The sequence below is a fragment of the Ochotona princeps genome, chromosome 4, assembly GCF_030435755.1.
Source record: "Ochotona princeps isolate mOchPri1 chromosome 4, mOchPri1.hap1, whole genome shotgun sequence".
Classification (NCBI taxonomy): domain Eukaryota; kingdom Metazoa; phylum Chordata; class Mammalia; order Lagomorpha; family Ochotonidae; genus Ochotona; species Ochotona princeps.
Window position 1 is genome coordinate 50,802,405 of NC_080835.1, and position 72,089 is coordinate 50,874,493.

Consider the following 72,089-nt stretch of genomic DNA (forward strand, 5'->3'; position numbering starts at 1 on the left):
AAATTAGATTTCAAAATCAGGTTTTTTTTTCCTTTTCTGTTTTTGCTTTTAATTAGGTATTGATGTCTACTTCCCCACCTATTTTTCTTCCCTCAGGTTTGTGTCTGAATCACTCCCTATTACTTGGTTTGACAAGACCATGATGATCTCAAAAGGATATAGTCAGACTGCTGATCCTACTTCCTTGCCTATTCTGAGCCTTTCGTCTTGATTGCAAATACAGGCATGTCTATACTTAACATCTCTGAGATTGAAATCTCTACTTTCTATTTAGTTGGGATCCCAGGGCTAGAAACTGCCAATATCTGGATTTCTATCCCCATTTGTTTTGTGTACATTGTTGCTATCCTGGGGAACTCTACCATCCTATTTTTCATAAAAACAGAGCCTTCTTTGCATGAGCCCATGTACTGTTTCCTCTCCATGCTGGCTCTCTCTGACCTAGGACTATCCCTTTCCTCTCTCCCCACCATGCTGAGAATTTTCTTATTCAATGCTCCAGGAATTTCCCCTGATGCCTGTTTTGCCCAAGAGTTTTTCATTCATGGGTTCTCAGCTATGGAGTCGTCTGTGCTGCTCATCATGTCTTTTGATCGCTTTGTTGCCATCTGTAACCCTCTGAGATACACTACCATTCTTACCAGTGCTAGAGTCACTCAAATTGGACTTGCTTTTTCTCTCAAAAATGTTTTGCTAGTTCTCCCTTTTCCAATCACTTTAAAGCATTTAAGATACTGTAAGAAGAACCTGCTGTCTCATTCTTACTGTCTTCATCAGGACGTCATGAAGCTGGCCTGCTCTGACAACAGGGTCAATGTCATCTATGGCTTATTTGTGGCTCTCTCAGGTATCCTAGACATCACATTCATTTTCATGTCCTACGTGATGATACTGAAAGCAGTGTTGAACATAGCATCTCAAAGGGAAAGATTCAAGGTCCTCAATACTTGTGTCTCCCACATCTGTGCTGTGCTTATCTTCTATGTGCCTATTATTTCTCTATCTGTCATCTACCGGTTTTCAAAACAGAGTTCTCCAATCGCTAGAATCCTTATGGCTGATATTTTCCTATTGGTGCCTCCACTAATGAACCCCATTGTATACTGTATAAAGAGTCAGCAGATGAGAAAACTGATTGTAGGGAAACTGTGCCAGAAGCAAAGCTGACAGGGTACTTAACCTCACGGAAACCCAAGAAGTAACTAACAACAGAACATGCAGAATGATTCAACCAGGAACCACACTATTCACTAACTACTGCATAACATCCCTCAATGTTTACTACAGTTGAGAAACCAGTCTTGTGGGGATTGCATTGTGATATGGGTGCAGGTTCCTGCTGTAGCTGCTCCACTTCTGATCCATTTCAATGCTTGTAGGACTGGGAAATCAATGATAGATGGAACAAGTAATTGGATTCTTACACGCACACAGGATACAAGAACAGTTCCAGTCTGGGTTTGGACTGGCCCAGATCTGATCATTGCAGCCATTATTTGGGAAATGAACCAACAGATACAAGCTTTCCATCTCTCTCTCTCTCTCTCTCTCTCTCTCTCTCTCTCTCTCTCTCTCTCTCCTCCTCCTCCCCCTCCTCCTCCTCCTCTTCCTCTCTCCCTCTCTCACTCTAATTCTACCTTTCAAAAAAAAAAAAAAGAAATCTCTCAGAAGTTTAAAAGATAACAGGTTTCTCTTAACACATCATTTTGAATTCTACTAAATATGTCCCTGCATTCAGATAATGAAATTTAATTGACAATGGCACTTTTGCAAGTAAAACCAGACAATAAGTGTACACATGTGAAAATCTTACAAAAGAAAAAAGGCACGTCTTTTCTTCACCCGTTTGGATGTAGACTGCTCCTTGCCTCTTAGGTTTCTGTGGGAGATTCAGAAAAAAAAACATTCTACTCAGGCTTCTTTGACTACTTCCTCAATTTTTACATCTCCATTCTTATCTGAGGATTGTCCAGTTTTGTAAAATGATTTATTTATTCATTTATTTGGAGCGAGAGATATCTTCCATTTACTGGCTTATTCCCCAGATAATCACTGGCAGGGCTGAGCGAAGCCAAAGCCAGAAGTCGGGAGATTCATCTGATGTAACACATGTGTAGCAGGGGCTCAAACACTAGCGCCTCATCTGCTGCTTTTTGCAACCAATAAGAGGACAGGATCAGAAGTGGAGCAATGAGGACGCAAACTGGTGGCCATATGGGACACCAGTGCTGTGTGCAGCAGCTTCACATGTGGCATCGGAGCACTGGCCCCCTGAATCTTTCCCAGTTTTAAAAGAATCCTAATAACTCTGTTTATCCAAGAAAAACCTAGTCAAAAACTCCTAAAATCCTGTTACCCTGGATCTGCACAAAAGATGTTTTCATGAAAAAACGATGGCATTCTGTAAGAGGTTTTGAAGGCTGGAGATTCATTGAGAATCACTATTTGTCAAAATCGTGTCACCTTAATGTCAAAATGCCTTATTTCATATTCAGAGAGAGTTGAGTCTGCAGACTGTTATGAATGGTAGACAACTTAAAACAAAGAGAAGGATACTTAGCATTTAAGAAGACCGAACACAGGATGTAATGAACAATATTCCAAAAAGAAACAACAAAATATTCCTCAATAGTCGATTTGATCCTGTGTCATGAATTCTTGCTCTAATACATCTTCTGTTACCTGTTAGCTGGAGTTTCTACATTTTAATTAATAAAAGGGTCCTGGAAACCTTGCATGGCTCCCTGGAGTGATCTAAGTTACTCAAGAACCTACTTTTGAATTGGGAATTCCCTATAAGCACTGACAGGATCCCTCATTGAATGAGGCATGAAATTCTATCCTATTGCTGGTTACAAAACATTCAGGAGTGTATCAGAGTCAGCCAAAAACTACTCAGACATTTAGGATAATTAAACATACTCAGGGAAATTGCATCTAGACTGACGTGTTACTGAAAAATTAAAAATGTGAAACTTTCATTAATATTGATAACATGAATGATGAATGATGTGCTGAACAAGAAAACTTAGTTGCTTCTGTGACATGCAAAAGTAAGACAATAAAATCATTTCCACAAAAAGAAGTCTTAACCAAAATGCCACTAAGGTTATTGTGAGGCCTATGCTCTAGGAGGGAAAATATTATTTATGATGCTTAGAAATGAATAAGAACAATTATTAGTATAAACAAATTGAGAACAAAATATATCTTATGTAAGAAAATAACTACAGTATTCAAGAAATAGCAAGCATTCAGGGAATCAGGAAGAAGTCTCAGACAAACACACATACACTTCACACATCTAATCTGCCAATGGAAGCCACTGATCCTGAGTTTACTCAATCCAAATTAAACTCTAAACATCTTCTTTATTTGAGGAAGGAAATGCCTGCAGTTATGAGGTTAACTGTAACAGGAGACTCAAGCATGCAAAGGTAACTTTGCTGAACTGTTACATTGCTCCAAAGTTATTCCTATGGTGTTCTTGGATCACAGAAGAGACACGAGTAATTCTGTCCTGGAGAACAGAGGAGACAAGGTGTGTTATCCAGCAGTTGTGAAGTCCTACTTACAGAGAGTTGCGGTTGATTGGTTCCCTTTGTTTCTAGTGAAGATCGTATGTTCAGACGGGGAATATTATTTCCCTGTGAGTGCATCTTACAGAACTGGAGCCCACAGAGGCTTCTGACATTAAACCAGAAGAAAGACAACAAAGCCTGGGCTTTGTGAATGAAGATGAATTACACTTACTCAGCAGCGATGCTCTGGTGAGTGTGTGTCCCCTCTGCTTCCACTTTATCATGTGGGGCTACCACTACAAATATGCTGCGAAGTTCGCTGATGTTCACAGTTGCCACTTTGCACCACCTAAAGCAAGAAATTCACATACTCTATCTCTATTCTATCTACTCTATCAGTACCAGCATCTAATTTTTGAAAACTCGGCGTCTCTGTAAATGGAGAATAGAAGTCCAGAGTTCTGAGGATGGTGTTTTGGGCAGGAGCTAAAATGCTGCCTAGTACTCTTAAATCCCATATCACAGTGCTTGGATTCCAATCCCAGCTCTGCCTCTCATTGTGGTTTCTCACCATTCTGCGCTCTGGCTGTTGTGAGTCACAGAATCCCTGGATAGGCTTATTTCAGGTCTTTGTCTCCATGTATGGAAAAGTTCAAAATGGAAGCACAGAGGTTAGAAAACAAAGGCAGGATTTATTTAGAGGAATCAAAAGTACACACTCAAGAAATTGTCAGGCCAGAGAGGGAGAAACAGCCAAAACACACAAAAATCCCAACAACAACAAATATGCTTACAAGGAAAAAAAATCTGCACAAAATAAAAAGAAAGAAAAGCTTCTCTAACAAGGTTAGGCCTTCCCTTTATTCCACCTGGAGGCACAGAGACATAGCTTAATTGACCCTTCCAAAGGGAGTGGAGTTGGGAACTGATTTTGAATGCCATCCATTTTCTTGTCACTTCTCCTTTTTGTTGTTGTTCTTGAAATATCAGAAGTATCAGGGTTTCAGGTGTGTGATGTGAGTAGGAGAGCCTCCTATGAAGAATTTCTAAGGGATTAAGGTACACCTGTTATGTGGGCACCCCGTATGATCACCAGTTTGAGTACAGTTTGTTTCACTTTTGACCCAAATCCCTGCTAATGTGCTGGAGAAATAGCAGAGGATGACCCAGGTACTGGGGTACCTGCCACCCACACAAGAAACTTGGATGAAACTCAATGCTTCTGGTTACAGCCTGTTCTGACCCTGATCCTTGTGGTCATTTGAAAAGTGAACCAATAGATGGAAGAAGTGTGTGTGTGTGTGTGTGTGTGTGTGTGTGTGTTTCTCTTTTTCTATAACTCTGACTTTCAAATAAATAAATAAATAAATAAATAGACCTTTATAAAAATAGTATAATTGCATAAAGGTGACCTTCTCAATACATCCTGCAACCATATTTGATATTTCTGGTGAACACTGCTTCTATGCTTATGGCACTGCAGAACTACATTGAAAGGGGCAGGGCCTGTGATTCCAGGGAAGGCTGACCTGAGTGGTACATAGAGAGGGAAGCTTGGTTGGTGTACAGAGCAAGTAGAAAGATTGGATGATGCACAGAATGATGTTCTCAGAGCAGCCAGGCAGGTCTGTCACATGGGCCAGTTGCAGCTGTCAACATGGTCATCACTGAATTGTCAGCTACCCACACTGCTGCATGGCTTTTGGAGCTATCTAATGGAGGTCCAGCCAGAGCTCTCAGACTTCAGCTCCTCTTCTTAGCTACCTACCTCCCCACAACACTGAGAGGGAGGTATTGATTCAAATATCTGAGTCCTTGCCATCCATCTGGTGAACCTGGAATAAGATCTATGTTTCTGGCTTCATCCTGGAAAAGCACGGACAGCTACAGGCATTTGGGAAGTGAACAAAGACATGAACAATTTCTGTCTCACTCTCCTTCAATCAATTAAAAATTTATGTATTTTTTTAAAAATTTGTTTATTTTTTATGGGAAGGGCATTTTTATAGATAGAAAGAGATAGAAAGAAAATCTTCCATATGCTGGTTCACTCCCCCAAATGACCACAATGGCCAGAACTGAGCCAATCTGAAGCCAAGAGCTTCTTCTGGTTCTCCTACATGGGAGCATGGGTCCCTGGTTTTGGGCCGTCCTCTACTGCTTTCCCAGTCCACAAGCAGGAGACGGATGGGAAGTGGAGAATCTGGGACATGAACTGGCGCCCATATGATATCCTGGCACCTGCAAGAAGAGGGTTAGCCAATTGAGCCTTCATTCTGGGCCAATTAATGGAAAATTTAAATAGGTATAAATGTTGTATTGAACCTCTAAATAATGAAGGTAATATTCCAGATGTTTTGGGCATTTTTATTTGATTTTTCACAATGATTCAACTTTTAATAAAAGTTTTCTCCATATTTGTTCTAAGTGAAGAGACTGGGAGTCATGAATATCACATAGAGCAGAAAACAAAAGTTGGGTTTTAGTTTATTACTCACACTGCAGAATAACTCTGCCTTGGAACATTTTAGCTTTTGAGTTGGGATTGCATTTATTTCCACAAAGATATTGTGGTTCATACAATCCAATTAGGTCTGGGCAAGAAATGCTATTATGTTTGAAGTATGTAACTGTGTCCACTAGGTTTTCCATAGCCTCACATGAACAGGCCTGATGATAGAGGTTGGAACACAACAAAGCATTAGCTGGTACACTTGCTAATGAAAACAAGCAAGAACTCAAATTTTCCATTGTGAAGACAGGCTGCACCAAGTGAAGCTTTCTAGTTGCTACTAACAAGATGAGCAACAGGTAAGTGGTTTCGAAAAGCAGCCAGTTCTTGCAAAATATGGTAAAAAAGAAAATAACAAATACACTGTGATCTGGATTTTAATCATGTATTTTATTTTTAATGTTAGAAGGTTTTTTCATTGATACAGATTTTTTTTTATTATTTAACTTCATTAATTACATTGTATTATGTGACACAGTTACATAGATACTTGGGTTCTCCCACCCCTCCCCAAACCCTCCCACCATGGTGGATTCCTCCACCTTGTTGCATAACCACAGCTCAAGTTCAGTTGAGATTCCCCCATTGCAAGCATATACCAAACATATAGTCCAGCATCTTATTGTCCAGTCAAGTTCAACGGCTTCTTAGGTATACCCTCTCTGGTCTGAAGACAGAGCTAGCAGAGTATTATCCCAGTCAATTGAAAGCTCCAACATACCATCAGCAAAAATTTACATCATTATGGAATTAATTGACATAGTAATGAGTAACCAATATGTTAAAAGTAAATGCGAGTTCCCAGCCACCTTCTGTGACCACCTCACCTATACTTCAATTTAGTTTATACACAACATATAACATTCAAAACATAACATGTTATACATAACATCATATCATCTTAAATTAAGGCAAACATGTGGTATTTAACCTTTTGTGATTGGCTCATTTCCCTTAGCATTAGGGGGTCATCCCTCTCCCTTCCTCTTACTCCTCCCCTCTGCTTTCCTTCCCCTCCCCATATCTTCCTTTTATTATGTGTCCCTAAATTATTATAGTGGCATAGTCATTCAGTTTACCATTACAAGCTTCTAAATATACGAATGTATCATGACAAGACTAACATAGGAAAAGGAAAAAAAAGTAACTTAAAAATATAACTAAAAATAACAGTGAAATTCCTACTATTACTCATGAATAAGCACAGATGCTAAATATAATGATGTATTTTTAAGATTTACTTATCATATTTGAAAGTCAGAGTTATAAAAAGGGGCAGAGAGAGACATTCCAACTGTTGTTTCACTCCTCAAATGGCCACTACAGCCAGAGTTGGGCTGCTCCAAAGCTGGGAGTCAGGGACTTTTTCCAGGTCTGCCAAGTGGGGACATGAGTCTAAGGACTTGAGCCATCTTCTCCTGCCTTCCCAGGCCCATTGGCAGGGAGATGGATTTAATGGAGTATCCAGGACATTAACTGGTGCCCAAACGGGATGCTGGTGCCAGAAGCAGATTAACCTGATACACCACTGTGCCAGCCACCTAACAAAAATGCCAACTAGGAAGGGGCATGGCTTCCTAGCAGTCATAATTTCTACAAGCTCCTGAAAGGCAGAGCCTATTTCCTGGAGTAAAGCCCAATTCTGAGACTCCTTTAACAGTGATTCACTTCACCAAGCAAGGGTGATATAGCTCTTAAGAGACATTTGGCCATAATGGAAGCACCCTGGATTATTATAACCTGGCCATATGTGAGTATGCTATTGATATCTGTTGGTTAGTACAGACATTCTGTTAACCATATCACAATGGGCAGGATATCCTTTTCCAAAAAATAAAATAAAATAAAATAAAATAAGTCAAAGAATTAATTTAAAATATACAGAAAATTATGTGGCTGAATATAAATCTTATCAGAAGAATTTTTCAGATTATTTTTGCATGAAGGGGATTCAGAGATGGGAGAAGGGAAATCCCAGAGCTTATGGACCTGTATAATAAAAATTAATAATAATAAATTTTTTCAAAAGAAAAAAGACTGGGCAATTGGCTTATTGGTTAAGATACCAGTTGTGAATTCACGCCTCACATTCCTCCCTTTTGTTACATATACAGGAAGAGGGGCATTGTTTTCCTCTATGGCTTTTTCAAAATGTGAGGAGTGAATTCAAGCATCCCAGCTTGGACCCTTCGCCATTTCCTGCTTCCCTTCCCCACGGCCTGTGAAATCCACGCCTTTCCAGTTACTCACCAATGAAATGTAATCTCATCTCTTATTTGAGAATCCCACACCCCAATCTCTGGCCCCTCCCCCTAGTCTCCACCCACCAACCTGTGGCTCAGCTAATCTCCATCTCCCTCTTCCCTTCCCCTGCCCTGGTAGCTCCATCCTGCCACCATGGCAGGAGATGTGTCCCTTCCAGTTTTCTCCCCCTCACCCCTGTTCCTGTTCCTACTGTACTGAAATAAAGGACTTATTAAGCAATTTGCTGTGTCTGGGATTTTGGCTTGCAATAAACATTATGAACAGAAGACTTGGCTGTGGGAATTAGCTGCACATCACAACATAAGATCTTTAGGAGCTTTTTAAGTGAGCTTAAATCCTAACAGTTGGAAAACTAAGACAATAAACATGTATCAAGTTTGGAAAGTTAGGTTCTTGAACTTATGTACTCTAATAATTGCTTTGATAATTTTACTGAGACCATTTAAGTATCAGCTGTTCCTTTCAAGTAGTTGTTTTCAACTTTTAAATGCACCTTGAGAGAATTCTTGGTATAGATACTGGTAGTTACAATGGGATAGTGAAATATTTGAAGGCTTATAATTGGCATATGGAATACACATTTCTGAATTGTGATCCAAACCATGTGTATACATTTAATGGCCTATAGTAATGAAGAGAGCTATAGTTCAACACAGTTGGTGGAAGAGTTCCCTTCTTCTCCCAAATCACAAACCAAACCACACTGGTATTCACCACTTTTCAAAACAGAAACTGTTAAAAGAAAAAGTGTGTGTGTGTAGGAGGGGGACTTTTGGGAGGGAGAGGAAGAAGAGAAAGATGTTTCCTTTGTAAGTAATAAGGAAAAATGGCAGAGATTAAGTTTCCCTAGGTCACATCATCAGAAAGTATCATAGATAAGGTTACAATCAGCTTTATCCTTTGTCTAAATGTCACAATTCTTTCCTTTCAGTTCACCACTTGAAGTACATAAGGAACAGCCTTACTTCTCAAAGATACCTCTTGCCCACAGAGGGTACTCAGCACTTGTTCTTTCTCTGATTCTCAGATACTGATGTTGCTCAGCCTCTCTGAGCTGCCTATTATCAGGGAAGTGCTATGGAAAGTCTTTAGGGAATTCTCAGTCTTGGCAAGAGCCCCAAAGAATTCCCAGGTATTTTAAAAAGGCGTTGTGTTTTGAACAGAGGTTTTTCTTATAGCTGTCTGCCTTCTGGCCCCAAATTTTGGATGAAAGTACTTCACTCAAGTCCTTTTCCATCAGGCTGGCCAGGTATGTACTAGCAGCCAGATCACAAAGAGAACAGTCAGCAACTCCACGATGACTGTGCCTATGGAACAGAGCTGTACGCTGAGGGCTAAACCATTTGCTAAATTCCTGAATCACGTTAGTTTCAAGAGCCAGATCAAGCTGCACATCACATTTCCCATTTCAGTCCTAGTTTTGTGATCTTGTGCTAATCAGGTTCACCATTGTTTTTTTTTTATTCTTATTTTCCATTTTACAACGTTGTAGATATAGGGCCTACCCCATTTCCCTCCCTTTTCTCCCTTCTCTATCTCTCCTCCCCACTGTCCCATGTTGTACAATAATACAATCATTCAGCTGCCGTCTCAGCTCTAGCATTCTGCTGCTCTTTACAAATGCTATGACATTGTAGGTGTAAGCAACACCATTGCATTTAATTACCTCTGCCTCTCATCTCTTTCTTAGCATTTGGGGCACAGTTCCTTGTGTCTAAAATGTTGGAATTTTAATTACATTTTGGCCTCATATTGCATTATGATAACTGAATATTAAAGTGGATTTGGCAGCTTTTTGTGACCATCTATACAATGTTGAAAGCTGCTAGTAGCAGTCAATCTTCGTGTGACATTGCAATAGGAACAGAAGTCAGAGAGGGAGAAACAGTGGGTCATCAAGATCAGTACTCAGCTTTCTCTCCTCCTCTCCACTCCTCCTCCCCGCTACTTCGTCTTCCTTCCTCCTCCGTCTTCTCCTCTCCCTCCACCTCCTTCCTCCTTCTTCCTCCTTCTTCCTCTTCTTCTTCATCTCTTGCTTCTTCTTTCTCTCTCTCTTTCTTCTCCCTCTCCCTCTCTCTTTATGTCTCAGCTCCTTCTCCCTTCCCTCACTCTCTCACACCTTCAGATGGCATCCCTTTATTCCAGTACTAGAGTTGAATAAATAATTTGGGCTATACCATGTAGCCTAGTGAAAGAATTTTTGACATTTCTCTAATTTGTTGGTGTACAGGTGAGAACCATTAAAAGAACATGCAAAGTTGCTGCACTAAAAATCATTCCATTCAATTTCTCTTACACCTCCTCTGTCTCTCAGTAGATTATGAAGCTCCACATCTGTGTCAGGGTTACAAGTTCTTCTGTTTCTTTGGTAACAATGGAAGTTTGCCTCTTGATGCCTTGTGTATTTCCTCCATACAATCCCAAATGTAAAGCACAAGAAATATATTAAGGAGAACAAATAGTAGTTGAGCTAGGACACTGTGGATGCAATTTCTCACCTGGCATGCAGATTCAACTTCCCTTTTGGCTTTCAAAGAGTTTGTGGGAAAGGTGTATTATGAATAAAGTCCATAGACCTCAAACAAGTTTCACCAAACTAGGCATGTTTTAATCCCATTTACCCCATGAACGTTTTGAAATATAGATGCTCTCCTTTTCTCACACTCTTCCAATTGACTCAGTGTAAGATGGAGGAAAGCAGTATTTCCAGTGAGTCAGTTGCCGCAAGACCACATGAAACTTAGACTTTTGTTTGTTACCTCATGGGAAGTCTCCCACCATTTGTGCTAAAATTTCCCTATGATTATTCTCTTAATCACCACTCTCAACCACAGAAGGAGCTTGTATAAGCTCAGGCTAAGATTGGGCTATTCCGCTCCTATCCCCTTTAGTTCTTCCTCCTTCCTCACTGGCCCTCTTCACGTCCTTTCTTGTTTCTCCTTTGGATTCATAAAACACAAGTGGTTTTATTACTTCGTTATTTTACTAGTGTGTCATCATACCCTCTTTAGTTTGAAGCATGAAAAGCACAAACTGGGTAAGGACTTTGTTGTTTCTTTGACTCCTTTGTTTTCATTCCTCCTTTGCCTTACTAAGAAGAGGACAGCTTTTTGAAAGGATATCCTCAACTTCACATCTCTCTGCTTTAAAAAAGAAAATCTGGCTCATTTCACTCATTGGTGGATTTTTCTCTTAGAGGGGAATTTTATAGGATCTAAACTTTGTACTTATCCTGTCCTAAGTCACTGACAAATTCTTACAAACCTTCTCCAGGCTGTTCAAATATTCTCTCAAAGAGTCATGATGATTCACCATCATAAGCATGGTTTATCTTTAAAAACCCTTATTCTACTTCATCCATTTTTTCAGGGTTAACAGTAGTATCTTTTACCTATTGGCTTCCCATTCTATTTTCTGCTATTTTTCTCCTGATAGCTGGCTCTTGCGTAACTCTAACATTAAACCCCTACTCAGCACACTTTAATCAGGAATTACTTTTTACACTTGTCTACACTGTGTCTCAAACTAAACTCAATTACCCCAAAAAGTTCCTGTCAGTTACTGTCCATTTCAGCTAATCCAATGCTGTTGATGTGGAAATGAATATCATGGACTTGGCCAAGGTAGGCTTTTATTTATTTGTTTGTTTGTTTGTTTTAATTTTTACTTTTGAATTCTCCGACTATTTTGCCTGCTATCTTTTCATGCAATAACCATAGAAAATATGATATAAAGAGCAATAGCAGAGATTTTGGCAAATGAATCTCATCATGACTGGCTCCATATACTTAGCCAGGTCACTTTACCTCTATAAGCCACAATTTTCTCATTTACATTGTTCCTGAAGGCAGAACCTGATAAAATAAAATTGGTGTCAAAGACAAATGACGTAACAAACATTCAGCACTAAAAAGGTAACATGTACATGCAATATTTTTAAAGTCTTATATGCATTTGATTAATACACCTGTATATATAGAATGTGTATATTGATAGAGCATTTGTTAACATAATTGAATAAAAATTCTGAAAGCAGAGGAAAGAAAAACCCTGTTTAAATATTATAGGATCAAGAGGCTGGCATTGCTGCATAGTAGGTAAACCCACTGGCTGAAAACCCAACATTCAATACAGGTAAATGTTTATGTCTCAGCTGCTCAATATCCAATCCAGCCGGGTGCAAAGGTTTGACCACTGCTATCCATTCTCTCTCTCTCTCTCTCTCTCTCTCTCTCTCTCTCTCTCTCTCTCTCTCTTTCTCTCTCCTTCCTCCCTCTCTCCCCCCACTCTGCAATTCTCTTAAATGAATAAACATTAAAATAAATGAATATTATAGGATCAGAACTATATTTAGACGTCATATATCTCCAAGCCCCAGGGAAAGCTAACTTCATATTTAGTTTTGCACTCTAAGCTGAAGGTCAGAGGCATTTCCTGGCTATTTAGGAGTTCTTTATAATGCTTCTAGTGCTTTTTATGTAACACATACCCCTTCTCCATCGCCAAGCACACATTAAGATGTGGCTTAACCACCCTGTTAGTTGCACGTATCCCTGCTGGTGGCCCTCAGAACCTCAACCTGCCCCACACAAGTGTAGTCTTCTGATGATTGTTCATAGGTTATTCTAAGGAGGGTTCTTCAGTTCCAGGTCTTCACCATCACCATCCACTCTGCAGATCTGGAGAGAGATCACTGTGGTCACGAATTCCAAGTCCAAGGAGTTCAACATGCATTTACTAAGTAGTTCCCTACTCTCCCCTGAAGGTGAGACACCACGGCATGAAACAAAGCCTACAGGCACATTACAAACACATTTCAAGGTTTCTAATACATACTTTATCCTAGCAGACAATTATAAAAAAATTATGTGTGTTACCAGTTCCCCACATGTATAATAAAGACTCTAAATGCATTAGTAATTAAGTTGAAGAATTTTTCAGGGAAGCACACAAGAAAAAGAGTGCCATCTGAGAGGATGTCATTGACCTCAGAGAGGCCAACACTGGTATACATCCTTCCGTGAGACTACATTATGTGATTTATGTAGGCTGTATGATTTCACCTCAGAAGCCTCTTCCCAAGCCCTCTAGAAAGGCTAATAGGTCAGGTCCCTAACTCTTTCTCATACTGTCAACATACTCCTTCTAGTTCACTGATACTGGTATTTTGGGAATCCCATTCTATCTTGCAGGTTGTTGAAACCAAGACTATAAAGCCATGAGCATCCCTCACAATGGCAGCCTCCAGAAAGACACCTTCTTCCTGACAGGCTTCCAAGGTCTGGAGAATCTTCATGGCTGGATCTCTATACCCTTCTGCTCCATCTACTTGACAGTTATTTTGGGAAACCTTACCATCCTTCATGTCATCCGTACAGATGCCAGCCTTCACGAACCCATGTACTATTTCTTGGGCATGCTGGCCATCACAGACTTGGGCCTTTGCCTTTCTACACTGCCCACTGTGCTGGGCATCTTCTGGTTTGATGCCAGAGAGATTGGCATCCCTGCCTGCTTTACTCAGCTCTTCTTTATCCACACATTGTCTCTAGTAGAATCATCAGTTCTACTGTCCATGTCCATTGACCGTTATGTGGCCATTTGTAACCCACTGCGCTACTCCACCATCCTGACACCTGCTCGGATTGTCAAGATGGGGCTGAGCTCCTTGCTCAGAAGTGCCCTCCTCATCCTCCCCTTACCTTTCCTCCTTAAACGTTTCCAGTACTGCCGCTCCCATGTGCTAGCTCACGCCTATTGTTTACACTTGGAGATTATGAAGCTGGCCTGCTCCAGCATCATTGTGAATCACATCTATGGGCTCTTTGTTGTGGCTTGCACTGTGGGTGTGGACTCCCTCCTCATCTTCCTGTCCTATGCTCTCATCCTGCGCACCGTGCTGAGCATCGCCTCCCGCCAGGAGAGACTCCGGGCCCTCAACACCTGCGTCTCTCATATCTGTGCTGTGCTACTCTTCTACATCCCCATGATCGGCTTGTCACTTGTACACCGCTTTGGTGAACATCTGCCCCGCATTGTACACCTCCTGATGTCTTACGTATATCTGCTGGTACCACCCCTCATGAACCCCATTGTCTATAGTATCAAGACCAAGCAAATCCGTCTCCGCATTGTAAAGAAGTTTGAGTTTCTAAAATCATTTAGGTGACTTCCTCAGGATTATGTTAATCTGAAAGGAGGAAAGTTTGGACATAAAACTTACAGATCCTCACTCATTTTTTCTTTTTATTACTCTCAGCTTATGAAAAAAAAGAAAAGAAACAGAAAGAAAAAGAGAGAGAAGGAGGGAGGGAGGAAAAAAGGAAGGAAGGAAGAGAGGGAGAGAAAAAAAGCAGGGGGCTGGATTTGAAAAGCAGGACTCAAACTGGAAATCACATGGGAAGCCAGCAATGTAAGCATCTGTTGAACCCATTGAGCTACAATGTTGCCCCTCACAATTGTCTTTGTAATACTAAATGTTGACTTGCTTGAAATGACTCCAATGTTTTCAATTTTTTAGTGTCCATTTCTACCTGAAAGTAAGTTGAAGTTTATATTGATAACACAATGTTATCAGAAATGGTCATATTTGTCTAGTGTCGAATATCAATCACTATGATAGAACATCAGTTTTCTCAAACAGTTCTATTCAGTGCCATCTAACCATTATGAAAGGACTCATTTCCTTTTTAGTTCCTAGGTAAGTGTTTCACACAGTACTCTCAATGTGACAAATTACCCTAGCCAATATCACATATCTGACCACTGGATCTCAGAATCGCATGACTGTCTCATCTCATTACCTGAACTTTCTGTTTAGACTTTCTAAGTTCTAGCTCCCAGAAGATTCACATAGAAGAATTGAAGTAGACAGGGGTAAGCTCTTTGTATTGTGATCAATCCCTACATTCTTTCTTTGAAGCTGTCAAAAGAATAATCAACAATCAAGCAAAATTCTCTCTTCTCTTCCACTTTCTTTCTCTGTCTCTCAGTATATCTAGTGACATTCAACCTACCTTCTGTTGAAATATATATTATAGCAAATAATAGTAGTTCTCTCCTCGCAGAGCTTAACTTCAGAGCCTATAAGTACTTATTACTTGAACTGGGAGTAGGGAGGAGGTGAAGAACAAAATGCATCACTTTGTTATGTGCAATGTATTATATAACTTATGTAATGTTTGCTAAATGTATAAACAAATGACAGAATGTATGGGTAAATATGTGTTATGTGACAAATTCTTGCCCCAAATTCCTATGTTGATGTGTCAATTCCCAGTACTTCAGGATGTAAATACATTAAGGGACAAAGTTGTTAAAGAAGCTACCGAGTTAAAATGAGATCAAAAGAATGGGCCTGTATTTGATAAAATCAAAGTCCCTATCAAAATTGCAAATTTGTAGTTAAAGATAAGCTGGCAGTTTGTGCTGCAGAGGAAAGGCCTTGGGAAGACATACCAAGAAAGTGGTTATCTGTGGACCAAGAAGAGAGGCCTCGGAGGAACTAAACTTGTCAACATTTGAATCACAGATATGCTGAGCCCCAAAACTGTGAAATAATAAATTTCCATTGTTACGCTATCCAGTCTCTCATTTTATTTGATAGAACTAGAAAACTGATACGACAGATAATTGTGTTTTGGATCATTTCCAAGCTAAAAATGAAAATGTCCACTTAACTATGGAGGCAGTGAAATATTGTGGAATCTAGATTGAAAACAAACCTTGGGGACTGACACGGTGGTGTAGTAGGGTAAGTCTCTTTGATGCCAACATCCCATCTGAATGATGATTCCTGGCTGCTCCACTTCCAATCCAGCTCTCTGCTAAGGCCTGGGAAAGCGGAAGAGGATGGCCAAAGTCCTTGGACCCCAGCACCCAAGTGGGAGACCTGGAGGAAGCTCCTGGCTCATAGCTTCTGATCAGCCAAGCTCCCTGTTCTTGCAGGCATTTGGGGAGTGAACCAGAGATGGTACATTCCTTAGCATTTACACCTTACACTGCCTAGACAGATCTGCTAGGCTGGATACTATTTATGTGGATAATAAAAGCATGTAAAGGGCCTTCTACCATGACCTGTGTAGCATGAACCAGGGTAAAGAGGGACATGTTGTACAACTTGATGTAAGAAAGATGCAGACAAGATAAAATTGTAAAGCAAAGGGCCAGAGATTTCCTCTCCACGGAAACAATAAACCTGCTGAGCTCTTTCCGGCAGTTTTTATTTTCTTAGGGCATCAAATTTCTCTCCCCGTGTGGCAGTAGTTTAAGGCCACATTCTCATTGCCACTGCTGACTAGCCCCTAGACAGCCAGGAGATCATTGTGTGCCAGAGGGAGGAGGAGAACAGGAGTGCCCACTGAGCACACAGGCTTTGTGAGCCCCTTATCCTAGTAAGGCCCCTGCCTCTGAGGGTTTAGGCCTTTGGCCAACTGCTGTTTTGCATATAGAACACCCAAGTGGAGTTTGTTCCTAGATCTTTCAGTTCAGAACCACCTCACTCCTTCTTAAATTGTTGATGTCTCTACCCATGAATGGTCTTGGGCAGCCTTCTACTCCTTTAAATGTCTTCTCAGTTAGTTTTCACAGAGTCGAAAAGTGAATGACTAAGCCTTTAAATCCTGTGTCAACATATAAAACCCATTCTCAGTTTTAACTGTTCTTTCCAGAGTTTCACCTCACCCCCACAGGTCTAAATAGAATAGTTTCTCCTATTAGTTATTTGATGCCTCAAAATGGAGGGCTGAGTTCTGAGGATCAGCGACAGAAAGAGAGATGGACTGCCTTTGCATAGGTAGGGATCAGGTGTACCAGGCGTATGCGGGTCACCGGAAGCGCTAAGAACAAGCATACACACCACAACAGCATTTCCAAAGCCTGGCCTGACTGCCTTCTTTGCTTTGATGATGATTAGAACATTCTTTTTTAGTACCAAATATGAAAGTACTTCAAAAATTCAATGCATATGTATGCTATACAAAAAATGACAGATTTCAAATTTTTATTGCATCAAAATAAATGTAACAATTCCATTTTCCATGTCCTTCTGAGGTATCCTTGTACAGTTAGACACAGATAGCATGCAGACTCTTGCATTACATGCGCACATATAATTGCACTGTATCACACACAAAGCATTGTCAATAGCACCTACTTTGCTGTCTGGAGGCTAAGGCTTCTGTTCAGAATTTTTACTGTATCCTTCAGCAGTGATTACCAGGGCTTATTACCCATAGGGTTTCCTATCTAGATGTCTCCCAAGACCACATTCCAGTCCCCTTTTTTTCTTATCCCAAGGGTCTGAAATAATAATATCGAGGGATCTAGTCCTGGTACGAATTAAAGACACTTAAATGTATCTCCAAGGGTGGAGTCCTCAGGCAGTTGTATAAAAATCTGGGATTTAAATATCTGGTTTCCAATCTCTCCATATCTGCCATGATGACAAGGTTCAGCCTTTCCTCTTTTTGTTGTGAGGTCTGTAGCCTCTGGACCTCATCTCATACCTAATGAATCAATGGAGTAGGCAGATACTTAGTGCTGCGTTGTGGAGCTGATGAGAAAGCCCAGAAGATCAACCTCGGCTGTGGTGCAGGAGAGAAAGAACTTTGAGGACAGAATGGCCGCAGTGGGTGCCTACCAGAGACGGTAACTGCTTTACTTAATGTCAGAATATGGTGAAGATGCTGCCACCCAATAGCCCGAAGCAGCAGAAAGAGTAGTTGCTAGAACCCAGAGAAGGAAGTTGCTGCTGCAGAACACAGATGGCCAATGGGAGCAGTAACAATCAATGGCGGACATGGTTGCTGCTGACCCTCAGTGCCACAATGAGGAAGCCCACATTGTCCTTCCTCTCATGCTCTTCTCTCCTAACTGCATCATGGTACTGTCCACACCTAATAAAACTTCCAGAGTTTAAAGGGCCTTGGTGGGGCAGAGGTCACAGCAGAGTGGAATCAGTGGAGAGGTTGCTGTTAGAAGCATTTCCCTCAAAGAGATGTTGAGAAGAAGCTGAGGGCCAGAGTAAAACAACATAAAGAAGAAGCTATAAAGTTCCAAGGCTGTTTGATTCTAATATTGTCTTTTATCTTGTTGCTTGTTTGTTTGTTTGTTGTTTTTAAAAATGTCTGCCAGGTACAATCATTAGTGCTTCATTCCAGGATTTTGAAGGGAATCCAGCTCTCCCCTTCTCTGCACATGCAATGACCCTGGAATTTTTGGAAAACAGCAGCAGCCTCTCCTCTACCTTCCTGCTGACTGGCATTCCTGGCCTGGAGCACCTGCATATCTGGATCTCCATCCCTCTTTGCCTCCTGTACCTGGTCTCTATTCTGGGGAATTGTACCATTCTCTTTATCATCAAAACAGAGCCCTCACTCCACGAACCTATGTATCTCTTCCTGTCCATGCTGGCTTTCACAGATCTGGGTCTGTCCCTCTGCACCCTTCCTACGGTGCTGGGCATCTTTTGGGTAGAGGCACGAGATATTAGTCATGAAGCCTGTTTTGCCCAGCTCTTCTTCATTCACTGCTTGTCCTTCTTGGAGTCGTCTGTGCTACTGTCCATGGCCTTTGACCGTTTTGTGGCCATTTGCCGTCCATTGCACTATGCTTCCATTCTCACCAACACAGTTATTGGCAGGATTGGCCTGGCTTCCCTATGCCGTAGTGTGGCACTCATTTTCCCTTTGCCTTTTATGCTCAAAAGATTTCCCTATTGTGGCTCCCCAGTCCTTTCACACTCTTATTGTCTCCACCAAGAAGTGATGAAATTGGCCTGTGCAGACATCAAGGCAAATAGCATCTATGGCATGTTTGTCATTGTCTCCACGGTGGGTGTGGACTCACTGCTCATCCTCTGTTCTTATGCCATGATCCTGCGCACTGTGCTTTCCATCGCCTCCAGGGCTGAGAGAGTCAAAGCTCTTAACACCTGTGTTTCCCACATCTGTGCTGTGCTCCTCTTCTATATTCCCATGATTGGATTGTCTGTCATTCACCGTTTTGGGAAGCAGGCACCTCATCTGGTCCAGGTGATCATGGGCTTTGTGTATCTGCTTTTCCCTCCAGTGATGAACCCCATTGTCTACAGTGTGAAGACCAAACAAATACGAGATCGAGTGGCCCATGCCTTTGTTGCTAACCACATCTTGATTTCAGGCATTATCACCTTAAGCATGTCCTTACTCCTGTGTCTTAATAGTATGTAATATGCACACAGTAAGGCAAACACAATTTACTCAGTAAATACATATAGGGCTGAACAACAAGTCTCAGCTCTCACGGAGCTTTGACAGTGAAGGCAGAGGAGTGTCAGTGAGGATGGGGACAGCACTATGTAGTATCATATAATGGTAAAATGTAACTCCCAAAATTGGCCATGAAACTGCTAACCCTGTATTCTCTTCTAAAAAAACTTACCCTCTTTATCAAGATATAGAGTTCTATTTCTTCTTTCCTTGCTGGTAACTAGACAGGATTTTGTAACTGCTTCATGAATTGAATGTTGTGAAATAGTCCTGTGAGATTTTCAACACTCATTGTAAAAGGTGATTCTCTCTCCCTCTCTTTATCTCTCTCTCCCTTTCTCATTTATTTCTACCTTTATATATAGCCCAGTTACCCAATCACTATTCTGAGAGGAAGCACAGAACTACATACAAAAGTATCCTTCAAATGTTGCATCTAATAGGTTCAGCCAAGGTGTCAGCCTGATCTAAGTCAGTCCCACTACCCACCAGTGAGTGAACAAACTTCCAGATTATTCCAGTTTCCAACTTTCCAGCTTCTCCCACCATCAGTCAGGGAAGCATTCAGTCCTATTCAGAATAGCCTTAATGTAGATTTTATAACTCACTAGATAACCTACGTTAACTGTGCTTCTTAAAGTGAACAGTTTACTTAGAATAATGAAAGAGGGCAAATTCCTCTAGCTGGAAGAAAAAAATGTCAGAAAGGCTTTCCCTAAATTGAAACACTAGAACCAACTTCAAGGGACCCTCAGGAGTGAAGCAGTCAAAAACTGTAGGAGGAAGCAGTGCTATGTTCCAGTCTCATGGTGGACTTTGGGCCCAGCAGTTAAGCTTGTGTCAGAACATGAGCATCCTACATTGAAGTACTTGGGTTTGGGTTTGAGTCCCAATTCCACTTATGATTCCAGCTTCTTGTTAATGTAAACTGTGGGAGAGAGTGGCACCATCTCAGGTACCTTGTGTCTTGGTTGTTAGCTGTGGCCCACCTCAGATCTTGCTAGTGCAGGTGTTGGGGATGGGTAGGAGTTCCCTCTGTCTAGTTCTCCTTCTCTGCCTCTCAATAACATATCCATATATGTGTTGTGTTCATATACATGTATATATATATATATATATATATATATATATATATATGTGAATGTGTTCAAGCCTGAAGGAACAGTGCTTACGTAGTTGAGGTAGAGGAGGGAGTAGTGTATTCAGAGAAATATATAAAGTGTGGGGGTTGTTAATGCTCTTCCCTCATGTGCCATTGGATAGTTAAAAAGAGTGGAAAGAAGGAAGAGATCAAATCAAAAATGGCCTTGTCAGAAAGGTCATAAGCCAGTGAAATAAGATGAAACACTTTGTTGTGTCTGCCTGTATGTGCATTAGAGATGTGGAAGTACCTCCATATCACTTCAAATGGAAAGGGTTTTTTTTTTTTTTTTGAGTAATACATGTCAATATAATGTTTGTAATCTTTACTTGGAGCCATCTGTGGAGAAAGCAGCCCTGAGGAAGATGCTATCAAGAAGAGTTTCAGACACCTGGAGTAAAGACTGAGGTCCGCTTCTGAACAGCTGTACTGTAGCAATATGGAAGACAGAAGCTAAAAACCAAATCTGTTAATGCAAACTTCACTTGGGGCTCATCCTCACTCAAGGTTGTATTTTTTCCAAGACTATATAGTGCACCTGTCAGTTAGCTCTTATCCCTAACCCCACTCACTGTATTTCTGCGTTGTAAGAAAATGGTTTCTATACTGATGTGTATTTGTGAATGTTCATGGCTTTATATGAAGGGCTGAAATGAGCTATGCATTCAAACGGAGTGAAGAGCAACATGCACATGAGGGTCCTGAATGCTGTATGTCTTGTGCATCTGCCTTTGTGCATACAGAACTTCAGGAAACCATGAAACCACTGAGAACTCTGAAGCACAGATACAACTTCATAGCCAACCTCTACAGTGATCTATGCTTATATATTCCGTCTTCAGGGGGTTAATTAAAGGGTTATTTTGGTATACAGGAAAGCTTATTAACTTCCAATAAAATTCTAAAATTTCTGCTTTCTAATCGAGTGACAAGGGCAAATCATGCTTCTCTGAAAACAAAACTCCATTTGAAAATTTTCTAAAAAATGTCCATCTCATAGAGTTGTCTATATAATTTAAAAATATAATGCATATGAGAGTTTCTAAGGTAACTTTTAGCATTTTAAAGGGACTCACAATAAAGTGTCTTTCTTCAGATTCTAAAATAAGCACAAAACAGCAGAGTAAGGCATGCCATAGAGAATGTGTGATGAGGGAGCCCAGACATAACCCTAGGGGTGGGAGGGTTTCCAGAGGCCTTTCTGAGGCCTAAAGGACAAGGACACATTAGCTGGGAAAAAATAGGCATTGAATGTTTACTGTTCTCCAGCACAATTGCTTAAGCATTTTAGAGGTATAACGTACAGAAGAGTAACGAAACACTGTGTTCAGGAATTATGCATCCGTGGTAGAGAAAGACAATGGAACAGTGAATGGTTAACTATTTCAGACACTACTGAAGAAAACAAAGTGGGGTGAGGGCTTGAGAGTGATGGAATGGTAAGATAAGAAAATTCTTATTTGTCATAGAAGTTATATATGAAAAAAATTAAGAGAATAGCCTTTCAGAATGTTGGGACAAGTACAGAGGCCCTGAAGTGGTAACAAACATGAACTCTCTAAGAACTACAAGAGGGCCAGTGTGGCTGGAACACAGCAAGAAAGTAGCCACATTAGTTGATGGATTAAAGATGGCTAGGAGGGACTTGCATTGTGGTACATGAGTTATATCTCAGCTTGTGAAGCTGCTTTCCCATAATGGAGTACGAATTCAAGCCCTAAATACTGTGCCTCTAATACAGCTTCCCGCTAGTGCTCCTGAAAAGGCAGAAGAAAATACCCAACAGCATAGGCCCTCATCACTCATGTGGGATATCTAGATGGTGTTGTTTTGGCTAACCTAGTCTGGGCCTGTCTGTGTAGTCATCCGGGAAGTGAACCAGTAGATGAAAAATCTCTTTTTCTCTTGCTGTCTTTCATTTTTTTAACAATTATTTAACTTGAGGAAAGAAAGGTTACTCCATGAACTATGTTGAGAGGGCAGTATTGTGGTTCAAGGAGTTAAGTCAGAGTTTGTAACGCTAGCAGGCTATGTTGGTGTGTCAGTTCTAGTCCCAGTTACTTTGCTCCTGATCCAGATTCTTGGTAATGCATCTGGGAAGCCCATTGATGATGCCCCAGGTACCTGGGCCCCTGACACCCATTTAAGACCAGGATGAAACTCCTGGCTCCTGGTTTCAGCCTGACCAGAACTTGACTATTGCAGCTGTTTCATGAGTGATCTAAGAAATCAAAGATAATTCTGTCTCTTGCTCACTGTTTTTTCTTTCAACTACATAAGTACATAAATTTTTGTTGTTGTTGTTGTTTTTTCTTAAAGATGGTAAAGAGAGGGACTGGCATTTGGCACAGATGAGGTATTCTGTATTCCATATGAGAGTGTTTCAGTTGGAGTCTCTACTCTGGTACCAATTCCAGCTTCCTGCTAATGCATCCCTTGGAAAGGGGCAGCATGGCACAAACGTGTTGAGTCAACAGCTCCCAGCTTTAGCAAGGCTCAGCTCCAGCTGTTTCAGGCATTTCGGTAATGAACTAGAAAATGATAATGCACTCTTTCTCTCTCTCCCTCTCACTCTCTCTAGATGCACACACACACACACACACACACACACACGGGCTGAAGGATGTGGGAGCTGAATCTAAGGCCGTTAATTGTTCAACTTTGCAGTGCACTGAGCATACAATTGTGGCGAAAGGGAGGATGTGGAATGTCAGTTTCCTATGAAAATCATGGAATTCAACTTTCATGATGCAGTGGTTTAAAAGGAGGTAGCACTTGGCAGCCCAGGGAGGAACATTTAAGCATGGGAGAGCAGTCTTCAGAATCAGAAAGTGGAACTGACCTCTCGTAGGCATTCATGGTTTTGTTCATGATGTGACACTTTTCAATTGCCTTCTGTCAACATTCGTGGAAATCAATTGGTAGCTGGACAACAGCCCGTGTTCATAGAGCTGTTATCTTAGTCGGAGTATCTGGAATATTTTATTAAATTGAGTCTTGATGGACAAGGTTGAAGTTACCCAGGTGTAATTTTCTCTAGCCAAGACAAATACTCTTTGGAAAAGCCAAAAGTTAACAAAGAGCATAATTTGTTATGAAATTAAAAGCAAATCTTGTCAAGAACGACTCAAATTGGGCTCCAGCACAGTGGCATAGCAAGTAAAGCCTCCACGTGAAATTCTGTCATCCATAAAGGATCTGGCTGCTCTACTGCTGAGCCAGTTCCCCACCAATGTTTGCCAAAAACAGTGTAAGATAACCCAGTAACCTCTCACCTGTGTGGGAAACCTGGCTGAATTTCCTGGCTTCCGTCTAGCCAGCTCCTGGCCATGTGCAGCCATGTGGGGAGTGAACCAGCAGATGAATGACATCTCTCTCCATCTGCCTTTCCCTCTTCTTCTGTACTCTGACTTTAAATACATGAATAAATCTTTAGAAAAAAAAACCTGCCCAAGTATTATACTGAGAGGAAAATGATATCTTGATGTGCGACCAGGAAAACATGGGGATCAGAACTTGCGATGACTATAGATTTGGTAACTCCTCAACAGAATACCTACTGTATATGAGACAATATTCTTGGCTTTAGAAATAGAGCAGTGAAAATAACTGACAAATCAGTGGCCTTAGGAGCTTTAGAATCTAACAAGGTTAATCAGGTAGCAAGTTTGAGAACTAAGTAAAAAAATAATATGATAGAGTGGAAAGCAGTGTGGAGAAAAACTAAAATACAAAAGGAAATAAGCTGTAGTCAGGAAAAATTGTAACTTTGCGATGGTCCGAGAAAACCCCCTAACAAGATGATATGTTGAGGAATGGAGGAACAACCAAGGGATATCTTAGAAAGATGATTCCAGAGAGAAGGAAAAGCCTGAAATGTGTCTGGTATCTTCAAGGTGTTTGAAGGCCATTGCTGTGTCTGGTATAGAGATGAAGGAACCACAGTGAGAACAGAGGACAGAGGGCTAGGGCTGACTGTATCACGCCACTGGGTGATGGATCTGGAATTTGACTTCAGGACAAGATGGAATTTCCATGGAGGATTGTGAGCAGAACAGATTCTAATATGGGTTGTGTTCAACAGGATCACTATGCAGGGGACCGCAGGGAGGCAGTAGGGAGCAACAGGGATGCCAATCAAGAGGTTTTTGTAATAATCCAAGTAAATATCGTGCCAATTTTGGAACTGTGTGATTGTGAACGTAAATGACTGTATTTTGAAGGTAGAAACGACAGGATATGATGAATGTTTGAGAAAAACATGTATTATCATGGCAGTAAAATGTGATTTAGTGTAGAAAGATTGGAGATTTTTGCCTCTACAAGGATTACTCTCGTTCCTGGGTCTAAAAACATAGAAAGAAAAACTCAGAGAGAAGAAGACTATAGATTGGATGGATGGATGGACAGATGAATGGAAAATGTTATAAATGTATACATTTGAAATAAGCCCCAGATGGTAAAACAGAGGGAATATAGAATGCAGTAGGAAACTAGACTGCACAGTGGACAGCAAATCCACTGATGAATGCAAGCATTTGGTGAAGTAGTTGAAATGTCAGCCAGGACATGCCCATGCCATGACAGAGTACCAGAGGTGGATGTGTGTCTTCAGCTCCTGGTGCCAGCTTCTTGCTGGTACAGATTCTGGAGACAGCAATGATGATTCAAGCTGTTGTATTCCTGTCTTCCACATGGGAGATCTCAACCAAATTCCACCTCCTAACATCACCAAACACAGCCCCAGGTCTGTCTGTCTGTCTGTCTGTCTCTCTCTCTCTTTCTTTTTCTGTGTGTGTGTGCTAAATAAGCCATTTTTTAAAAATCCAATGAAGTATAGAAGTCAACTAAATATTAGAAACCATGTCCCAAGTAGCAGGAAATCAATACGATATTCTCCCAAGGAATAATATAATAACATTTTCTATTAAAACAATACTTATTAACCACAGATGTAGGCAACTGCATAGATTGCATCATACCTAGGCAAGTGTTACACTGCTGGGAGAAGAGTAGCTAAGAGCTGGCAGGCATACCACTGTGCCAGTGTGCCATCATAGTTGCCATTTTTTTAAGATATGTAGGGTATAGATGCAGGCACTCTGGCAGACAGGGCCTAGGAAGCTGCACCCAAGTGTGTGTGGGCCCCTGGCAGATAGGCAGGGGCCAAGAAGGCAAGGCACACTGCCAGAGGACTGGGCTTGGGTATCTGCTTGCTCACAGCCATGGGGACTGTGGATTGCCCAGGGAAGAGGCTCTGGGGATGTACAGAAAGGAGGACTGTTGAGGGAGAATTTAACAGATGAGGAGTGACTTTTGGAGGACTTCCACCAACCAGGCTACTGTGCTTGCAGGTAAATAAGGGAACTGAGACCAGACAGTTTAGAGGAGGGAAACTGGAGAAATTTTCAGGGCCAACCAATACACCCACTCATGTAGGAGATCAGAGCTGGGCTTGTTGGTATTAAGCACCATCTACTGGCAAACATGAAAACCATGGCTGAGGACATACCTGGCAGGGCTTGACCACAATATACACCAGTGTCAGGGACCATGTAAGGCTGGGTCATAACACTAACCAGCATGCAAGAAAACTGGGTGCGAAAGCAGATTTTGTGGAGAATTTGTGGACTCACCCCTGTGGGACTCCCATATCAGCTGATTTGCTAGGGCTGGGAGTGGTGGTGTGCTAAGCTAGGCATGACCATGGAACCTAACCAACACTCATGGGTACTGGGCTTGGAAACAGACCAGGCTGGTCCAGGCTGTAGTACCTGCAGGCCCACTCAAGAAGTGGGTGTTGGATGGGGTGAGCCACAACATCCACCAGCACATACAAAGGCTAAGACAGTGCACAGTTTGTTCTGGGTAATGACCTAATACCCCCTGTCTTGTGTAAGAGCTAGTTTTGGGAGTGGACCTGATGGAAGAACTTGAAGAACTCTGCAAGTGGGCCAGAGCTCCCACTGGTAAGCATGTGAATCAGGGTTGGTGTTGGGAGCACTGCACGAGTGCCCTGCCCTAAAATAATGACTGGTTCAAGGCCAGAAGGCAGCAGGAAGACAGAAGGTCACAGGTGAGGCGGATCTGCCTCCTTTCCAGGGCCTGGCCAGTCAGGTAGCACCCAGTGGACCCACGGGAATGCAAGTGATGGGAGTGAGAGCTGAAATTGCTATGGCAATAAGTATAGTTATTGTTATTTTATAGGCTAGCCTGTTTTTGCAATTTTTTGGAGCACAGAAAATGTAGCTGTTTTAGCCGCTTTTATCATTTTTAGCTAGAGGAATTAAGGATGCTTTTATTAAAGAAAAGGGCTTTTGATTATTGTTTTATTGTTTATGGGGTTATAGGGTCTATAGTTGTAGAGAGATTTAATATTGGTAATTTTTGTTTTTAGATTTATATTTTTTCCCTTGTAAACTATTTTCTCATTGAATAATGGGCAAGATGTAGAAATAGAAATGTGGTAGGAATGTACTACTGATTAGCAGGTAATCGCATGTGCCTTGGCCTTGGAGTCCTGGCTGCCGCTCCATGGCTACTGTTGAAGAATGAATAATGGCTTGCTTTGAAGAATATGAATACAGTGTTTTAAAGAATTATCTCTGGGGACACCTGCTTAGCCCTGAAGTGCAGACAGAATGACCGAATGTCTGTACATGCCCCCTTAGTCATGAAGTAAAAAAATAGAACAATTAGTTGCTTGTGCAGAAGCTTGTGAGGTTTTGAGTAAATAAAAAGGACAGCTTTTTCTTGAGCTGTGGTGAGAACGCACCAAGTGTCAGTGTCTGTGTCTTTCTTTATCGCCGACTCCACGCACCCTTCCCGAGCTCCGAACTCTCGGCTGGAGCTGGACTCCGGCAGGTTGGGCGTTGGTTAGGCCAGACAGGGTTGCTTAGCTTGTGGACAGGTATATGGGTTGGCTCCGTAGGGGGTGGACCAGACAGAGCTAGGCAAAACCGTAGCACACTGGCATGTGCAGGAGCCAGGTTGGGCTAAGCTATCACACCTCTAAGTTTGCATGAAGCCAGGGATTTGGGGTAGGCTGTGCAGGGCTAGGCTTCAGGACCCACCAGTGAAAATTAGGAGTTGTGGCAGACTGGGCCAGGTCAGGCTGCAGCATTTGATGGAAAAAGCCAAACCAGATGATGGGTTATGCCCAATGGGGTCAAGCAACCATTGGCATGAGCAAGATCTGTGACTGGGAGTAGGTCTGGTCTCTGAGCTAAGAGGACACCCTGGTTGGGTTAAGTTTCCCACTGGAGAGTGTGAGCCCCAGAATGGGGAGCTACAGACTGGGATGGAGACGACTATAGCATCCCTCAGCATGGATGTGGACAGGGTCTGTGGTGTGCCAGTTTGGGCACACAAGATCCAGGGTACAGGTAGGACAGGCTCAGCTAGGTCTCAGCACCCAATTAACAACACAAAAGCTGGGTCTGGTGGTGGACCAAGAGTGGTTGGGTAGTAACACCCAGCAGTAAGAGTCACAATGGACATGGACCAGTCAGGCAGGTCTACTGTTCTTATCAGAACAGGAGGTGGGCCAAGTCAGGCTTGGCCAAGAACCCACTGGTGTATGTGAGTTTTGCCACTGGGAGGCAACCTAATAGAGTAGCTTAGGGAAATGTATCAGGAAGTAGTCTCTGCAGGTGAGCACAAGAACCAAGGCTGGGTGCAGCCCAGACCAAGCCAGGATATGGTACCCTCTGGCATATGGGTAGGTCAGGTCTGGGGGCAGGCCACCCTGGGTCAGTTCAAAATATCCACTGGCAGATGTGAGAACCAGGACAGGGTGCGGTACAGGCCAGGTTGGGCTACAAAACCAGCCAGTTCACATTAGGATCAGGACTGGGGGCAGTCCAGGCTGGGCTAGGCTATAGCAACTACCAGCATGAGCTGGTACTGGAGGAAGATAAGTCAAGCCAGGCTGCAATACTCACTGAATGTCAAGGTAAGTCAACACATGCCAGTCTGCAAGGCAGCACCCACCAGCACACCTCCTCTGGGAGGAGGTTGCAGCAAGCCTGGTGGGGGGGCTGCAAGGATTCTCCTATGGGCCCATAGCTCCTGCTGTTGAGGTTGAGCACTGGAACTGGGTTCAAACCAGACTTAAGAGAGCTATAACACCCACTAGCCTGCATGTAAGCAATGTTAGGGAGTGAGCCAGGTTGGGCCAGGTGACTATATCCACTGATATAAACATGAGCCAGAATACGTATAAGCTGGTCAGACTTTACCACAGCATCAACTAGCAGGTGCTGGGACAGGGGGCAAATCCTGTCAGGTTAGACCACAGAGCCAGCTGGAACCTGCAAGACATGGGCCTGGGAAAGGACCTAGTAGGGAAATTGTGGGCATCCTTCTAATTATTGCAACTCCCACCAATGAACATGAGAACCAGGATTGGACCTGACTAGACAGGCAATGGCACCAACCAACATGAATGTGAGCTAGATAGTGGAATTGGTCAAGCTGAGCTAGGTTCCAACACCCGTTGATGTGTACAAGAGATGAATGGGATGCAGGAAGCCTGGACCAGTCTGCTGCAACATTCACAGGAACCAGGGCTGGGGTCACTCCAACTAGGCTGTAGTTCCCACTTGGGTGCATGAAAACCGAGTGTCCAGTGGGAAGGGCTGGGCTGGGCTGCAGCATCCTTTCATGGCAGTGCTGAAGACAGAACTGAGCAGGTGACTGTAACCACCAGTGTGTATGTGTGTAGTCTGATGTGGGTGACAAATTGAGTCAGACCCCACACTGATTGGCACACAAAGGAGTCAAGCTGGGATCACCTCTGGTAAGGTTTCTTTGGAGACCTCCCAAATGGATCACTGGACTCAGAACTGAAACCATGGCAAAAGTCACAGTAATGTGCTCTGACCATGGAGAGCATGTGTCAGAACTGTGTCTCCGTAGTTGTTGAGGCCTGTTCAATGGACAGCATGCCTAGGTGTACATGGGGGATGAAACAGCCAGTTCATTGAGGCCTGCAGAGGATGTATAGTACCAAGGATGGCATAACAAGTTGGATGGCTCTCCTGGCCAAGCTTTGACAGTATCTGTGCGAGTGGAGGCTCTAAGGTGAACTATGCTCTAAGGTGAACTATGCTCTAAGGTGAACTATGTCAGCCAATGGATCTTGGAAGAATTTTCTCAACCTTGGGGTAATGAGATAACTATCAAAACTACTTAATCAGTACCCTCAGAAGATGTTTCACACTGGGGACCCTGGGATGACATTAGGCGGCTGTCTCCCATTCTTAGGTACTGACGCAGTTAGGCTGCTGGGAGTGGCCCTTTTCCCTTCTTTCCCAATTTTCCCCAGATACAGAAAAGAGAAAAGAAGATTGGAAGCCATTGTCTCATCCATTCCTTGACCCTCCCCATCCTAATCAGTGGTCCACATGGGCATGCATTCTTCTTAACTATGTAAACCTCATGAAAAAAATTAATTTATTATAAATTTTATTTATTTTCTATTGAAAGGTGGACTTCCAGAGAGAAACAGAGACACACAGAGAGACCTTTCATTTGCTGGTTCATTTCCCAGGTGGCTAAGGGCTGGTACTGAGCCTATCTGAAGCCAGGAGTCGGGAGCCAGGAGCTTCTTTCTGGTATCCCAGGGGGATATGGGGGCCCTAGGATTTGAACCATCCTTTGTTGCTTTTCCACAACATAAGCATGAACCTGGATCAGAAGTGGATCACCTGGACACAGAACAGTGCCCAGATTTGATGCCAGTGCTGCAACGTGGAAGACTAACCTGCTATGTCACTGCACCGGCCACTAAGAAGCATTTTTCTGGCTGTCACAGCATAAAAACGCGTAAGTCTGGATATGGTATAGAGAATAGATTAGGGAAATAGAAACAAAGAGTTGATGAAGGAAAAGCAAGTAGGAAACCCAAGTATTAATTCAGAAAAGAAGTGATGAAGAGAAGCACTACAGCAGAATGACCAAGAAAAGAGTACTGTCATGAAATATTTAGGACAATTTTATGACAACTATTTATTGGCTTATGAACTTAATAATGGAAATGGGTACATTAAGATTATTCTCTGGTTTCGGTTTTGAAGAAAATGTATGAAGAAGATGCTGGTTAGAGATGATGTGATTAAAATAGATACAAAAGGAAAAATTAATTACATTTTGAATATATCTAACTCGAAAACTGTGTAACATGGAAAGTATATGGAGGGTAGGAATGCAGTCTCTAGGCTGGGAATTTATGACACAGCAGATACCATGCCATTTGTTGTGCCTATGCTCCATATCGGAGTGATTTGGTCTCTGTCCCAGCTCTGCTCTCAACTCCAGCTATCTGTTTATGCACAAGCTGGGAAGCAGTAGTGATTGTTCAAGTACTTGGGCCCCTGCCATTCATGTGAAATACCTGGATTGAATTTTAGGTTCCTGGCTTCAGCCAAGCTCAGCCCAGTCTGTTGTGACCATGTGGGGGTTATTCATTGAATAGAATAGAACTCTCTCTCTTTCTCTCTCTCTCTCTCTCTTTATGCACCTTTCAAATAAATACATATTTTTTATTGTTGTTTATAACCATTTTTTATGTTCCTGCTAAACAGTGACCTTTTCACTTTTTACTCAATAAACTTTATTCAGTGGAGAAAAATCTGTGGCTATAAAGTAAATTAAAAATATGCTATTACAAAAACTAAAAATGAAATGAAGGAAGGAAGGACAGAAGGAGGGAAGGAAGAATAAAGAATGAAAGGAAAGGAGGGAGGGAGAAATGAAGAGAGGGAGGGGAGGGACAGAAGTATCCTATTCATACAATTGTATCAATGAACTGTTTATATGAAAGAACTAGAACAATAGAACATTAAAGTAAGTAACCAGGAAATAATATATAAACCAACAGGAATAGTTTTGATGGTGAGATAAACATAATGAATTTAAATGTTAAACTTTCCAATCATGAGAGTTGGGAGTTGAATCAAAACAATAATTCTAAAACCTAATGACTTTTACAATAAAATACCTTAATACAAAAATACATAGAAAAGTGTAAATAAAAGGAAGAAAATGTTACAAATGAAACAAAGATAAAATCACAGTAACTCAGGATAGTCAACAACAACAACAAAATCATGCTGAAAGGTTGATGTGGAGCACAACAGACCCACTCGGAACAGTTCACTTCACATCTGTGAAGGAGTGCTTTCCAAAAGACTCATTACAAGCATTCCCAACTCTTCCGAAATCAAGATCACAGTCTTCCTGATTGGAATCCCAGGACCTGATCATGTCCATGTGTGAATCTCCATACCTTTGGGCAACTGGTGACCATCCTGGTCAATTGCATCATTCTCTTTGTGATCAGGACCAAACCCTCACTCATAAACCCAGGTACATTTTCCTTACATGCTGGCTATCTGTGTCCTGGGCCCACTCTTTCCATCTTCTACTGTAATGAGAGTCTTAGTGTTCAGTGCCAAGGAATCTCCATAAATGCCTGCTTTTTTCAAGAGTTCTTCACTCCTGGATTCACAGATAAGGAATTCTCAGTGCTTTCAAACCCTCTGAGATACAACTGTATCTTCAACAGTACCAGAGTTGACAAAATAGAGATAGCATGTTGTTACGATTAACCCTCCACCTACAGTGACAGCATCCCATATGGTACTGGTTTAAGACCCAGATACTGTACTTCCAATCTAGCTTTCTTGTGGTACATCGAAGACAGCAGTAGAAGATGGCCCAAGTGCTTGGGGTTCTGAACACACATGGGAGACCTGCAAGAAACTTGGTTCACCTGGCTTTGGCCTGGACCAGTTCAAGCAGTTGTGGCAAACAGTGAGTAGAACAGTAAGTGGAAGATTCTTTTTTTTTTCTTTCCTGCTACCCACATTGGAAAACTAGATTGGGTTTTGGGAACTCCTGGTGTTGACTTGGCCTATTTGGGGAGTAAACCATCATATAGAAGAAGATTTGTATGTCTATCTATCTGTCTCCCTTGCACATTAAAAAGTACAAAAAAATCCATCCATATCCATTTTGTAACATACAATCAAAATATTAGATTATACATCGTACAATTCATTAGAACTGTGAATTTTTTATTTTTAAAATAATTTTCTCTGTTCTAATTGTAGCTACATGTTTTATTGTGTTTATTCTGCATGGCATTCTTAGTAGAAATAATCTCCAAATATATTGCACTGCTTAAAATACCAAAAGCACAAATTAACATTTTCTTTACAAGCACTATGTGGATGAAGTACATTATTGGAAATATGTTCGGTGTTGAGTAGACAGAATACATGTTAATCCAGGTTATGAAAAGCACGCTTGTAGTAGTAAAAGATTAGCATATATATGGCACAGTGCTTTAAGCACTGTCAAAAAAATGAGAAAGAAAATAGATGTCACATTTTCACACATTTTCAGAGCCACTAATCAAAACCCCTTGAAGTTCTATTTTTTTTTATTTTAAAAAGACGATACATTCCTTGAGGATATCCTGTGTTCAAATAGAGTGAATTTCTTAGTAACATTTGTAAACATTTACATTAGGTGGAATTAAATAATGACCACAAAAATTATAATGACCACAAATATATTTACAGGCTCATATTAGATATTTTTTAGAATGAAGATTTATTTAGTTTTATATGAAAGGCAGATTTTTACACAGGAAAGGAGAGACAGAGACAGAGACATACATCTTTCATTGCTTGTTCACTCCCAAAATGTCTACATGGTCCAGAGCCAGACCAATCCAAAGCTAGGAGACAGGAGCTTCTTCTGGGTCTTTCACAAGGGTGCAAGGGCCCAGGGACTTGGGCTATCCTCCCCTGGTTTTCCAGGCCATAAGCAGGGAGCTGAATGGGAAGTGGAGCAGCCAGGACATGAACTGACCTCCAATAAGATGCCACTTTTGCAGATGGAGGATTAGCATCTATGCTACCAGTGTGACCCCATGTTATGTTTTTGACCAATAAATAGTAACATCGGATATATAAAAGTTAAAATAAATGTTTTTCATTTCTGAAATCTTGGATATGGAATGGTGCATCCACAAAGGAAAACTAGAAAAGACTTTGAAGAGGCAATTAAATGACATTGACAGTTGTCAGAAATGAAGAGGACCTAGAGGGATGGTTGTTCTAGGATGTGGTCTGGGATGCCCACCCATCATGGGTAAAGGTTGTCCTAGGATGTGGTCTGGGATGCCCACCCATCATGGGTAAAGGTTGTGCTAGGATGGTCTGGGATGCCCACCCATCATGGGTAAAGGTTGTCCTAGGATGTGGTCTGGGATGCCCACCCATCATGGGTAAAGGTTGTCCTAGGATGTGGTCTGGGATGCCCACCCATCATGGGTAAAGGTTGTCCTAGGATGTGGTCTGGGATGCCCACCCATCATGGGTAAAGGTTGTTCTAGGATGTGGTCTGGGATGCCCACCCATCATGGGTAAAAGTTGTTCTAGGATGTGGTCTGGGATGCCCACCCATCATGGGTAAAGGTTGTTCTAGGATGTGGTCTGGGATGCCCATCCATCACGGATAAAGGTTATTCTAGGATGTGATCTGGGATGCCCACCCAGCACGGGTAAACTTCAGGGTCACTATCCACCATGCTGTGATGCTTCCTAGCAACAATAATCTCTTCTGTCTAGGTTCATATCATGTTATTGCCACTGTGCCTTATAAGTTGTGTTGTTAACCCTCTTCCACTCCAAGAACATAAATATTAGGGCAAAAAAAATGTCAGAATAGGAAAACATTACATAGTATTTTATATCATTTTCTCAAGTCCTCAATTAGTGCCTGATGACCTTATCACATGCCCTGTGACACTGTGACATGAATACTGTGACAGTTATCTATGTCCCATCAATTACTCCAAGACTTTTCTTTTGACATAGACAGAGAGATAGCTCTCATCTGCTGGCTAAGCCCCCAAATGCACACAATGGCCAAGATTAGGAGCTCTTTCCTGGCCTTCCATGGAGGTGGCACACTTGAACCTACATACTTGAACTGTCATCTGTTGCCTTCCCAGGGTGTACATAAGCAGGAGGCTGGATCGAAAGTGAAGGTGGGACTATAACTCAGACACTCAAACATTACCAAACACTACCACTCCCACACCATCCCACCCCAATCTCATTGAAATTCAGTCTCTTAAGGATAACACTTAGTAATATGATTTTATTCTAACAGCCAACCATCCAAAGAGAGAGCTTCAGTCCTCAGCTTATTCTGGAAGATATCTGGAGACTAAATGTATTATAGTACTCGGTAAATATTGATCTAATAGTTGTTTGGGTATGTGTGCATGTTTCTTTGTAAAGAGATAAAAACCTAAGGAAAAAATAAAACCTAAGGAACATTCATTTGGCAACAATGTAACAACAGAAATTTGAAATATGAAATGAAATTGTAGTATGATGCAATTATAAGCACCCCAAATAGTTCACAGGTTGAGAATTTTCAGCTGTGGTATTTTACCGGGAGTCTGAACAATTGAATTTTGTTATCAATTGTACCGCTTTCCAGAATGGTCATAGCACAATTTTTCTCCACTTAAAACACTAGCTTCTGTCACACACTTTTTAATACACATTTTATTTTGATGATGTTTACATAGTTGATCAGGGTGGAAAGCTTCAAGAACTAGGGAAAAGTGGGCAAAACTATGATTTCTAAATTTTCCTTTTCTTCTTCCCGTGTCTGGGGGAGAGGGAAGATGGGAACAAAAGTCGCACCAAGTGTCCCAGCTGCCTCAGTACCCAGGGATGGGGAACAGTCACCTGATGTCATCCCAGAGTCCCCAATGTGGAGTATGCTCTGAGGGTTCTGCTCAAGTGGTTTTGATAATTCTGAAATGTTGTAGATTTCACCACCCCAAGGATGAAAAATCCTTCCAAGGTCCTTTGACTGACATGGTCCAGCTTAGAGTCTCTATTTGCCCAAATATTTGCTGTCATTACTTGGGTGGGATAGCTAACTAAGTCGTTCCCTCTTCCTTCCTCTGCTATGACACCACGTGTTCTCTGCAAGCCCCAATATATTGTTATATTCTCCGTGTGCATCTGAGTATGCTGGCCACAGCTCCATCCAAGCCACTGAGGAGATCTAGTTAAGACATATGCACTTCGTAATCAGACCACAGATCCTCTGATTCTCTCCTTAGTTAGAGTTCTGAACTTCTGAACTTCTGAACCACTAGGTCCACCTTCAGGCCTGGGTCTTGTGCTTACCAGTATGTGCAGCAGAATGACCCAGTCTGTCCCACATTCCATTGAAATCTTATATATGTCAATGGTGTTGAAACCTAGCTCAACCCAACCAACCCCACTATCCAGCCTACACTCTCATGCCAGCAGGCACCACCTGCCTAGCCAGGCCCGCTCCTAGCCCTGGTTCTCATGTTCACCAGTGGGAGTTGCAGCCCATCATGGAGATGCCCACAGTTACCCTACTGGGTCCATTTCCAGTCCCAAATCTTACATGTGTAACGCATTTTTGTGTGATGTTTAAAATAATACTAAAAAGATAGGTAGATCAGCTGAACAAAGAAAACTAAAACAGATCAACCAGACTTGGGGACTGCCATTTCCCTCATCCTAGGAATATAAAGCTGTCATATGGGAGGAGAAAGGCAGCTCGATTCATAATATTTGTTTTGTGCACTCAGCTCTGGGATGAAGCATCCTGGGTGGAAATGAATTTTCATAATTCTATGTGGGGCAAAAGTTCTGAGAATTCTTTTTCACCTGTAAACCATCATGCCTTCACAAAACCCTTTGCTTTTCACAAAATAAATACTCTTAATAAAGGTAATCTAAACATTTCTAAACAGCATCGAAGCTACTGACTAAACAGCATCAGTTAGTGTGTGACTTTAAAGGGACAAATACATTAGAAGATGGTAGCAGCTAACACCAGGTTGAAAATTAACAGCCCAAATAGCATTTAGTGAATTTTGAAAACTGCAGTTAGAAAAAGGGAGCAATTTGAGACCATGCAGGTCTGAGGGGAGCTGCGGACTCAGGACTAGAGCCACATTAGAATGCAGGTGTAGCTAGCCTTTCGGTGTGGAGGATAACGCTTCTGCCTGTGACACCAGCATCCCATATAACGCTGCTCTAAGTCCCGGCTGCTCCATTCTGCTCTATTTCCCTGGTGATGACCTAGGAATACACAGGTGCGTGGGCCAAGTGCTTGGGCTCCTTCTTACCATGTGGGAGATCTAGCTTCACCCTGGCCATGTGGGGAATGAACCAGCAGATGAAAACTCTGTGGCTCTCCTATCTCTCTGTAACTCAGACTTTCAACTAAATAAATATTTAAAATACCTTAGCATGAGAAAATGATCAAAGGTGATGCATCTTTTTATATGTTGTAATCAAAGTACCCTTAGAATTGTTAAAAGTGTTCTTTAAATGCTAATTGTTAAGTGTCCCTTTTTTCCCCAAGGGGGAAAAAAAACGGAGTGTGGTTTGGGAAAAAAAAAAAAGAGGTACAAGGAGTGCATCTGTAAGGAGGCAGCACTGTCTAACAGCACCTCTAGCAACTGCCGCCGACATGCAAAAATCTCCAGAGTTTTACTTAGAAAAGCCTTGGTGAATATCATTTATATTTGGGGTCTAAGATTTACTGCGTTACTGCTGCTAAATTGTCCCACTGAACGTATGTACTTTTATTGCACTCTTAACATGCACACATAGACAGGAATTCATGCCATTGCTTTAAATGTTTGAGGGACATATACACAATTAAGTTTGTTTTGAATTAACTGTGTCTTTAAAGTTTTGACAAAATCAAGAGGAAGGGGAGAAATTCCCTTTTTCTCACTCCTGTAATTCAGTTGAAATTGCCTCCATAACCCAGTAACCAAAATACCTGTGAATGATGCTTTCCCAAAGCCACTTTTATGGGAGTCTATTTCATATGCCCTCAGTTTTCTTGATTTAGTCTCACCTTCTATGACCTCTCCCACTGAGAACCTGTGAACCCCTGGACCAGAGCCGCTGTAACATTGCCTGGCGGATCGTCTCTGTCTTCAAACTATAAATGATAGGGTTCAGAACAGGTGGTAAGAGCAGATAGATGTTAGCCAGAACACTGCAGATCACCTTTGGGGTGGAACTGTAAAGGCGGTGTGCCAGAGAGAGGCTGATCATTGGCACATAGAAAACAGTAACAGCACAGATGTGACAGACACAGGTGCTGAGAGCTTTTTGCTGCTTTTTGGGGGCCACAATATTCAGAACAGTGCGGAGGATAAGGACATAGGAGAAAATAATGAACAGTAAATCCGTGCCATTCAGATAGAGCAGAATAAACATGCCCCAGAAACTGCTGATCCAGTTGTTGGAAAGTGTGTATTTGATCATATCTGGGTGATAGCAAAATGGGTGGGAAAGCTCTTGTCCTCCATGGAAAGACATATTCTTCAAGGCTAGAACACAGGGAACTGCAAAAATGATTTCTCGTATGCAGATGACCAGTCCGATGACCAGACTCATCATGTCTGTGAGGACAGTAGCATACTTCAATGGGTTGCAGATAGCCATGAAACGGTCGAAGGCCATGGCTACCAACACGGAGGACTCCAGGAAGGAGAAGATATGCAAGAAGAACATTTGAATGAGGCAAGCTTTAAAGCTGATCTCCCTGGCATGGAACCAGAGAATCCCAAGCACAGTGGGAAGGGTTGTGATGGTCAGACATAGATCAACAGCTGACAGCATGGAAAGGAAATAGTACATGGGCTTGTGCAGTCTCCGCTCGTTGATGATGACAAGCAAGATCATGCTGTTTCCCAAGAGGGCAATGGTGTACAGACAGCAGACAGGAATGGAGATCCAGACGTGATTAAGTTCCAGCCCGGGGAAGGCAGTGAGGAGGAAGTTTGAGGGTGATGATGTGGTATTATTGAACATGAACATGTTGAGTTGAGGACACACCCTGAAAAGGAAGACAGTAATGATGGTATCTATGAGTTGACCCTTTTTAAAAAGAGTCCTACTGCTCTCATAAATCCTTTGTAAACTGTACATGTTTACTGCAGAACTCCCAAACTAATCACTGTAGCTATTGCATAATTCTGCAGTGCCTTGTAAGATAGTTACATCATTGCACATGTTTCTACTCTATCCTTTCCTGATTATGACTAGCAGTCTTCCTAGGCTCGCCCCCAACCTATTGCCCAGAAGACCCTGACTTGTAGATTTAAGTCACACATATGCAAATAAAAGAGCAATCTTTACCTTACAACTTGATGGGATTTGTAAGGATTCCAAGCCTTACAAATCGTTTCAGAATAAGGAAGAAGTTTGTACTACCACCCTGGGCACCACTGAGGGCACCCTTGATGGCTTATTCCCAGGATAGTCTTGTTGGCAGCTGGGCTAGGGGTTTGTGCTAAGGGTTGACTTAAGGATCACATGCGCCTCATAGTCTCTCATTTAGACTTCTCCTTCCAGTGTGTAAGTTTCTCTATTACATTTCCTTTATTGGAATAGTTTCTACACTAAACGCTTCTCCCATCCAAGTATCTATGGAACTTTGCCTCATCTTGACTTGTATTTTTTATTTTCTGTATCATTTTCCAGGTCTGCCAAGATAACTGGGTACTGTTATTATTCCTGCCTTATAATTTGCATTATTTGCTTCTTCCCATGAATAAGTGCCATGTGACATTCAACCCATTTGCTGTGAGTAGACTGCTGTACTGAGTCCTACTGATATTTGTGATCATTATTTTGGAATGTACTTCAAGCACACTAACCAGGGTTTGTAGCTAACTTGTCTCAGTTCTGATATTTCATTATAATCATAATTAGAATTCAGGGAGTTATGCCTTGCTTCATTGTCCCTGTTTTAGTGGGGCTGTGAATATGTACACCATTTTACATTATTGGGAGAATCCAAGAACAAATTTTGCATTTCTCTTTCCTTTTTTTTTCCTGTCATCTTCTTGAGTTGACCAATTGTGCCGATGTAGAGATTAATTTCAAATAAGTTAGTGACGTTCTCTCTTAGGCCTGGTTGAATTCCTGGCTGTATCCACGTAAGTGTGAGTTTCAGACTAGTAACAGATCAGAAAAATCTATGGGAAATGTGCAACAACGGGTAAGTCATGAAAAATCATGACAAAATCTTGAGTTGGACGGAACCAGGGATTAATAAAAAGAAACTCAGGGACAAGCAGTCTGAAGTGGAATGGTAAGTAGTTTAACGGGCCTGTGCTACTTAATGCTTGGATGTCTGACCCTAAGTATGACAGCTGCATAGAACACATAAACGGAGTCGGTGAGAAGCCAGAAGGCAGAAGCACGGGACCTGTGCTTAAGATGGTGACTGCAGGAGCAGCTAGGACGTGTCTGCTGAATGCTGGTCAAAACTCATGCTGGCTGATTTTTAAATTTTATTAACAAGAAGCTAACTAACAGGCTTTGCCATGTGGACCTGGTCAGCCCTAAGCATCCTCGCCTCTTAGTAGACCAGACTTGCTGACACATTGACAGAGGAAATACAAAAAGATATTCTGACATCAGCACTTGCCATTCCTTATGGAAGGATTAATATATGGAAACACTAATTATTTTCCCTCTGTCCTCCAGTCTGCTGAGAACGGTGATAAAAATAATCACTTATTACCCCAATATAGGAAAAACGCACTATTGCTTTCTGCTATAATAGGTAGTAGCAAATTATACATCTCCAGCATTAGACGTACTCTTAGTGATAATGTTAATACTGATCACTGTCCAAAGGACCAGCAAGATTAATGAGAAAAGAACAATCTCAGTATGCAAAATTCTATGGATGTAGCGGAATTGAATGAAGTGAAAAACCAAAGTAACACATTAATGGGGGTCTGCTGTCATGTGGTAACAAGGGGAGGTCAAAGAGCTACACAAAAGTAGAAGGCTACTAGACTGCCTAATCAGTTTTTTCTTAGTCTGATTAATGTACATACTAACAGAACATGTTTTTCCATAAAATTGTGTCTATGAATCTCTGAAACACAGAGATTCATACTTTCACAGATTGAAACTTTTTCAGGAATGTAATATAGAATGGATCCAATATAAATAGTTGCACACAGATTCAAAATTAAAATCATAATATTTACTCCAAAGTCCATTATTTATTATAAAATACACACCATCACAGAGAACAGGCTTATGACATGGCTTGTATAGTTGGGCATTGTGATTTTCTTCTTTAAAATGCAAATTGTCTATATTCTTTTTATCTCCATGAGCTGTGCAATTCAGAGGAGGAAACAACATAAAAAAATCAATCAGGAAAAGAAAAACTCAGTTGTTGGTAGCGCTCTAAAGACAAGTGCCTATGAAGTCCAGTGAATGTCTGCCTGTGGCCTTGTGCTGTGCGTCCGTATATGCTGATGTAAACAGAGAGAAGTGTAGGAATGAAAGAGCATAAGAGAAAAGACGTTCATAGAGTAGATAGCAATTATTTTTGTTCTTTGACTGGTGTCCTATATAGGACCAAAAATATAAAACCAAAAGCCCTGAAAAATGGGAGGACGTAGGAAGGAAAACAATAGTGGTCCACTTTGCTGCTGAGAGGAAACTGGAGATTTGCAGACAGAAGGCACAGACATGCTGGATTCAGGGAGCCCACACTCTCTGGAGCCTGGTGCCCCCATTCATCAAGGTTTTCTCTACATTTCTCATTAGCCAAAAGAATACATTTATGCCTCCTGTGTTCAAGTACAGCTGTGTATCAGACTAGCAAGACAGAAAGTGATTACCTGTCCTTTCACAAAAAGACTGGAAGATGAAATGGCTTGGTTAAGACACATCAAACTCCACTTAGTCAGGCAAAGGATGACTGAAGTAGCCATGTTTTCAGGTCTCAATAGTGACACGTATACCTCCTCTTCCTTTAGAGGAAGATCTTACATTTTCCTCAATACTGCAGTGTTTTCCTTCACAATCCAAGCCCTGCCTGAGAGAGCCAGGACAGTTTAAACTGACACCTCCCTTCTACTTCTGAATCTCTGTGCTACTTAATGCTTGGATGTCTGACCCTAAGTAATGATCCACAGCTGATACTAATCATTTAGATCTGCAAATACCACTTTCCTGCCCTTAGTGTGAATTCCTTGAAAGTTAGGAAATACATGCTTTTCATCTTTCAATATCAACTTCTAAAGCATGTTCTGGTGCAATAGAAAGCTTCAAGTATGTGATTGTTACACCATCATAGCCAGAAGAGAAGAGTTCTGGATCCTAATTCCTTTTCTCTTATTCCTTTGGTTTCCTTCCTGTTGTCTGCTTTACCTTCTCACTTTCTTCCAGGATCCATTATACCCTTCCATTCTTTCACATCCACCTTATTTGTAACTTCTATCAGTCCCCCAGTCTTCCTTTCCCCCTTCTCGACCCCTCCCCCTGCCGCTTGTACTATTCCTCATTCTCTGACTCCTTCCCATATACACACTCCCCTTACCTTGTCACATCAACAGGAAACACCATCAAATTCTTTCAACCTCATCGCTGAACAGGGACTAAATCAGCTTCCAAGGGTGGGGCTTTTTAAGGCAGCCTGGTGGAGTCACCAAGCAACAGGGAATAATTTTTATTAAGAAGTGGATTAGTTGGAAGAAGAGTGATGGGGCCTATTTAAATATGATCCTCCACAGCTACTCAGTCACAGCTTCAGACTCTACTCCTAGGCCCCAGCAAGCTCCATCCATCAGAGGCTAGGAGAACGGTCCTGGCCCTGGGGGCTGACAGTAATCGTGTGAGCAAATATGGCCTGCCAGCATCAATAACTGTACCCATTTCTCTCTCTGCAGACATAGTCTTATATTCTGTCAGGAAATCCCTAAACTGTCAGTTCAGGATTAGAAAAGGGAAGAAAAAGTCACTCCTCTATATTCTGGTTTCAATATATATTCTTCCTAACAGTTGTCATTATCTAGCCATTTTCAGAGCCCTTAAATTATGCAGTGACCCCCCTCCTAAGAAGGTCAAGTCATATATTTTATTCAAGTCGCATATGAAGCCCACCCGCCTGTCAAGCATAAGTTACTCAACATTTAAGGAATCTATACTATAAAACGGAATCTGCACTTTATCCTTTGAAGACATTGTTGTAGAAATTAATACTCAAGTTAAATAGTATTCTATGTTATTTCCCAGGAGGAAAAAAAAAGAATTTTAAAAGCTTTGATCATTTAAAAGTTTTTCAATTTACAAAGTCAGTATTCAAACCTACACCCATATTTCTCCAAAGCTTTAAAAAAGCTTTATTTATTTTTATTGGGATGCCAAACATACAGAGAGAAGGAGAGACAGAAAGGAAGATCTCTGTCCACTGATTCATTCTCCATGTGGCCACAAGGGCTGGAGCAGACCAAGAGCCAGGAGCATCTTCTGGATCTCCAATGTAGATGCAGGGTCCCAAGGCTTTGGGCCATCCTCTACTGCTTGCCCAGGCCACAAGCAGGGAGCTAGATGGGAAGTGGAGCTGCCAGGACACGAACTAATACCCATATCTGCTCCCAGTACATGCAAGGCAATGATTTCAGCAACTAGGCTACCACACTGAATCCTCTCCAAAGCTTTTTAACCAATATGCTATACCATGTTAATTAGTTCATACTTTCAAGAAATATGTTATCAAGATATATTCCTCAATTAATCCATGTCATGTGTTGCTTGATTTTTAACTATATGTTCACATCTGCTTTAACACTCACTGTTACCAAAATCCAATTCATGATCATTGACAGTGAATAAAGGATTCTGCTCATAATTAATATTTGCCATCTTTCCTTCTTGAATCATTTTCCCACCCATGATCTGACTGTATCTCAATGTGGCACAGTAAGCAAAGCTGATGCATAACTAGAGATTAAGCAATTCCACAAACTCACAGATCAAGTGATCTTCATATTCCAAGTTGAGTAGATCAACCGTTCAGATCAGACCCTTCTATGAACTATCCATATTCCTTTCCATATGTAACAACATTCTCAAAGAATATTCAACACCAAGATTTGCTTCATACCCTGCTTGGTTGGAGAGAAGGAGCTGTTTTCTGACACTACAGCTGCAGTTGATCAAAGAATTAAACCAGCAGCAGTCTAACTTGGCATTCTGTGGAGTGATCCTCTGGAGACATGATCATTGGTCTTCTTGGAGATGTGTTCCTAGGGCATACAGCTAGATAGACCCAGGCCTCCTTTGTGATCCCATGTCCCAGAGGACTTCATTTTTCCTAAAGCAAGTCTGTGATGTCAACCCATCCAGTCTCAAAACCAATCCCAGTGTTAAGTGACTGATGCATCACCAGCCAGATCAAGATACAACTCTGCCCAGGTGCTTCGTTTTACAATTCTGAAAAGCTCACCCTTGCTTCATTTCCTTCTAGTTACTATCCCATTCTTTCTACACGCTATCAGTACTGTGCTCTTCCAGATTCACTTCAGTGAGAGGCACGTCTCACCCACAGAAGCTCTCTTGGCAGCTGTCTACCCATGCCTGCTTATTGCTCGGTCCAGAGAACATTCCTTATCTTACTCTCAGATTGGATACAGTGAGAAATTGCCATTGTGAAATTATATTTTGTCCTTGGTTTCTGTGTCGTTATATTTGCTTAACTTTTCTCCTTATTACATTTCCAGTCTTCAATATCCATTCCTGGATCACCTAATGTGTCTTTAACTTGGACTTTTCCATATTCTTTAATCGAACATCACATCCTCACACCCAAACTCTCCTTGACTACCAAATCTGCTTTCTCCTAAATAATTCCACCTGACTGTCATCTAGGAAATTCAAAATTATCAAGACATTTACCATATGAGGGATTTTCAGAAAGTTTATGAAAATGAGTATTATGTTCAGGGGAAATCCCCCTAAAAAAAAAAAACTTTGAGGCATTCCCAGTCCAGGCTCCTACATGTACTACTAGTAAGCACAGTGCTCGCCACCGTCCATCACTCCGATCAGCTGATGGTTTTAACCCCTGGGTTGGTTCTCTTCTGAGCCCCGACCTCTATTGGAACCAATGAGTATCGCATCTCTCCCCGGCTCTGCCCATCACACTCTCGTCCCTCACCTAAACCAGTGGGAGGAGTGCTGGTCGGTGTTGCATTCCCTACTGGCACAAGCCATTTCACCTTGGCATTTTGTGTTTAGTACTGTTTTTTTTTTTTTTTTTTTTTTTTTATCGCAACCAAACCCGGCCAGGCCCCCACACAGTTTCAGCACTTGGGCTTGCCAGTGGATGACATGAACCGACTCAGCCTGGTCTGCCCCAACCCGAGCCAAGTGTATGCCAGTGGGTCACATTCCAAAGCTTCTTCTGGGTTATTTACCTCCATGCTTCCTGCGTTTATTTGTAGAGTCAGTGTCCTGTCAGAGGAACTGTTCAGATTCCTCCCTCCGACTCCTTCCTGGTGTCGGGCTTCACGCATTCCAGCAGGTCCTTCTGCCAGCTCCGCTCTTCAACCCATTCTGGTTCCTGCTGTTGAGAGTTTCAGCCCAGCCACGGCTCGTCCATACCCACGTGTATCTCATATATGGCTCAGATGGGGTTGAGGCCTAGCCGAGCCCGTCCAACATCTATCCTGGTTCTCCGGAGCACCAAACTGTGCTGTGGTCTAATCCGGCATGGTGCGTCAAATCTGAATTGATATTTGTGCCAAGGGATTACAACTGTGACCCGACCAGAACTCAGCCTCCCTCCAGTTCCTGTGCCCCTTAGTGGTAGGCTCCACGCAGCCATGGCCTCCCCCACTCTCTCCAACCAGGCCTGTTGTCAGCCAGTGTTAAGTATGCCAGAGGTTGCTCTGGTCAGCCCAGAGTGCCCTATAGACTGTCATGCCTCCTGCATAGACTCCACCGGCCCTTCTAAACCGTCCAATGGGGTCAGAGTTTCAGGGGATTGGTCCACGCATGCCTCACACATTCTAGCCCCGAATATGGTACTTGAATGCCAGTCAATGTCATAGTCCTGCCTTCTGTGACCCCTCTGCTGATCCCTCATCCTATCAGGTAATGGGGCATCCTGCTGGACAAGCCCGGAATTTTGCCTTTTAAGTGAGCTGATGTTGGCGATCGGCACTATAAAGTGACTACAGGTTCTTCAGAGGAAGATTAAATGCCTTTGAAAAGCTTAAGGACTAATACATATTCTCAGAGTACTGTGGGTTCAGCACGGAGCGTCTCATGCAGCATATCAGAGAAACCAAATTCCAGAACTTTCTGGCCGGGCTGCCAGCAGGCGCAGCCTGGCGCCAAATGGCGCACTGGCCACACGAGAGCCTCTCACCCCATGTACGCACGTACGTGGTGGAAAGCTTGGCTGTGTTAGGCTGGAATCGTGGCAGGGACCCGAGCACCTGGGCCGCATGGCGGCCCGGGGCCAAGCCGCTTGGGCCCCAGCCTGGATCCTGCTAGTTCCTCCCCCACTCCAGCCCATGGCAAGGCGTGCTCAGAGGCGTTCCCAATCCGCTCCTCAGGGTCCCAGGACAACCTTCCCGCCCCAAAAGGAGGCCATCAAACCAGGACCCCGGCAAATCGGAAATCTGCCCGAGAGCCTCTCACCCCATGTACGCACGTACGTGGTGGAAAGCTTGGCTGTGTTAGGCTGGAATCGTGGCAGGGACCTGAGCACCTGGGCCGCATGGCGGCCCGGGGCCAAGCCGCTTGGGCCCCAGCCTGGATCCTGCTAGCTCCTCCCCGACTCCAGCCCATGGCAAGGCGTGCTCAGAGGCGTTCTCAATCCACTCCTCAGGGTCCCAGGACGAATCAAAGCATTAACCAAGAAAAGATGGAAAATGGAGGAGATGAATCAACCACCTCAGCTTTATGCTTCCAGCGGAAAACTGGACAAGGGGAAACCCTAAGATGGACTATGTCAATCAGTGGACTCTGCACCAGCCTCATCATACCTGGACTGTTGCTGATGATATGTTGGAGCTTCTAATTGATCGAGGTGACGCTCTGCTGGCTCTGCCTTCAAACCTGAGAGGGCCTCCCTAAGAGGCCGTTGAACTTGAACTGGACAAGTGGGATGCTGGACTCTGTATGGTGTAAACTTTTAATTAGGGAATCTCAACGGAACTTGAGCTGTGGTTATGCATCAAGGTGAAGGAATTCATGATGGGGGAAGGGTTTGGGGTGAAGGGGGGGAATCCCAGTACCTACGAAATTGTGTCATGTAATGCAATGTAATTAATGAATAAATGAATATTAAAAAAAATTTTCTATGGCCAACAGCCTTGCTTCAACTGTAGAAAATACAATGTATCAATCACAGTCATAAACAAAAGATTAACTGAATTTTCCACTTATTTTATTGTTTTCCATATAGATATCTTTGCAATAGATTCTCAAATGTCTGATGATTTGCGTAGGTAATATTTTTATTGCTTATTTCAGAAATTCAAGGGTGCTAAATCTTTTTTGAGATTCGTGCTTTTAAAGTGCTTCTGCAGCTATATGGCTTGCATATTTGTTTTCTGGAAATTTTTACCAAGACATTTTGTTGTTTTATTTTTCTACTGGGGTGTATGATTCATCTCAAGTTGACATCGTTTGTGGTGTGAAAAAACTGTGTTCTTTGCATTGTTTGTATAGTCTACGTAGATGTAGAGTTCTCTTAATTTAAAATGACTAGCTTAATTGTGAAGATGAAAGTGTATTTTGCTGTATGTAAATAATACTACTAGATTTATTATCCTAGCTATAATGAAGGGGGAAATGTATATCTTTATAATTTACATGGAATGCAGAGATATGCTGTTTCTATGTCATGATGTAACTCTTATCCTTTCCAACAGAATACTCTATCTTCTTCATGTCTTAATCTGTTATTGCTGTAGACTCTGTTTAGACAACGAAAACACAATTACACAAATACTATTTAGTGTTTTATATGCAAAAAAAAAAGAAAATGAGTATTATGAAAAGATTATGCACAAACTTCAAATTTATTGTCACCCAAATGAATTAAACTTTTATAATTTTTCAGTTAGTATATTTATTTGAAAAGCAGAGAGACAGAGAGATCCTTTTTCCCCTCCATCTCAAGGTATGTCTGCCCCCTTAATAATACTGATTTGTCAACTGACCTAAACAAAGTAAAATAACTTCTTTTTTTTTTACAGTGCCAGAATAATGACATTCTTTCTTCAAGCTGCAAGAATAAATGTTTCTAAATATTTATCTTTAGAAAGACAGAATTACAGAGGTTGGGGAGGTGGGAGGGATCTTTCTATTTTTTAAAAAAAAAAATTCTTAATTTCTTCGAAAGGCAGAGACAGATTTGGGGTAGGGATGTGGTTGTTGAAAATGACAAAGAAAAATATTCCATCTGTTGTTTTCGCTCTCCAAATGGCCATGATAACCAGGTATAGGCCAGGCTGAAATTGAGAACCAGGAGCTTCTTCTAAGTCTACCACATAGGTGCAGTGCCCCAAGCACCTGGACCATCTCCCACTGTCTTCCCAGAGGCATTAGCAGGAAGCTAGATTGAAAGTGGAGAAGTCGGGACTCAAACCAGCACCTATATGGGATACCAGCACTGCAAACAACAGCTTCATTTGCTATACCACAAACCTTGCCCTAAAAGTGAGAGAAATTCCATTCACTGGTCCACTTCCAAAATGACTCATTGAGTCATCCTTCATTGCTTGCCCTTGCTATTTGCAGAGATATGAATCAGATGTTGAACAACCAGGAATCACACTAGCACCCATATGGATTGCTGTGATAATCATATACAATGTTGACATCTAAGATATCAGCTTTGCCTGCTACACCACAATGCTGGCCATGAAAAGCCTACTCCTGCTACTGGATGTTTTCATTCTGGAATTGGAGAACTTTGATGGAATGGTCTAGGATTATAGAGGAGGAGGCATTGTTTTGGAGGATGCATCCATCAGTTTCTGTGCCTGTGGAAGGGACAAGTCTTCACATTCTCAGAGGAGTTCAAGTTGATTGTTACACATTCAGAAAGCATGTCACGTACTTTGTGTATGGGTGTCTAATTCTGCTCCCAATGCTACTACAAAGAGATTGGGAAGCATTTTCATAACACTAGAGAAGTTCCAGGGGCAAAGATTTGTTTTTCAGCTCCTTGCCCTATTAAATAGGGGTACCTAAAGATGGCTTACAAAATTAAAATCAAATTTATAGATACATACACATGTATAACATGAGTGATATTTCACAACATTTGAAGTAAAGTTAAATTAAAACATAAATCAATTTTAGTGGAAAATATTTTGAGATCCTTGTATAATTCTTTGTATAATTACCCACTGATGAAAATAAATAACAGAGAAATGCGTTAAAATCAATAGCAGAAGTTATATGTATTAGGTTGAAACGACAACCCAGGGAACAAAAGCAAATTCAAAGAACTTCATCTCTATGTTCCTGATGGACAGGAGTCCAGTCAGACGTTCCCTCCATCCTGGACCCAGACGTTTGTAGAGAAATCAGGATGGACTTGCCCAGGTGGCACCAAAGCACCTCTCAAGGGATTTTTCCCAGAAGCATTGTAAAATCTTTGCAGAGACCTGAGCTGTCCTCATATGTGCTCCACATGACTGTCTCAAGGAAGGAAAAGCACTGAAGTTGATACAGGTGATACATTGTTCAGCTTCATGTCCACTACATGGCTGGGATTATGCACATATGTTATCATATTCTCACAGATGAGAACTCTTTATGGAATAACATGTAATGATCAGAAGTGACTATGAGAAAAAAAAACAGTAGAATTCAGGTTTAGTCATTAGCAATGAAACAGTGCATTTGTGATAATGAAATACACTGTACGTGGAAAAGTATGAAAGAAAGAGGGAATTGTAGGAATTCCACTTGGCAGTTAAGCAATATGGAAAGCAGAAGTAAAGTCAGAAAATAGAAGAATGAGAAAAACAAGGCTGGGAGGTTAAACATTTATGTTACAAAACAAAACATGAAGATGCAAGAGAAAGAAAGAACCAACTATTAGCATAGAGAGTGTCTGCGGGTACTGAGGGACTTAAGGTAATAATAGTAAAGTTTCTCAAGATTCCTCCCAACTGAAAGGCATCAGAATTGCTGGAGTGGGTGTTCTCAATGGATATGTAAAGTTTAATAAAATCAGTTCCTCAAACTGCAGCTGGAGGGTTAGACGGGATGCTTTCTTTACATCAGACTACTGTCTTTTATTGCATCCAAGTTTGAAATACGTTCGCAAAACAAAACATACTGCCGTTAAGTGGATTACACTAACTTTCAAAGATCCTTCCATATCTAAAAAATAAAATCTCAAAGGAACTTTGGTAGTCACATCTTAGAAACAGCAAATTCTCCTTCCATAGCAGAGGCAAGAGTAGCAAAACCCACCTGGACAATCGGTCTGATCTCAGAGTTACCAAACCAAGTCTGGAGAACTTTTTGCTTTTTTGTTAGATACCAGGGTGTATAAAAGGCACTATGGTACCTTTTAATGAATCTCAACTTAACATTTTGTGTGTGGTAGGTTAGAAAAAGAGATTCTGTCTTGATTAACGATGTTTTCTATGTACATGTACACAACTGGAGAGATTTGAATCAGTTCAGTATTTCTGGAAAGAATATTGAAAATGACTCATTCTTGTCTTCATCCAACACATATGAAAATGTTAATATGTGTTTAGTACAAGCTGTATGAGCTGACTCAACAGAAAGTATTTTACCTCTCATAGAATTTAACTTCTACTGAAAAAGTGTGCAACGAATGCTTAAGCAAATTTAATTAGATAAAATGGCTTGTAAAGAAAGAAAATTCTATAATTGTAAACATCATAGTATGACGTCTTAGTGTGGTTGTAGAATACAGATGCATAAGAGATAACAGAAAGTAACAAATGTTGTTGGAAATTTAAATGAAAGATTCACCTTGTGTTAGTGGAATAAAGAAGCAAATTAATACTAAGCTTGAAAATTTTATTCAAATTTTGAATTTTCAATGGAATTACTCAAAAATTTGTTGGGTTTGTAAAGAATATAAACATGCATGTGTGGAGATTATAAGAGTAGTTTTACATCTGTATTTAAACAGATTGCACAGGGACAGGCTTGGGTACCATGAGTAAGTCATCCCTTGGATGCCTGCATCCCATATGAGAGAGCCTTGTTGCCGACCTGACTAGTCTGTTTCTTTGCCAGCTTCTTGCTTGTGCACACTGCAGAAGGCTTTAGATGATGACTCCTGGTCTTGAATCCTTGGCATCATGTGGAAATCTAGGTTGACTCCCAGACTCCTGGTTTAGTCCTCACCCAGTCCTGGCTGCTGCAGTCATTTAGGGAATGAAATGGAAGATCTCTCTCCATCTTTCTCTTTGTCTCTGCATCTCTTCCTTTCAAATATACATGAAAATAAATAGATAAGTAGACACATATGTCCCACAATGAATCTATTATAACCAACTGACCTACAAAGAGAATATAACAGAACTTAAATTTGTATTTATATCTTCCTTCAAAAATAATATTTGCCCTTATGTACCATATATACAACATGTTGCTACACTAGTTCCTATATTTAGTTTTTCAATAAAAATAAAATTATAAATATATTCCAGTATGTCCTCATTTTATTTGTGTTTTCTTATACAGATTCATAACAATTGAAAACTACCATTCTACTACATGTATAAAAACCAGACTTTATGGACTATGTTTATAATGCTCACATAATATAATAACAGAAGCTGAAGTTGCTCTGTCAATTCTTGTATTCCTAAAGGAATTATGAAAGGCACCATCAAAAACTTCAATTCTTCCCACACCAATCTGTATATGTAGTCCAAATGTTATTGTTCAGGTTTTCTACATGAAATAATACACTTCTTCGCAACTGGGCAAAGTACTACCAATACTTCCAAACCAATACTTCCTTTCTGAATTAGCCTCTGCACAGATAGGTAAAGTTTCAAGACCACAGTGGCACTTGGATCTCTTTCCATAACACTGCACTGAGTCACTCCCTCCTTTACCTTCTGTCCTTGATAGATGACTTGAAGGTGAAATCATTCTTCTTGAAGGACTAAGTTACACTCCCTCATTTTTAGAGTATTATACAGATTTTTGTCCTCAGGGAAAAGAATGCCCTGTAAAAAGGAGAGAGGATAAAAACGAGATATTTTGGGACTCATCATGAACTTCAGAGTTAATGTGATACTGTTCAGATCGCTGTTAAGCCCACTTATTTATTTTTGGAGTTGATTATGTTACATAAACTTCCTGTCCATCAGTATTTTTGTAAGTGTGAGTTATAACCATAATAGTTGATATTTATTCTTCTCAGATCCTGAGTTAAGTCTTAGGCATAATATCCCTATATCCCCATATCTGTATGGAATAAATACTATCCCTAACCAGATGTTATAGATTATAAGTTATCACTGAAGTAGTTATTAATCATTCTAGTCTGGGCAGGTAGTGGGTGACATATGACATCTAAGCCCTCGATTTAAATAAATGCACTCAAAAGTTAATTCTAGTTGCATTAGCAAGATTTCCATTATTTTAATTAAAATATCTAAGAGGAGCATTTCAGGAAAAATCTATTTTGGATCACAATTTTGGAGCCTCAAAATCTAAAGCTGGGTGGTGCCATTAGTGAAGTGGAGCAATGTGTGCAGAGAGTATCCCTCGGTAATCCAGGAGGCAGCGAGAGGGAGTGAGGCCACACTTGGCTAACATAACCAACCGTTTCTTAGAACCTGTCTTCTGAGGGTGTACCCTTGTTGACTTAAGGGTACTCCCTATGTCCACTCTCCAGACACCATAATCAGATCATTGCTCAATTCATTAGCCATGATTATGTGACTCTGGAGACAAGGTGCCAACAGATAAGCTTCTAGAATATACCCAAATTATCATCCAAACCATAAAGCTGAAAAACACTAAGTCATATCTAAAGTACCAGTTGTTGTAGATGACATTGTGACCACTACTGATAGTGCCTATGCAGCTGTCCTCTGAGTGAAGAAGTTAGGAAAATAATATAGGAAAGCACACACGCACTCCTTTACAACTGCTTATATGTCCAAGGCCAGTGTTTATGCAACTAAGACCTCACAAACACATGATAGGAAGGCATTTTGTTATCCCTCTAGAACATGAAAGGTGACTTAGAATTCTTTACTATTGCCAACATTTCAAGTGTTCTGTATGGGTGAAGACATTTAAGGGCTAAATGTTCCAACAGACACTTGCTCATCCTTTGAGAGTATTGGTCTCCATGATGGCTTCTAGACTTGCCAGATGAATTTGAAAAAAAATATATATTTCTGGGTATATCCTACACACCAGGAAGCTGCAAAGAGTTCACAAAAAATGGAACTAAAAGATATGCTCATTTTGATGAAAAGTTAAATTCATTTAAATTTATAGTATGTATGTATAGTAATTTTTAAAGACCCCCTCATACTCTATTCTTATACAAAGATTTTGTTGAATTAATCTCACACTTCTAAAATAGTCTCTAATTTAAGTATTAGCTAATGAGCTACAATTTTAAAGAGCCTGTATGTTAGATTACAACAAAACCTTTTTTTTTTTATTGGGAAGGTAGATTTACAGAGGGAAGGAGCTACAGAGAGAAAGATTTTCCATCCACTGATTTTTTTCCTCAAATGGCCACAACAGCCAGGACTGAGCCAATCCAAAGCCAGGAGCCAGGAACTTCTTCTGGGTGTCCTAGGCAGGTGCAGTCTCCCAAGGCTTTTGGGTCATACTTGACTGCTTTTCCAGGCCACAATCAGGGAGTTGGATGGAAAGTGGAGCAGCCAGTCAACCAGTGCAAGCTGGAATGGGGGAAGATGAGGCCAAGCCGGGCTACACCACCTGCTGGCAAATGCTGAGGTGAGGCAGACCACACCAGACTGGGCCAGAGCACCCACCAGCACATGCAAGACTGGGACAAGGGTTATGCCAAATAGGAGACAAGCCATGTCAAGCTAGACCACAGAATTAGCTGGAGAGTGCAAGATCCAGGGTGGAGAGTGGGTCCAGTGGAGAGGTTGTGGGCTCCTCTCTGATGGGCTGCAACTCCCACTGGTGAGTATGAGAACCAAGACTAAGGGTGGGTCTAGCTGAACAGGTGGTGTCATCCACTAGCATGAGCATGTGCTGGAGGGTGCAGTCAGTTGGGTTGAGTTAGGCTTTAATGCCCAATCATGCATATGAAATCTCAATGGAACGTAGGGCAAACTGGACCAGTCCACTGCACATGCTGGCAGGTACAGGAACCAGAGTTGGCGGGGGGTGGGGGGGGCAGTCCAGTAGGAATCATTTGGGCTCGTTCTGACTAGGCTGCAGTTCTCCCTGTGGTACATGAGGGCTGAGCGTGAGTTAGGCAGGCTGAACTGGGCTGTAGCATCCATTGATTTGCTGAAGATGGAAGTCAGAACAAATTGATCAGCAACCACAATGCAGTTTGATAGCAAACTTCTGGGCCTATAGAAGTGGACTACGATAGCCAATCAACCTTAGAAAGATTTCCTCATCCTTGGAGCAGCACTATCAGCAGCATCTCAGGACTATAACAGGCACATGAACAGAACCCTCAGAAAATGCTCCTTAATGGGGAACTTGGGATGACATTGGGTGGCAGTTCCCCATCCTGCGGGTAACACGGTAGTTGGGAGGCTGGCCATAGTTTTTCCTCTTGTATCCCCCTTTCCCCCATGTGTGCAAAGAAGAAAAATAAAATGTGTAAACAATGATTTTACATACTATGCCCTGATTCTTGACCCCTCCCACTCTGATCAACTATGTAAACATCATCAATAATAAAATTTGAAAAAAAAAAAAGAAAATGAAGCAGCTGGGACCTGAACCAGCACCCATATGGGATCACAGTGGATACAAGGTGAGGATTTTGCTGCTAGGCTATTGCGCTGGGCCCAAAACCTTTCTTTAAAAAGCTATCTGACCATGTAGACAGATAGAGGTAGCTGAGAGTATATGTGGAGATTGTTCTTTCCATTTTCTTAATTAACCTGTCTTCTAACCAAAGCCATAATGATTCTTTAAATCCTTCTATGAGTATCTCTCTGGCTAACCCAATTCATCTATTTACCATGACTCAGACGGTACCCAACATTTGTTGGAAGTCTTCTAAGCTGGGCCTTGGCTAACACATCAACTGTTTTGCTCACTGATACATTCATCTGTAAAAAGTAGGTAGCACTCTTTCATAGGGATGCTGCAACTTTTCAAATGTGATAACATAAAAAGTTCTGGTATTATTTCTTGTTTAGTACATTGGATATAAATATCAAGTTGTTATTACATTCAAAATTCTAGAAAGCTGTTTGTGGTTGCATTTATATAGTTGTAAGCTTACTTATGCTTCCTGATTAAATATATAATAAAGATATTTCATAGCAATGCTAAATGCCAGACACTATGATTTCATTAGAAAATAAGAGACTGTCAAGTGTCACACAGCTCTTATATAAAAGAATTAAACTTCACACTCAATATTTTGATACCAAGTTACACAATACAGTTAACATTGTTCATTTAGGTATGTTTATGTTCTGGGTTGATCACTTTTAATTCATATTTTATTATAATAATGTTTTCTCTGGGTGTTCTCATGTTTAGTATTTCTAACTCTTGAGCTAGAGTGTTAAATCTATTGGGTAGTAGGCTAAGTGTCTGCCTGTGGCATTGGTAGCCTATATGGGCACCAGTTTGAGTCCCAGTTGCTCCTCATCCAGTCTAGCTTTCTGTTAATGTGCCTGAAACCACAGTGGAAGATAGCCCTAGTGCTCGAGTCCCTACACAAATATGGGGACCCAGATGTAGCACCTGGCCCTTGGCTTCAGACTGGCCCAGTTCTGGTCATTGTGGCCATTTGGAGAGTGAATCAGTTGATGAAGAATCCATATCTCTTCCTTTCTCTCTGTAACTCTACCTTTGAAATAATTTTAGCAATAATTTAAGTAATTTTAACTTACAATATACAAGATGATGGTGTATTTTTATACAAACTCCGAATTTTAATGGAATTAGTAGTATTCCCTATCTTCAATGTTTTGAATGTAGTGCTACAAGGCAACTCTCACAGTAGATACAAGATAATTTGGCACAGCAAAAAAGAATATTCTCCATAGGTGTAAGGAATCCTTCTCTCTTTGCTTAACTTAAATCACACAGAAAGTGTAAAAATAAATACATATTTATTTCTCATAATTTTTTACAGAATAGATTCTTTTTCAAATTGGCAAAATTTACCCCTCTGTTGTAACCTTGGTTTGAACAAATATCTGGATGATCTTCCTCCGAATTTCCTTGGTCTTGATGGTGTAGACTATGGGGTTCAACACAGGAGGTACCAGAAGGTAGGCATTGGCCATGAGGGCGTGAGTCAGTGGAGACAAGTGTTTTCCAAAACGATGAATGACAGACACTCCAATGAGTGGCACATAAAAGATGAGTACAGCACAAATGTGTGAAACACAAGTGTTCAGTGCCTTCAACCTACCTTCCCCTGAGGCAATAGCCATCACCGTGCGGAGTATGAACACATAAGAGAGAAGGATGGAGAGGGAATCAGAGCCCTTGGTGAAAACAACAGCAATGAGGCCATAGAGACTGTTGACCCGAGTGCTGGCACAGGCAAGGCGCATGACATCTTGGTGGAGGCAGAAAGAATGGGAGAGGATGTTGGAGAGGTAGAAAGGGAGCCGCTTGATGAGGAAAGGCACAGGAAAGACCACACAAACTGCCCTTGACAAGATAACTATCCCTGTTTTGCAGACCACACTGTTAGTTAGGATGGTGCCATACCTGAGGGGGTTCCAGATTGCCACAACCCTATCAATAGCCATAGCCACCAGCACACCAGACTCAATGGCTGAAAAGGTATGAATGAAGTACATTTGAACAAGGCAGGCATCAAAGGGGATGAACTTGTAGTTAAACCAGAATATGCCCAGCATAGAGGGCAAAGTGCACAGGGCTAGTCCCATGTCTGCGAACGCCAGCATACACAGGAAGTAGTACATGGGGATATGCAGAGATGATTCTGACTTGATGGTTGAGATAATGATGCCATTGCCAAAGAGGGCAACCACGTATATCACACCCAGTGGGAATGCCATCCAGTAATACTTTTGCTCAAGACCCGGAATCCCAGTTAAGACAAAATAAAGGTGCTGGAAGTGAGAATGGTTATCTGCCATGTAACCAATGTGATGCAGGCATGAGGAGGGGATACAGGTTCCTGATGAATGTCTTCCTAAAAATGAAGTGACAGAAAATAATGATATATTAGTGTCTGGGTTGTCTGAGAAGGCAACAGTTTTATTTCTGCATGAATGTATTATGTAAGGGGAAGTAGAAGCGACAGAATCCCTGAAATTATTAATCCAAGCTATATCCTGAAGTGAATGCTTCTTACTGGCCCACAGGTACATAACTTATCCATATACAAATAAATCATACTCAGTTTAAGACATATACTGTAGTGACAAGCTATTAGATAAACAAATCTGCTGCCACTTCTGTCCTTTCATCTTTACAATCGTTAGTTTACAAGCTACTAAGCAGGATGCTGAGAATACATCTCAGTCAAGATAAATATAGAGACAATATAAAATATGTATTATTTTATCTCCAACAAAGGATTCCATCCTCACCCATCACACTCCTATGCCCAGAATTCTCATGAAAGCAATGAATCATGTACCTGGAGCAGAGAAGAAAGCATTCAGTGCTTAAGCTTAACCTACTTCAACACAACCCTCTTCCAATTTCCTGAGTATAAATATAGCCTTAGAATCACTCTCCACACAATGCATCTAGTCACTTGAAGCTGGTGTTGAGACACAGCACGCTAAGTTGCCACCTGAGACACTAGCATCCCATATGGGTACAGATTTACATCCTAGCTGCCTCTCTTCCAATCTAGCTCCCTGCTAATGTGCCTGCAAAACCAGTAGAAGTTAGTTTGGATTGTTGCAACTGCATTAAATACCTAGAAGCAATTCTGTGCATCATCCTAGCACAGCCCTAGCTTCTGTAGCCATTTGTGTAATGAACCATTAGATGGAAGATCTCTTTCTTTCTCTTTTTTCCTTTCTCTCTCTCTCTTTCTCATATACACACACTCACTCTTGCTCTCGCTCTGTAGTTATGCTTTTCAAATAAACAAATCATAAAGAAAAACATGTAATGATACGTTTTTGTCATTGTAAAATTAGTGAAATCTTAGTATAATGGATAGTAAATTACTTAGGGAAGCAAAAGTAATTCTTTCATTTCATAACCCATTCTGTCACAAAGGAAGCAATATATCCAAGTCTCACCTAAATACTTCTTCAGGATCAGGGTTATCTGGCAATCTCCTGTTGCCAACGCGCAGTGGTTGCATCATATCCTGATTAAAGCAGGCAGAGGACTTAGAGGAGATCTGGGAGACTGGCTCACATTGCCATCCCAGTAAGTACATTTGCCTCAAAGGATCCTTTGAAGAAGTTCTACTCTAACTTGATAAACAGGGACAGGTAGAAAGCGGTCTCTTGGAAAACATTTCAACCTTGAAGAAATTCTCAGCCAACCCTAACAATTACTTGAAATCAATTGCTAAGCAACAGTATCGTGTCAATAGCGGGAAATCTAGACCTACACACAACTGCATTCAGATTCTATTCATCCCTTTTCCTCTGAGAAGCCCCTGCATGCTTGGGATACTTCAAAAAGCTTATGGGAAATAGAATTCAGAGATGCTAATTTTGTCTTTCTCAAAAATACTTGCATGGCTCTTTAATATACATTTTCTTTTTAAAATAACTGTACTTACTTATTTATATGAAGCAAGTAAATTTCATGTATTTCCTATAAGCATTTTGAGCAATTTTATAATGATACATCCAAACATTCCTCCCTCCTGCCCGCCTATTTGAAAAGCAGTGGTATGGCATTGGTGTGAGGATTAAAATGTAAAAGGCAGTGCAAGCATGGTTTCTGAAATCAAAACCTCTGCTTTTCACATATTCTCAGCATGTTGACACTAGATTTTTTCTTTCTCATTGTTTGGTTACAGTACTTTGAAATTGCCAGATGTGAAAGTGACAGATTTATTCCTAGCACAAAGACTCATACTTAATTCTGTTACATTTAGTTATTAATAATTGATCCTTTGCAATTACTGCACATCCTCCCCTAAAAGATAAATGCTCATAAATCTCTAGTTGGCCATTCTTATGTTAAGTTTTAAAAATTGTAACTATTTTAAGACTGTATCTATGAAATAGGTATCTGTTTCCTTTATATAAATAATAAATAGATGTGGTAGCAATCTCCCAAGAAATTTGTTTTGAAAAATATCTAAATTTGATTTCCTAATCTTAGCCAGGATACTTTATGTCTGTATAATATCCATTCCTTTTATAACTCAATGAAATAATTCAAACATATGGCTTAATATATGACCAGCATATGTTTTCTGTCCTTACAATAAAGTATTGCTTTAGTGTGTGTGTTTGGGCCAAGCACGGTAACCTCTTGGCTAAAATCCTTGCCTTGACTGTGCCAGCATCCCGTATGGGTACCTGGTCCATGTGCTGACTGCTTCACTTCCCATCCAGCTCACTGCTTGTGGCCTGGGAAGGCAATAGAGGATGACCCAAAACCCTGGGACTCTGCACCCATGTGAGATACCAAGAAGAAGCTCCAGGCTCCTTGCTTCAGAATAGTTCAGCTCCAGCTGTTGTGCCCACTGGGGAATGAACCAATAGTTGGAAATCTTTCTCTCTGTATCTCCTTCCCTCTGTAAATCTACCTTTCCAATAAAAACAAATAGATGTTTTAAAAAATAATTTAGTGTATGTGTATTTTATTGACTTTAGGGAAGCTAAATTCCAATTAAATCCATTACGTTATTGTGATAAAGAGTGGGAATGAGGGAAGTTTTAGAAAGTGGACAAATGAGAGTAGCATACTGGAAAGTGAAAATACATTGCAGTATGCATCTCTACTCCTTAACAAAAGGAGGACACCCAATGAAACTATTAAATATACCTGACAACCTGATACTAGGTTTTCCACCATCCCCTATACCTGCAATGCCATAATACACTTAAACAGCAGAATGCTGGGCCTGTGACTATTGCTGAAGGACAAAATATTGTCATAATATGGGAATGAGGTGGATATTGGGGAGGGAAGAAGTGGAGTGGAAGTGGGAATCCATATACCTTCAAAACTGTATCATGGAAAATAACAACAACAACAAAAAAGAAAGTGGTAAAATTAAGATAGAAGGAGAAAAGACAGAAAAGTGAAAGGGATAAACATGAAAACAGAAAATGTAAAGAATGGTAGAGGTAAAGTTGATGCATTTTGCTTTTTACTAACTGAAAAACCTGAAACAAATAAAAGACCTTGCCCTGGATCAGACTGAATCAAACACCTGGTTAGTGACAAAACAGATCAGGGGGATGCAAGGAAAACCACAGCGTAAAGCAGTGGGAGCTCAGGGGCTCAACTGGAGAAGATTCAGTCAAAATTGCAAGTCCTGGTCAAAAACGTACCTGGTGATGTAGGTAATAGTTGCCTCTACATTTCAAGATATTCTGACTGAAGTTTCTAACTGGTTCACAGTCATTCTTTCCTGTGTACCCACTTCTTTCCCTGTCCTTCAGTCTTTAGCCTAAGACCACCAGGACTTTATAAAGCAAATGCAAATGAGAGAATAAAGAACACAGCATAAGAGACTTGATTTGAGGCTGAAGGTCAAGGAAAAGCAATGGCAAACAGAAAGGAATGGATGGGAGCTGATTATCCGGAAATATTCTGTTGATGGCCAGCCTTCTCCTGTGGTTTTGTTCTCAGACTCACCTGCTTGCTGACAGAGGCCTCCGCAGGAAAGAGGCTGTTAAGCAGCCTGAGATTCACCAGGCAAAACCATCCCTACTACCTCACATGAAATTATATGTCCTGAGCTGCTCCACCATGGTCCTCACTATACCAGGGAGAGTTCCACAAATCAACAAAAGCAGTTGTTCCCCAGGGCTGCAAAGACTGGGGATGTCTCATCATGGTTGCAAATCTCCCCAGATTTCCTTATCTGGGGACTAGCATCAAATTGAGAAAGTTACTAGGAAAAAGTGTGTGTGTGTGTGTGTGTGTGTGTGTGTGAGATAGGTTGAGAAATTCTAGAAGTCGGTTAGTGCTCAACCTGTCTCTTGGGACTACCTTTGCCATCTCTTGATTTCCATGTCCTGAATGAATGATATTTGCCTTTATTTTCCCAAGACATGACAATTTTAACAAACAGGATCTCAAAGTTACTCTGATACTCCTCATTCAAATTCAGTTCTGAAGTTGAAGCAGCTTCCTAATGAATGGATTCCTACCAGATACTTCAGTCTTTTCTGAGTTTCCAATATTTTCAGTGTTTTTCTGTCTTTAATATTGGTCTATTAAGGCACACTCAGAGTAAAAGGAAAACAACAGGCTCCTTAGGCAGTCAACGAATCAAGAAGCATCAAAAATTTCAGAATATCTCATTATGATCTTCAGAAAATGCCCGTCTCTCTATCTGCCCTACCTTATAATAAAATGACCTCATCAGCAACAATATTAATAACAATGATATCCCATATTAATTCTGAATTTTATCAGTTATATAATTCATCACTCATTTTAATAGTCAATCATCATTAACATAATCTAGCTGCAACGTGGCTATGATAAGTATTATTATTTTTATGGATTGGAAAAGAGAATCACATTGGGAATTGGTCCAGACTGTTTGCATAATTGTAATTCCCAAATTGCATCAAGACTTAGTGTCCTTAGTGTGTTCTGGACTTATTGGATCTTAAACAGCACCATGGCCAAGGAAGGAAAAAGGCTAAACATAAAACATGCTTCATATACCAACTTCTTATATTTACAGGAAAATATCAGTTATTCAATAGTATTGCAGGTCACTTTTCCAATACCATAGTCTTTTTTTTTTTTTTTTTAAGATTCATTTATATTGAAAGGCAGATATACAGAGAAGAGGAGGGACAGAGAGAAAGCTCTTCCATCTGATGATTCACTCCCCCAAGTGGCCACAGCAGCCAGAGCTGAGCTGATCTGAAGTTAGGAGCTTCCTCCCGGTCTCCCTCACATGTGCAGGGTCCCAAGGCCTTAGGCCATCCTCACCTGCCTTCCCAGGCTGCAAGTAGGGAACTAGATGGGAAGCAAGACTACCAGGATTAGAAACAGCACCTATATGGGATCCATGCAAGGAGAGTACTTTAGCTGCTAGTCTACCATGCTGGACCCAATACTATAGTCTTCTAAAGCATTGTTTCATTCTTCAATAAACCCATATCTCCATCACATTTGTTTAATACTATTTAACCTAATTAACCATGGAGCTGCTTTACTTGAAATATCTTGATCTCTGTATTCCAGTTTACATAGGTGTGTCACCTTGAAACTCAATCATGCTCTTACTCATGTTTTTATTTCTGTGGGAAAGTGGGGTATATGAGTAATCAATGAAATTTTTATTCCACTTTGATCACCCAACACTACCAATCATTTGCATCAGAAATAGGTTTTGATTTCTCTTGTGGGTATTTTCTATCTGACACTGACGATCCAAGGGTGAAATTGAACAGATGTGATCACACCTTTTTCCTCCTATTTTTATGCCTGAAGAATAAAAAATCATTGGAGAATTCTTATTCTTCATTAAGCCAGACATTACAGCCCTGTAATTCTCTGATTATTTTAGTTTTCCTCGGTGGAAATTTTCCCTTCTAAATAAAAAGCAATTTCTCAAATTCACATGTTCAATTTCCCTAACTCAGTCTTACTCCGATCACTTTCTAAAGGAAGACATTTTATATACTGTTTTTAAAACATTGTGATGACAGGGCCCGGGGTGGTAGTCTAGTGGCTAAAGTTCTCACCTTGCATTCGTCAGTATCCCATAGGGCACCAGTTCATGTCACAACCGCACTGCTTCCCATCCAACTCCCTGCTTGTGGCTTAACCCCGAACCCACACAGGAGACCCATTGAAGGCTCATGACTTATGGCTCCCGGCTTCAGATTGGCTCAGTTCCGGCTATTGTGGCCACTTGGGGAATGAATCAGCAGACAGATGATCTTTCTATCACTCCTCCTCTCTATAAATCTGCCTTTCCAATAAAAATAAAATCTTTTTTTAAAAAATGATGATTTAATCTTTCAGCTTTCATGCTATCATAGCTATTTATTAAAATACATTCACATACATTGTTTCCTTTTTTGAATCTAGCTAAGTTCCTTCTTTTAGATTCAATAATAAATCAACTTTATTTCCAGTATCTTTCACACCATTCCTAATTTATCACATGATCTTTTCCATCCTATACTGTCTTCTGGTAGTTCACTATACACATAGGCATTTTAAAATTATACACATGTATATATTTAATAAATATATAATATATATTATGTGTATAATAAAAGTATGCATATGTTTAATTCATACATTATAGTATTTATTTTGTGCATATTAAGATTATACACATATAATATGTAATTAAGTTCTCATATTAAAGCATGTTCCTCCAAAATTCATAGCTCTAGTACAGATCCTTGCCTAGAATTTCAGTTATGTGTTTCTGATCCTGGTTGTTTCAGTCACTTTCATGAAGATTTACACTGAAAACTTGTTCATAGCTTTTTGTTTGTTTACTAAAGATTTACCTATTGATTTATTTGACAGGCAGACAGACAATCAGAGAGGGAAAGAAAAAGAGATCGAGAGAGGAAGAAAGAAAAGGAGAGATGGATCCATCTTTCATTTGCTGGTTCACTTCCTCATTGATCAAAACATCCAGGGCTGGGACAGGCCAAAGTCAGGAGTCAGGAACCCCTACTGGTCTCCCACATGGATGAACGAGGGCTTAACTATATAAATTGGACTCCCATATATAATTGTATTATGAAATCTCATATCATGATTAATCCCTTAAAGGAAATAAAGATCTGCTCTTGATATGAAACACATAACTAAAACACAGTTCTAGTTCTTCCCTCCTTTAGCTTCAGTCTAGATTTTTTAAAGATTTATTTATTCTTATTGGAAAGTCAGATATACAGAGAGGAGGAGAGACAGAGAGGAAGATCTTCTGTCCGCTGATTCATTCCCCAAGTGGCCACAATGGCCGGAACTGAGCCAATCCGAAGCCAGGAGCCATAAGTCATGAGCCTCCAATGGGTCTCCTGTGTGGGTTGAGGGTTAAGGCACAAGCAGGGAGCTGGATGGGAAGCAGTGCCGCCTTGTCAGGCTCTTAATAGGGAGGTGGATTGGAAGCTGAGTGCCACGGCTCAAACTCTTGCTGTGATATTGTATGCCAGCATCACAAGGGGCTGCTGAACCCAGGATGCCACACACCAATCCCAACATATTCACAACTTTTAAAAGTAAGTTTATGCTTTCCCCTCAATGTCTTAATTATTTATTCAACTTTGTAATATATTAAGTATATAATCCAATTAATTGTACTCTTGTAAAACTAAAAAACTCATCCCATAAATACTACTTCCTCAAGCATTTTCAATACTCCTTTCTTTGTATCGTTTATTACATTATACGATTCTGGAAACTTATTTCCTATAAATGGGCATCTAGGACAACAAAATATCTCTTTTTACAGGAAAATAAATTGCTTTGCTTAGTCTTGTTCTTTAAAGTAACAAAACTAACATTTTCCTTTAAACAGGACTTATAAATTTTATTTTTTGTAAAGATTATGTATTTTTATTTGAAAGGATTACAGAGAGGAGAGACAAAGAGAAAGAGACAGAGTCCGTCCACCTTTTGGTTCACTCCACAAATGGCCACAATGGCAGGAGCTGGGCCAATCTGAACCCAACAGCTGGGGGCTTCCTTCAGTTCTTTCTCATGGGTACTTGGGCCCAAGGACTTGAGCCATCTCTGCTGTTTTGCTAGTTCAAATCAGGAAGCTGGATTGGAATTGAACAGCCAGAACTAGAACCAGCACCAACATTGGCTAGTGCTACAGCAGGCACAGAATTAGTGAGCTATGCCATCATGTTGGCCCTGTTTTACTTCTTATTTTTCTGTCTTCTTTATTTCCCTTAGCTATGAGTGAGATATAAAGTTTCTCTTGCTTTCTGTAAGTTTTTATTTTAAATCTTACTCTAATAGTAGTTGGTACTAACCAGTTAGATACAGGTGTTTTATTATATGTACTTAAATTATCGCATTGTTTTACAATTAATTTTTTATGAAGACTCAATAGAACAATCGCAAGAAGTTGAGAATGCATTTGATAATTTGTGCCCCATATAATCGATCTTATCTATCCTTAAGCAGGTTTCATAACACGATAATTTTCAACCTTCATGAAAGTGCATTTTCTGAAAATCAGATTATTTCTTATTGACTCATTCTTAACTTTTCTGAGGCAATTAAAATGTCATTTACTTGAATGTGTCAAACACAAATAGCCCAGGGTTAGTTCATAACCAGGGTCACTAAAAAATATCTGTTGTATGAAACAAGAGCAAGATGCAAGGGCAGGAGACAGGTGTAAATATCTCCAGTCTTATTTTATTTTCTTCTTGCTTCTACTCTAAGAACACTGCACTTCACACTTCAAAAATGCCAATATTATTTTTGCCTCATTCCCTTAATAATGGCCTCAACCCCATTTCTTCCTTATCTCCTTAGAAAGGATTCAGTCTCAATACTTAGAATGCTGCCTTTTTCTCAGAATCAGCCTCATTCCATTTGTTACCAAATATCTTTAATTTGTTTCATAGACATCGTAGAAAACATTCTAGGGTGGTCAAGTTTTGTTTTTATCACTTTTGCTGGAATGTAGGATCCATTTTTGAAAATCCTCATTTCCATTGTTTTATTGTTGTCTATAATATGTCAGGTGCTCAAAAATGATCTGCTTTTTTTTTTAATTCATTAATTACATTGTATTGTGTGACACAGTTTCATAGGTACTTGGGTTCTCCCCACCCCTCCCCAAACCCCTCCCACCATGGTGGATTCCTCCACCTTGTTGCATAACCACAGTTCAAGTTCAGTTGAGATTCCCCCATTGCAAGCATATACCCAACATAGAGTCCAGCATCTTATTGTCCAGTCAAGTTCAACGGCTTCTTAGGTATACCCTCTCTGGTCTGAAGACAGAGCCAGCAGAGTATCATCCCAATCAATTAAAAGCTCCAACATACCATCAGCAAAAATTTACATCATTATGGAATTAATTGACATAGTAATGAGTAACCAATATGTTAAAAATAAATGTGAGTTCTTAATCACCTTCTGTGACCACCTCATTGACATTTCAATTTTAGTTTATACACAACATATAACATACATAACATAACATGTTATACATAACATCATATCATCTTAAATTAAGGCAAACATGTGGTATTTAACCTTTTGGGATTGGCTCATTTCCCTTAGCATTATGGTTTCCAGTTTGGCCCATTTGGCCACAAAGAACTGCATTTTGTTTTTTTTAATAGCTGAGTAGTATTCCATGGAGTAGATGAACCATAGCTTTCTTATCCAATCCTCTGCTGATGGGCATTTTGGCTGCTTCCATGTTTTTGCAATTACTGATTGTGCTGATATGAACATAGGAGTGCATGTTGGTTTCTCATAAAACAAGTGTTCTGGATATATTCCTAGGAGTGCTATTGCTGGATCATACGGTATGTTGATTTTGAGTTCTTTTTATGTTCTCCATACTGATTTTCATAGAGGCTGTACCAGCCTGCAGCCCCACCAGCAGTGGAGTAGGGATCCCTTTTCCCCACAATCTCGCCAACAAGTGTTGTTGGTGCTTTTGTTCATGTGGGCCACCCTTACTGGTGTTAGGTGGTACCTCATTGATGTTTTAATTTGGATTTCCCTTACTGCCAGGGAACTTGAGCATTTTTTCATATGTTTATTTGCCATTTGGGTTTGTTCCTTTGTGAAGTGTCTGCCCATTTCCTGTGCCCATTTCTTGAGTGGCCTGTTCAATAAATGCTGTTGGGACAACTGGATAATAGCCTGCAGAAACAAAGAGATAGATCCACATCTCTCACCATACACTAAGATCAGATCTAAATGGATAACAGATCTAAACCTATTTGCCATTTGGGATTGTTCCTTTGTGAAGTGTCTGCCCATTTCCCGTGCCCATTCCTTGAGTGGCTTGTTTGTTTTGACATTTTGGTTGTTTGGTAGCTTTTTGTATATTCTGGAGATTAGCCCTCTATCACCTATGTCGTGTGCGAAGATCTTCTCCCATTCTGTGGGTTGCTTTTTTACTTTGTTGATTATTTCCCTTGCTGTACAGAAGCTTCTTAGTTTGATGAGATCCCATTTGTTTATTCTGGTCTTGATTGCTATTGCCTTTGGTGTCCTTTTTAGGAAATCGGGACCTACCCCTAGATCTTGCAGAGTATTTCCAACATTTTCTTCCAAAAGTTTGAAGGTTTTTGGATGTAGCTTTAGATCTGTTATCCATTTAGATTTGATCTTAGTGTATGGTGAGAGATGTGGGTCTATCTTTTGGTTTCTACAGGCTATTAACCAGTTGTCCCAACAGCATTTATTGAACAGACCTTCCCATTTGCCTGGATTGTCGTTTGTCTTTTTGTCAAAGATTATTTGGCTGTATCTGTGTGGGTCCCCTTCTGGTGTTTCTATTCTGCTCCATTGATCTTCCTCTCTATCTTTGTGCCAGTACCAGGCAGTTTTGATAACCACTGCCCTATAGTATGTACAGAGGTCCGGAACTGTGATTCCCCCTGCTAACTTCCTGTTCTTCAGGATGGTTCTAGCTATTCGTGGTTTTTTGTGTTTCCAGATGAACCTTTGGATCATTGTTTCCAGTTCCATGAAGAATGTTTTGGGCAATTTGATTGGGATTGCATTGAACGTATATACTGCTTTTGGCAGTATAGACATTTTAATGATATTGATTTTACCTATCCAGGAGCATGGGATGTTACTCCATCTTTTGAGGTCTTGTTCAATTTCTTTTTTAAGCAGTTTGTAGTTTTCTTCAAATAGGTCTCCTATATTTTTGGTTAGATTTATTCCCAGATATTTCATACTTTTCTCTGTTATTTTGAATGGTATCTTGCTGGTTAAATCTTTTTCAAATCTCAAAAATGATCTGCTTTTAAGCTGTGATACACAGCAAAGGGAGGAGATTAGGGAGTTGAAACTGACGTGTAGAAAAGACCAACAGTAGGAGTCCGACACTGTAGTGGCGCCTTACTGAAGCTAGATTTAAATCCCTTTTTCCACTAACTAGGAAACTGAAGCTCAGAGATGTGAGGTAGTTTAACAATGGTAGGAAAAGTAGCAAGTCCCTGATTTCCACGCAGATTCACCTACATCTGAACCTCTAGAGCACCACAAAGTGGGCTTTTCAAACACTGTAAAACAAAAAACACCCCTGGTGATCTCAGGAAATGGAGGATCTAGAGACAATTTCATATGTGGGTTTAAATTCCAGTTGCTAAATTGGAGAGAACTAAACTCTAGTTCCAGTGGATCACACCAGCTGGTATTGTTTGGAAAGATGTAAGAGGAGGGAGGGATGCAGTAACCTGAGTCCAGGAGAGGTTAGAGTATACCCTGGGGATGAAAAGATGAATGCACCATCAAATCATGCAGAAGTGACAGGGACGAGCCTCCAATAAATAAATAAATCTGCAATATGAGATCTGGTTACCCAGGTCTGGTGTGGGGGCTGCAGGAACAAAGGCCCACCTTTGAAAGATCTAGGGAGAGGGGAGGAGTAGTGGGTGTCGCAGCATACAGTGTGAGTCCAAACTGTTCACAGAGATTTGGGCTGATGATGTTTAGAGTATGAAGGGAAAACCACAAACTCGGATGAGATGTCAGGGCGTCTGGTGGTATCTGCTCCATCAAAAACCAGGCCATCCAGTAAGAATCAGAAACATGAGGGGAATGTGAGGAATCACAAAACACATGAAAAAAAAAAAAAAAAGAAAAAGGAGTCAAAATGTCTGAGCTGGAGGAATGAGGGGTCCAGTCAACACTGAGCATGTGGCTAGAGATGAGAGTTCATTCCTCAGGCCTGTGATATTTGAGTTGACTCTGACCTGAGAGTTCCAAAACTACAAAGCAAAGTGACTAAGTGATCCCTGCAGACATGAAACCTGGGGCCTTAATGCAATTTGCACCATGTGGCACCACACTGAGGTAATAGCAATTAGTCAAAACCTGAAGCAACAAAGCCAGAAGGTGTCTCTGAGGACTGAGCCCATGTGCTCTCTGGGGCTCATTATCTACTTTCTGAGAGAAGGGCCAGGAAGGGGTTGTGGTAATGACCCAAGGACAGACAGATCGGGAAAAGATGGGGTTTTAGGGACTGTCAGGCCAGTGAGCATTGGACCAGCAGAGGGTAGGGCAGGACTGTTCCATGAGCTTTGAGAGCATGCCTGCATGCTGGGGACAGAAGGATTTTTCCATTCCTTCTGCAACACGAAGATCACTGGAGATCACCGTGGTCCGTCCTCTGGGCAAAACAACAGACCCTTAACTAACCACAGGGTCTACCTGAAGCTCCCCCATGGGGCTCTGGCAAAGGGAGTTCTGGACACCTGTGCTCACTGCTCCTGTACCCTGCACCCCACCCACTCTCACAGACTAACATAAAAGGTACAACCTCAGCAGTCCCTTCCATCACCAGTGTGTGAGGGTCGCTGGAGAGCCCAGGTGTGGTGAGTGAACAGTACGAAGGGAGAAGCAGGTGTGGGAAAGGATAGTTAAGACAGATGGTGGGAGTCTGTAAATCAATGGGAGAAGGTAGGAAATGGGAGACAAAGCACAAAGCAGAGGAAAGGAGGGAAAAATGGGTCTGGGAACTCTCGTTTTTGAACCTGGAAAGATAGAAAGGAGACAGTGCAGAGAACGTGGCACTTCTCAGAAAGTTGCAAAATTTTTAAGAGTGGTTAAGTAGATTGGATGAGGGTGGGGCTGGAGAGAGAAAGAAAAGCTAGGTGACGCGTAAGTATCTGTGAAACTCATAATCTGGAAAATGAGAAAATTCTTGTTTAAACAGGATCTTCAAGCAACTCATGGATTCCAACTAATTTATTTCAGATGTCACGCATAGATGCTATTACAATAGAAATAAAGCAGATGAAAAACTGTCTTCAGCTTCAAGCAGCTCAGAATGCAGCAGGACAGCTTTGAAAGAGTCATGATCGTGTGCTTATCTTTATGTTTTAGGCACACTGATGTATTAGAATAAGGGATGTATTCATTTAAAAGGAATAGCACATCAGAATGTCTATGGGAGTTGATAGCATGTGAATTCCAGTAAACAATAAATTCACTCCTGGTATGGAAAATGGAGTGCAAGTCAGAATCGCCTCTGGTGCAAAGGCTTAGGAAGAATCATACGGTGCTTGGAAATGAGTGACACCATTACACAGCTAAAAACAAAGGACTCCCCCAAATTAATGTGACTTAAGCAATAGAATGGCACTTGGCAGACATATCTGAACGGTTTTCATTAAGGGATATCTTAAAGTTGTACATTTTAATTCTAAATGTATCAAAGGCAAGAAATTCTAGCTGGTAGAATTTGGGGAATCTGGAAAAATTCAATAATAGTGGTAATCTCTGCTCTGTGGGCTGGCTTTCTGCCTTCTGTGTCCTAATAGCACTCTGCCGGGTATTCACAAGGTATTCAGGGCACAGGTGAATCTCCTGGGCATCCCTCCGGGAGACACAGCATGAGAAGTAGTCTGCATATAGACGGCATGAGAACTGACAATGACCTTATCTTCTAGACGCAGAGTTTGGAGAGTATGACCTAATTTTGCACCTATAACCACCAAGTCATTTACTAAATTGTTTGATTTTTTTCAATTTCAGAAGCTGATAACTGTCCTTAGTTGCTGTTTGTGCTCTATCCATATGCAGGTGTCTTCTAATCATACCCATGTTATATACCTGACTTGACTTCTTGCTTTCTTAGTTGATGCCCTGGATTAATGCCAGCCTTCCAGCAGATTGCCTGGGGCTTACCACTGATGATATCTCTCATGAGACAGAGTCAATATGCAGATAAATTGGGAGCTCCCAGGGCATGGAGGGAACATCACAGCCTGGAGATAAGTCCATTCTCTTGGCTGATCCTTCCTAATCTCATCTATCTCCTATGACCTGATTCCTGGACAGTTCATGTCATAAGAAATGTCACATTACCCACTTCTTGAGCCATCCTAATATCAAAAGACCCTACCTGACTTACACTCGTCCCTCTGGTCTGGTAACTATCAGGAAGACTGTAGATGAGGACTGCAAAACCAAGGATCAGATCTGGACACAAACATAAAGTGAGCAGCTGATGTCCTGTAGGTAGCTGCTCAGACCTCCCCTTTACACCTGCCTTAAAACACCCTTCCAACAGAGATCATATGTTCCACCCATGCCTCCCCCGGGATCCTGAATTACTTGTCTCTCATATGTTCCATAGCCAGTTTGCTAATTAATAAAAATCTATCCAGAAATGTTCAGCATTTTAAAAAAATTTTGGTAACAATATCCTTGTCTTTGATTTTGATCCTTAAAACCAAATATATACAAAGCAAAATTTCAGTTGGAAACTCATTTGTCCTTGTAGTAGTGTATCCGGTATTAGCTAATAGTTTGCTATTGCCAATCCTGATAATTTGTGTGATGTGTTCAAGAGATATGTTTATGATTTTGATATGTCTCAATGCATGTATGTGAGCTGCATGTTAATGAATGTGGTTGCTGATTAACATGTATATTCATGAAGGGATAGCAGTTAATTATTTTCTGAATGAGCATGTTTGTGGAAAAATAATTGATTCTATGTATTTACCTAGTTATGTGAAGCTCTCAGAATCTGAGGGCATTACCTTTAGGGTATATATACATGAGTTTATATGATGACAACACATGCGTGAACACCATTCAGATTTCCATGTGCCTTTTCATGTGAATTCTTGTACATTCATAGAAGCACATATTCCAAACTTCTTCTAAATTGGAGAATGAGTTTTATTTGTATGCATCCTTGAATATATGTGAGTTGTAATACACATAGTTATTTGCTTGTGTATGGATATAATATGTATCTATCTCAAAATACTTCTGTCTGAGGATATACACCATTAGTACATGTATGGAGGGGTATCAGTTGGAATAAGCTTATATGTGTGCTTCTGCGTTGTGTGACATTTGTGAGTGATTATGTATATGTGTATTATGTGTGGACATGCACACCAGTTTCTACATGAGTGAAGCCATTTGCTTGTAAGCCTGCTTCCTGTGTGCTAGTCTGGGTGTAGGAATATTCATTTACTTCCAGGATAATTGCTA

The 72,089-nt window shown here is 41.0% G+C and overlaps 5 protein-coding genes across 5 annotated transcripts; 3 read left to right on the top strand and 2 right to left on the bottom strand.

Annotated features, from left to right (window-relative positions):
• The first annotated feature begins 210 nt into the window (after positions 1-210).
• Positions 211-1,167, top strand: LOC101516197 (olfactory receptor 51A4-like). The gene has a single exon (XM_012928352.3). It carries the CDS (start codon positions 226-228, stop codon positions 1,165-1,167), a length of 942 nt encoding a protein of 313 aa, XP_012783806.1. The 5' UTR covers positions 211-225.
• A 12,349-nt stretch (positions 1,168-13,516) lies between these two features.
• On the top strand, positions 13,517-14,467 carry LOC101536768 (olfactory receptor 51G1). The gene has a single exon (XM_004590066.2). The coding sequence runs from the start codon at positions 13,517-13,519 to the stop codon at positions 14,465-14,467; it is 951 nt and encodes a 316-aa protein (XP_004590123.2).
• A 4,033-nt stretch (positions 14,468-18,500) lies between these two features.
• On the top strand, positions 18,501-19,508 carry LOC101528417 (olfactory receptor 51G2). Its single transcript, XM_004589956.2, has one exon. The coding sequence runs from the start codon at positions 18,501-18,503 to the stop codon at positions 19,506-19,508; it is 1,008 nt and encodes a 335-aa protein (XP_004590013.2).
• An 18,129-nt stretch (positions 19,509-37,637) lies between these two features.
• Positions 37,638-38,630, bottom strand: LOC101536516 (olfactory receptor 51T1). The gene has a single exon (XM_004590065.4). The coding sequence runs from the start codon at positions 38,610-38,612 to the stop codon at positions 37,638-37,640; it is 975 nt and encodes a 324-aa protein (XP_004590122.2). The 5' UTR covers positions 38,613-38,630.
• Positions 38,631-55,945: 17,315 nt separating this feature from the next.
• LOC101528163 (olfactory receptor 51H1-like) lies at positions 55,946-56,899 on the bottom strand. Its single transcript, XM_004589955.2, has one exon. The coding sequence runs from the start codon at positions 56,897-56,899 to the stop codon at positions 55,946-55,948; it is 954 nt and encodes a 317-aa protein (XP_004590012.2).
• Between the last annotated feature and the right edge of the window lie 15,190 nt (positions 56,900-72,089).

Excerpts from the sequence above, each read along its gene's own strand:
- LOC101528417 (XM_004589956.2), top strand. The coding sequence starts at position 18,501 with ATGACCCTGGAATTTTTGGAAAACAGCAGCAGCCTCTCCTCTACCTTC.
- LOC101536516 (XM_004590065.4), bottom strand. The coding sequence starts at position 38,612 with ATGTTCATGTTCAATAATACCACATCATCACCCTCAAACTTCCTCCTC.
- LOC101528163 (XM_004589955.2), bottom strand. The coding sequence starts at position 56,899 with ATGGCAGATAACCATTCTCACTTCCAGCACCTTTATTTTGTCTTAACT.
- LOC101516197 (XM_012928352.3), top strand. The coding sequence starts at position 226 with ATGTCTATACTTAACATCTCTGAGATTGAAATCTCTACTTTCTATTTA.
- LOC101536768 (XM_004590066.2), top strand. The coding sequence starts at position 13,517 with ATGAGCATCCCTCACAATGGCAGCCTCCAGAAAGACACCTTCTTCCTG.